Source organism: Calypte anna, chromosome 3, assembly GCF_003957555.1.
Source record: "Calypte anna isolate BGI_N300 chromosome 3, bCalAnn1_v1.p, whole genome shotgun sequence".
Classification (NCBI taxonomy): Eukaryota; Metazoa; Chordata; class Aves; order Apodiformes; family Trochilidae; genus Calypte; species Calypte anna.
The window spans coordinates 4,761,291-4,832,990 of NC_044246.1; the positions used below are offsets into that span (position 1 = coordinate 4,761,291).

The following is a 71,700-nucleotide window of genomic DNA, read 5'->3' on the forward strand; positions in this document are numbered from 1 at the left end:
CAGCTCCCACTGCAGGATGTTACCCCAAGGGAAGGGGAAGGAGAGGAGCCATGGACCTTGAAGCTGTTCTGATGTCAGAGCATGGCCTGGACCCTGGGTCTGTGCACAGAATGTCAGGTTGGAAGGGACCTCAAGGATCCTCTGGTCCAACCCTTCTGATTTCATTGTTTATATGAGATGTCCCAGCACCTCATCGAGCTCAGACTTCAAACTTCCCAAAGTGGGGGAATCCACCACATCCCCTGGGAGACCATTCCAAGGTCTGACTGTCCTCATGGGGAAAATTTTTTCCTCTTGTGTCCAATCTGAATCTCCCCAGGAGCAACTTGTGCCCATTGCCCCTTGTCTTGTCCATGGGACTCCTTGGAAACAGGGAGTCTCCATCTTCTTTGGAGCCTCCTTTAAGCACTGGAACATCATCATAAGATCTCCCCTGAGCCTTCCCTTCTCAAGGCTGAACCAACCCAGACTTCTCAGCCTTGTTAAAGGCATCCTTCCAGGCTCTCCTCAGTTCCACAGGAATAAAAGCCTGGGAAGGAAACCAGGAACTTCTAAGTCCTGTAGTAATAAAACTGCTGCAAAGGAAGGAAATCTAATGAGTTTTCCCTACCATTGCAAAAATCCTTCTGTGACCATTAGCATAAAATCCACCAGCACTTCTTCTAGATGGGGCTGGAGTTGTATGAACCAAAGCACTTGGTGTGTGTCATAGAATCTTCCTGAATCCTCCAGTTGTTGTGTTGCAGAACCTGTTCTGAAGGTGAATTAATGGTTTTATGGACAAAATTGTGCTGCTTTCCAGAGTACTAGGATCATGGTGGAGTTTTGCTTTGGGTTTGAGGTGGTTTGGGATTTGTTTTATTTTTGGTTGGTGGTTTCTTGGGGGGGGGTTGTTTGGTTGATTTGTGGTTTTTGTTTTGTGTGGTTTTGGGGGGGTTGTATTTTTCCTCTGTTTTGTTTTTTGGGGTTTTTTGAGTGTGTGTGTTTTGTATTGGTTTATAGTTTGGGGTTGTTTTGGGAGGTGGGTGTTGGATTTTTTTTTTGCTAGTCTGATTAATTCCCTTATAAAATTTAAAAAAAAAACCAAAACAAAGTATATAAATTTTTCCAAGTGTGTCCTATATTTGCTACTGGAGTGTTTCAGTGCTGTGTGTCCAGGTGAACACCAACTCTGCAGACAAATTGATGTTACAGTGACCCTGGTGCTTGCTGTTAATGATGTGATCAAACATCACTTAGGGAACTCCTCTATGTGTGTGTGTGTGTGAACACAGCTTTAACACAGTTGATTTGGTTAACACCAAGTTTTTTTTCACATTAGGCTTTAGTGTGAAGGAAAAAGAATAAAAAAAGAAAATAGGGAAAGTGAGAAACCTCTGAAGCACTTGGAATGTGTCAGGAGGGATTGTGTTGTGGAGAGGATGGGGGAGGTGGATGGGTGAATTCACAGGGTTAAACTTTGCCCATAAAAATGGTGATGCTACACAGAATACACCTTCATAGAAAACATGTATTTAATTGATATATAAATTAAAAGCTTAAAAGTGAGCAGGCGATTAACAGTTGCAATAGACTCAGAGTTGGCAAGCAGCTGTTAGGGAGGAGGGGGAAAATATCATAATGTGAATATTATTCTCTAAAAGCCTTTATTTTCCTGGAGGAGATTTGCCTTTTCTGTTATTCATACACATGATGGGAATACCCAGAGTCACCCAAAAGAAGGGCTTCATTACTGTGTGGTATCTGAGTAATTTATTGCACTTGTTCTGAGTGAAGATGTTGAAGGGACTCAAGTTTAAAACCAAACAAAAAACCCCAGAACACTGAAGCACCAAAAAAAATCTCATAACAATCTTGAGTGGAAATTCTCTCCATCCTATAGTGCTTCAGTTCTATCAGAAGTTTGGTACAAGATTCATGATGTTTTAAAGGATTCCTGTTCATGGACTGATGGACTATTCTTGCTTGCATCTCCTGAAGGCAAAGGGGAAAATCTGGCTGTGTGGGTTTTCTTTTTTTAGTGTGTGTGAGGGGTTTTTAAGTTGTTTTTATTTTTTTTTCTTCTTCTCCCCAGAGAAAGCTTCTTCAAACTGTGCCTTTGCCAGTCTCAGCTTTTTCTGGCACAAGGTTAATACATGAACTACCAGATACATCAATGCACTACAGATACAATTGGCTCAAAAAAATATATATATAAAAAAAAAAGGGGAGAAAGCAGCTACACTGCAATTTGAATGTGGAAAAGATTAATGGAATTCTCATTTTTAACTGATATATGTAAATTTGTGGGTAAGAGATGAGTTGGGTTTAAAAAAATACATAACTGGGCAGTCATATCATTGCCTTATTTTGACTTTTATTTTGCAGTGACCAGTGTAAAAGAAAATGCTGAAAAGTACATGGAGATGCTGGAGGATAAACTACATAGGTAAGGAGGATATGATGGAAACCTTTGAAAGCTTAAATGTTCTTATTAATGCAGCATTGACAGGCATAGAAATATTGGGGGATGTTTTGGAACTTGCATTAGAATCATACAAAAACAAGTGGAAAGCTGGAAATCTTGTGTCACAGTTATCATAGAATCATAGAATTGGCTGGGTTGGAAGGGACCTCAGAGATCATCAAGTCCAACCCTTGATCCACTCCCGCTGCAGTTCCCAGCCCATGGCACTCAGTGCCACATCCAGGCTCTTTGGAAATATCTCCAGACACGGAGAATCCACTACTTCCCTGGGCAGCCCATTCCAATGCCTGATCACCCTCTCCAGAAAGAAATTCTTTCTAATCTCCAGCCTAAACCTCCCCTGGCACAACTTGAGACCCTTTGTGTGCTCTTGTCTTGCTGAGAGTTGCCTGGGAAAAGAGCCCAACCCCCCCCTGGCTCCAACCTCCTTTCAGGGAGTTGTAGAGAGTGATGAGGTCTCCCCTGAGCCGCCTCTTCTCCAGCCTCAACACCCCCAGCTCCCTCAGCCCTTCCTCACAGGACTTGTGCTGGATCCCTTCACAGCCTCCTTGCTCTTCTCTGGACCTGCTCCAGCACCTCAATCTCCTTCCTGAGGGGCTGAGGGGCCCAGAACTGGACACAGGACTCAAGCTGTGGCCTCACCAGAGCTGAGCCCAGGGGCAGAATCCCTTCCCTGGACCTGCTGGCCACGCTGTTCCTGAGCCAGCCCAGGATGCCATTGGCCTTCTTGGCCACCTGGGCACACTGCTGGCTCATGTTCAGCTTCCTGTCAATCCAGACTCCCAGGTCCCTCTCTGTCTGGCTGCTCTCCAACCACTCTGTGCCCAGCCTGGAGCTCCCCATGGGGTTGTTGTGGCCAAAGTGCAGGACCCAGCACTTGGCCGTGTTAAACCTCATCCCGTTGGATATGTAAATGCTGTAAAGCCAGGGTGTGAGCTTTGAGAAGCTTCAGACCCCCTGAAGTATGGGGAGGTTACACCTGGGTGAAAAATCATCCCCTCTGTTGCCAAAAAAACCCAACTTTGAACAAAGCCAAGGGATCCCTTACAAGATTTCTGGGCATCTTCATCAAATACCAACTCTTTATGTAACAGTTTAGAAAATATTCCATTTTGGAGGATTGTGGAAAGTAAATAGAAACCAAGACAACAATGGAGATATTTTAAGAACCGAATCCTAATGCAAAATATATTTATGCTTTTATTGTTTTGGGTTTTTTTTTAACCAAGTGTTACATTTATATTTCCTTCTCTTGTTGGATGAAAGAGCCTGTAGATCACCCTGAAGTTTTAGGCAGTTCCTTGAAATATGGTTAGTAAGTGTTGCTTTGCTGATGTAATGGAATATTCTATTGTATTGGACTTCACTGTAGTGAAATGAAGCAACCAGGTGCCACTAATTGCCAGGGAGTGAGAATGAGCTTGTGACAAGCCCACCTGTGCCTAATTAGGGTGGGCTTGACACAAGCTCATGCTCACTCCCTGGCAATTAGTGGCACCTGGTTGCCTCATATCACTACACTTCACCTTGCACAAGAATCTTTATATTGGAAAAAGATTTCATGGGAAGTAATCAGAGTTTGTATTTTAATATAATGCAACCCACCCAATGAGTGACACTCCCTTTTATTTTACTGAGCAGGTATAATTCATAAACTCATTGCCCTTATTATTTTTTGTTGTACTGATAGAGGGTCTTTGATCTTTAGATTTTTCTCACTCATACTTTAGAAGAGAGAAGAATTTATTTTGTATAATGTAAAAGTCATTTAGAGAACTGAGTTTAAAATGATGGAAACAGACCTTGAAGATCAAGCTGCATGTCCTGTTTGACACACACTTTTCCCCTTAACAAGTCCTAAGAAATTTCCTTGGGTTGTCTTTTTGAAAACTGTACTCTTTATTAAAAATAATAATAATAATATAGGCTATAACAAGATGTACTGATGCTTCTAGGTTGTCTGGATTTATCTGACATATCAGGCTCCAAAAAACCCTACATTTCAACAGTTAAATACTTGGAGAATATGTATGAAACTTTTTTATCTTTCCAAGAATTTATCAGGTGGAATTTGCACTTTTGGCTTGTTTTAATTTAATTATGCCTTTTTGTCTAGCTTTTGGGCTGTCCACCTGGACTTTTCTGCATCATTTTCTTCAATTGTAACACATTTTCTGTGACCTTGCAGCATCCTTTTTATTTCCATGGGAGAAGTTTCCATGCTGAACTGCTGCTATTCATCCTGCTTCTGTGGGGAATATCATTTCAGGGGAGGAAATAAAAGTTCAGCCCTATTTTTTGGCCCTCCTTTATCTTTTGAAAGCATGTTTTTATGAGCAGCAAGCGACCATTTCAAATCCCCCGTAGCAGATTTAAGAGTTGTTGAATATTGTAATATAATTTGTTGCTTTTTTTTATGGTTTCCTCACTGCCACATAGACCTGGGCTTGGTTCAATCCTATTGCAACAGCAGCAAAACCCCATTGAACTCCCCAAGTAAATCCCAAACAAGCCCCTTGCCAAGTCCCCCATCACTGTGCTGGCCAAGTCTCCAGGTGGAGAAGTGTCAGTCCTAAACCAATGGCAGTTTTGCAATATATCCATGTTAATATTACTCTAAAAACAGTTTATTCCAAGTAATTAAGGGCCAGGAATTTCTTTTAATATTGGTGGGAAGAGAAAATAATGATTTTACTAGCAAGAGGTCCTTAAGATCCTACATCTTTGCAATCTTTTTATGTTTATGCTAATAAGGTGGTTATAGATACTTGATTTTTAAGGTTTTTTGGACTTCAAATAACTCACTCCACCTGCTTTACAGCTCAAGTAATTTAAAAAAGGAAGCAGGAGCCCAAGGGGCTTTTTTTATCCTCCTCTTAAGGTAGTAATTTGAGAAACTGTTTCTCTACTTTGTGGTCTTCATACAGATGCTCAGATTACTGCTTGTACATCATGACCTAAAGAAAGTCTCTCTAAGGAAAGTTTAAAGACTGGTTCAAGTTTGCATTGTAGACAGAGGTAAAATTTACATCTGGTTCATGGATGTACTTTTTTGGGTGCCTTTGAAACCAATAAATGTCTGAAAGGTCTGTTCAGTATTAATTCAACTGAGCTTCTAAAGTTTTTCTATTGAAACCTATTCAACTGAAGATAGAACTTTAAAATAGAGCTGTTGGAAATGCAATTTTTACTTCTTCTACCCAAAACAGCTTTAATGAAGCTTAAAGTTAAAAGAAGTATCAATTTTATGAATTAAGATGCTTTCCCTTCCTCCTCCGCCACTTTTGTTTAGTTTCTTAAGAAAAGTTTAGAATTAATTCCTTTTGCAATTTCAGACCAGTGCCCTTGCAGAAGGTAGGAAATGTACCACAGCAAATAGAGTATAAAGTCCTGTGCAAAACCAGGAGTTAGGTTACATCACTCAAACACCCAGCAAAAAGCTTTATTTATTTCAGCTCTGTTTACCTTTAGAGACACTGCTGTGCTATTCTTATGGTAGAAAAGAGAAATAAGCCATTTTTTAAAAAAAAAAAACCAAAACCAAAGCCAAAACCACAACACTTTTTATTATACTTCTATTGCTAAACTTTTAATTTTTTTTCATATTTCCCCATACAAAAGAAAATTAAGATTAAATTAATGGTGCAAATCAGCTACATGAGATTTAGGATGCAGTAAAAGTGCTTTAATTTTTCAAGTGTTCTCCTGCTAGGTAGCCACAGAAACATATTTGGGATGCATTCATCCCTTGGGAAACTTGTAAGAAGCTGATAATGTGTGAAAGTTTGCACTCCAAAGCAGATGGAGTAAATGCAGCAGAATTGTTAGCAAAGAGTCATCTGAAGATTTTTGTCTGCTTTCAATGATGGGCCCTAAGGACTGAGGGTTTTGGCACACCAAGTATTTTGGTGGCAAATATATGGATGGTATTGCATGTTAACATGAAAGTTACTCCTGAGGAATTAATTTTAGATGGAATACTCAGTGGTGAAGCATCTCTAAGGGGAAGGAGGCAGAGAGCAAATATGATTTCGGGAGAAACCACCAGTCTTGGGATGTTCACCGGAATTAAAGGATCAGGTCTTGAAATGTTTAAGACTGCAAGGATTTTTTCCTCTGAGGTGAGGTCCCTTTTTTCCAACTGGAGCTCTTTTTAGCCTCCTGCACCCCCACAGAGCTTTCTTTGAAGTCTGACCCTGCTCTGTTGAAGAGTGGCTTGTGTTATCCAAGCCTTCAAGCCTGCAGATGTGAGTGTTTAACAGCAAAGCCCCTGCAGACTCTGGTCTTCTGGAAGGGTAAGATGTTTAAAAGTCACATGGACCTGATCCTTAGGGACATGGTTTAGTAGTTAGCTTCTGGTGTTGGTCAAAGGTTGGACTGGATGAGCTTGGAGGTCTCTTCCAACCTAAAACATTCTGTGGATTCAGCTTGAGCTGTTAGTGTCTTGTGTGCCCTTGTGTAGAGGAGAACTCTTGTGTCCAGAAGAGAACTGCTGAGAAAGGCTTTACAAAAGCTTTTCCCTCTCCTACAGGCAGCAGTTTGGGTGTGCTTGGGAGTGCCTGTTGGTCTGTGGTCATTTTCTGTAACCTGGGACCTGCCTTGGTTGCTCTGAGGGCTCTTTGAGCTGCTGGTAGTATCTTGGGACTGAAATGCCCATGGATGACCAGGAGCCAGCAATGTTCTTGTGGCCAAGAATTCCAATGGGATCCTGGGGTGCATTAGAAAGGGGGTGGTTAGGTTGAGACAGGTTCTGCTCCCCCACTACTCTGTCCTGCTGAGGCCACATCTGGAATATTGTGTCCAGTTCTGGGCCCCTCAGTTCCAGAAGGACAGGGAACTGCTGGAGAGAGTCCAGCACAGAGCCCCCAGAATGCTGAAGGGAGTGGAACATCTCCTGGTGAGGAAAGGCTGAGGGAGCTGAGGGGCTCTGCAGCTTGGAGGAGAATGAGGGGGGAGCTCAGGGATGTTTATAAATATGTAAAGGGTGAATGTCAGGAGGATGGAGCCAGGATCTTCTCAGGGGTGACCAATGACAGGACAAGGGGCAATGGGTATAAACTTGTGAATAGGAGGTTCCATATAAAGAGGAGGAAAAAGTGTTTTCCTGTGAGGGTGACAGAGCCTGGGCCCAGGCTGCCCAGGGAGGTTGTGGAGTCTCCTTCTCTGGAGACATCCAACACCCACCTGGACACGTTCCTATGTGGCCTCCTGCAGGTGATCCTGCCCTGGCAGGGGGGTAGGACTCGATGATCTCTTGAGGTCCCTTTCAAGCCCTAACTTTCTGTGAGCTTCTGAAATGCCATCAGTGCATTGGAGGAACCTCCTGGATTGTGAAGGTCTGGCTGAGCAGACTTTCCATCAAATGTCTGGGTGCTAAACCCTCCATGAGAACCAGAGCCTGCAATTGCAAGGCAGCTTTTGGAAGCCTGTAGAAGACCTCATTTACTTCCTTCTCCTGATCAGGTGGCCTGTGAGATGTCATCTTTGCCTACCTTCCCTCCAAGACTCTGTTTTCTACTGTACTTCCAGGAGAGCCCACAGCCCTGGGGTACTGGGAACCATTCCTTAGTGTGGTTCCTGCAGGGAGCATCCTCTGCAGCCTGGGAAGACACATGGGCCTCAGCCATTTAAATTTGCTGCCAGGAGCATCAGCACAGGGTTCATTGTACGCAGCCAGGGAGGGGCTGCAGACCCTGCCCTTTCTCTCTTTTTGAGCCAAAACAGGATTTGGCTCCTGACCTTCTCCAGCCCTGCAGCTACAGAGGTCACACCGTGCCCTCAGATGTGTTAGAGGAACTCCGTAAGCATGGGGCTGTTGACATCAGCTTTTGGCCAACACTCTCATTTTTCCAGGTGTGTCTTCCTGCTCACAAAGGTTGAATTTCAAGGTTTGTCCCCATGTGATGATGATCCAGCATCCCTCCCAGTTGTTTCTCTTCTAACCATCCGTTTCTTTGTCCTCTTGGTTTTAATCACTCTGAGCGCTTCATTCCTGCTCAGGATGATTCCCATTCCCAAACTGATGCTGGAAATCTGAATCTGTTACCCCTTCAGGAAGGGAAATATATTATAAACTGCTGGATTTTATATTGGAGAAGAGAAGTGAATAAAAATCCCAGGAGAAGAGTGAGTTACTTCTAGATGCCTCGAACTCTTGTGCTCGGTGACTGGAATAAACAATAAGAGATCAGGTTCCTTATTCTAATTTTGCAATTAAAAAATGTGGTTTTCTTGGTATAAACAGCCCTTGCTGCCACTCCAGCAGTGCAGGCTTGTGGCAGCTGAAAAGTATTGAGGTTTGTGGAGCAGCTCAGCTGGCTGAGCAGAGCACAGACAAATTATGTAGATGTTGAGATTCAGGCTTTCCAAAATCAGGGCCCAACTCCTTTAAATCTGATTTGGGATCAACTCTTGAAAAAAATCTCATTCCAGCAATTCCTATCCAGTCAAAAAAAAAAAAAGAAAAGCCCCCAACCCAAGTGTTAAAGGACACTGTGAGGCTTTGCTGTTATTGCAGGAGCCAAAAGTGAGCAGGAGACAGACCCAGGTATCAGAGTTAGTACGAAAGTTGAAGATTTATCAGATTATGAATGAGGTGAATGATAAACTGGGCTTGAGAAGCTGGCTTTGTGTGGACTACTTAATAAGAAGAATTCCCTGGTGGCATTCTATTCACCTATCAGGCTTAAGTTTTTCACTTTTAGAACAGATTATTTATAACAGATGTTCCAGTAGAGGCTGGGGCAGAGGATTGTCACTCCATCCCTTATTTTAAAGAGAAATAAATGGCCCTGAAAGCAGATAGTAATTTTTTACATTGTAGATTAGGCAATATAGTAAAAATAAACTTTACAATAAACATAGGGACAAACGACATAGGATTCAACGACTTGGATGAGGGTATCAGCGACTTGGACGAGGGTGTAGAATGTACCCTGAGCAAGTTTGCTGATGACACTAAGCTGGGAGGAGTGGCTGACACACCAGAGGGCTGTGCTGCCATTCAGAGAGACTTAGACAGGCTGGAGAGTTGGGCAGGGAGAAACATGATGAAATTCAACAAGGGGAAGTGTAGAGTTTTGCATTTGGGGAAGAACAACACGATGGCCCAATATAGGTTGGGGGCTGACCTGCTGGAGAGCAGTGTAGGTGAAAGAGACCTGGGGGTCCTGGTTGACAAGAAGATGACCATGAGCCAGCAATGTGCCCTTGTGGCCAAGAAGGCCAATGGCATCCTGGGGTGCATTAGAAAGGGTGTGGTTAGTAGGTCAAGAGAGGTTCTCCTCCCCCTCTATTCTGCATTGGTGAGGCCGCACCTGGAGTATTGTGTCCAGTTCTGGGCCCCTCAGTTCAAGAAGGACAGGGAAGTGCTTGAAAGAGTCCAGCGCAGAGCTACTAAGATGATTAAGGGAGTGGAACATCTCCCTTATGAGGAAAGGCTGAGGGAGCTGGGTCTCTTTAGTTTGGAGAAAAGGAGACTGAGGGGTGACCTCATCAATGTTTTCAAATATGTAAGGGGTGAGTGTCAGGGAGATGGAGTTAGGCTCTTCTCAGTGGTGACCAGTGATAGGACAAGGGGTAATGGGTGTAAATTGGAGCACAGGAGGTTCAAGTTGAATATTTGGAAAAATTTTTTTCCTGTAAGGGTGACAGAGCCCTGGAACAGGCTGCCCAGGGGGGTCGTGGAGTCTCCTTCACTGGAGACATTCAAAACCCGCCTGGACACGTTCCTATGCGAAGTGCTCTAGGTGGCCCTGCTCTGGCAGGGGGGGCTGGACTAGATGATCTTTCGAGGTCCCTTCCAACCCCAAGGATTCTATGATTCTATGATTCTATGAAAACTGAGTTGTAAATTCTTACTACAAGGTGCCTTCCTTGTTCCTTTGTACATTACTTAATTTCCTGCATTTGATGTATCAGTCCCATTTCTGCATCCACCTTGCATTAAGAAACAAAGTGAAAATCATCAGCTGCAGCAGTCTATTATTTTGTGTTTCCACTGGAAATCATTGAAGAAAAAATCCAGTGACAGTGAATATTGTCAGAAAGATGGCAGGCCATGATTAAAGTTTTATGCCAGGTAAAATAAATGGCTGTAGGATTCAAGAGAAAACAACCAAATGTTGTTTAGTATTGTGTGGTAGCTTGGTTTTTAATAACACCAATCAGATGTTCATTATTGGTTTCAAGGACTACAAAAATAATTCTACCTCCTTGGTTTGTACAGGAAAAAAAGCAGGCATAAAATAATATATTTTTCATGTAAATCAAGGGGTGGTAGTTCTGTCCTTAAGGTGATGGTACCAGATTGTTTTGTTTTATTTTCTGTGGGCAAGGGAAATATGTCATAATTCTTAGAAGGTGGTTTTCAGCTTTCAGTGTAGATTCCAATCCTTCAGCATCCTGGATACAGTAAGTGATGTTGAAAGAATTGGTGGTTAATGGGTGTAGCTGCTGGGCTTAATTTTTAAACATTTGGCAGAAAACAGTGTCTAGAGTGTTAAATATCAAAACAGAGCAGGTGTCTGCTTGTATTTGGAGTTCTCCACTAGGACTCATCTGCAATTTGGCAGGTGTGGGCAAGGAGGGTATTGAAGTGTTGCTTATTTGGCTCACAAAGCCAAGAATTGATAGCTCTTTACCTTAACATCACTGAAAAGACTTTGGAGGTTGTTTCCTAGCTGTTTTGTAGACATGAAATCACTCAACAAAGGCACAGGAGAGCTGGCTCCAGGTACTCTGCCTCCTGCACCTCCAGGTATTCTCTGCCCTGCTCCATCTCTGAGTAAAGATAAAGATGATGCCATGGGCACCACATTGAGAGCTGGGCTGGGGGCTCTGCTCAGATTTCCTCAAATTTACCCCTATCTGCACATTTGCTTCTGCCCCTGGGGTGCTGCAGAAAGCAAAGGCACTGCTGGTACCCACTCATCCATCCCCATCTCTGTCCTGCACTCTCCTGCCCAGGTGTGCTGGGTGGCTTTTGGATAGGGCTGTTGAGCAAAGGACCTCTCTGTGGCTTGGAGGGTTTTAGATATTCAGAATATCAACCCAAAGCAAAATGTATGGGCACTGAAGAGCTAGAGAGTGTGAGGACTGCTTTCCTGGGCCCTATGGTTCTGGTCCAGAGCATTCTCCAGTAGGTCAAGCATTGCATTTAAAGAGGGTTTGATGTTTTCTAGGTATTGCTGTATTTTTTATAAGAGAGAAGGCAATTGATTTGTGCCAAAGAAAGGTTCAAACTTTGCCCAGGAGTTGTAACACTTCCAAGAGAAGTGTTAGGGTGGGTTGAGAGGGAAATATGGAGCATCCTGACCTCCTGGGCCTGAGTCTTGTTTTCACATGGAGAAGTGTGATAAAAGTGCTGAACAGCAAAAGAAGTCTTGCCAGTGAACTTGGAATGAAGGGAGTAGGAAGAATGTTTCCTACAGGCTGTGGAGGAAGCACAGGATGGGAACAACATGAAGTTAGTTCATGGGACTTTTGGCTCTTGGGGAGATTGAAGAGACACAAGGCAAGGAATCTAATTGTGCAACTGAGATTGTATGAAGGGGTTTATAGGATTAGAGACACTTGCAAGAAAGAAAAATAAGAGGTTTTGATTCCAGTTATTTAGAAGAAGTGGCTTTCTAGTGTGCAGGCTGAGGAAAAAGTTAAGGTTTTGCCATTTGGGCAGAGCCCAGGTTTTCTTTGTCCCTTTTCCAGCACCTTCTTTCTTCTCTCTTTTATGTTCATCAAGTGAGAGCTGGGATCTGATGAGCCCTAGTTGTACCTTCTCCCTTATCAGTCTGCCAGGACACACCAACCAGATGGAGACAAAAGGATTGTGATCCTCATGGGATCCACTAACAGGAACACTGCAGACCTTGGTTTGGTCAACAGGTTGGGTGTAGGCATCTTAAAATACAACAGCTCAGGTTGCAGATCAGAATTCATCAGGCTGGGAGCCATTTTTTTGTTTGTTTGTTTTGATTATTTTGGGGGGTTTTTAATGAAGGAGAGAAGCAAAATGTAGTGTTGAAGTAGTAAATATTAACTATCAGCTGGGCTATTGCATGACTGTGAGTTAATATGATGATGTATGAATAACATAATAATATGTTAATAATAGAATAATATATGAATTAAACCAAATCAGAGGGGTGGATTTCTGCTAACAGTTAAGCAATGTTGTTACCTTCCTTCCTGTATTAGTACTCCATCTTTTCTTTAGTTGCCTTCTCTGTTCACATGGCTTTTGTCTTCAGAAAAGACAACAGAGAAGAAGAGCTCGTTCCTTCCCTGTGGTACAAAAATATAAATAGAAGTGAGTGACCAAAATACAGAGAAACTTTCCCTGGTTTGTACAATAGAGCAACAAACAATGGGGATATAGAGCAAAGTCTCTTGATTTGCATTGCTATTTTCTGCAAGCCTCAAAACTTGCCCAGCATTTTAATTGTTGTAATGAAATCTCTGCTTCTTTTTGCCAGCCTATTTTTGTTGCATTGCATTTGCTTTCTTGTCAGGACAAACTGCTTTTATGGGCAGCGAGTGCAATGTTAAGATGTGTGCCAGGTACTGGAAAAACTTAAGTAAGGGCTTCCTCAGCCTGCACCTTTGTGCTGCTCACCTGGTAGAAGGAGTTGTCTGCAGTATTTCTTCTTGTCAATGGTTAATGTCCCCTTAGAGGTAAATTTTGTTTATTCAGTTTATTCAGTTTCAGTTAACAGTTTTCATCTGGTCATTTGGATGTTTTGCTGTGCATCCTTTTAGGTTCTTACAGGGATTTCCCTTAAAATAAACAGCATCTTCTGTCAATATCCAGTATTGACACCAAGGTGTTAAAAACCACTTTTAACAATTCCCTCACCAAGGGATATTCCTAAATTAACAATGGTGAGGTTTCCCAGTAGTGACATCTCTCTGGGATGAATCTGATTTTGGTTTTAGGGACATTTGGGGGCACTTTTTTTATTTTTTTAAATAGGGTTTAGAGCTATTTTTACCCAGGCATGTTTTCATTTAGTCTATAATGTTGAGGAACTGAATGTGCCTTTTGTATGCATGCAGAGGCCTCCATAGGAAAGTGGTGTTCTCATAGTTCCACTTAGGACTATAATTAACTTTGGAATAATGTGCTGAGAGCCACAGGGAGAGTCCCCAATGACATCTCTGGGAATCTTGTGAAAAACAGAGGGACAATGTTCTTTGGGCTTCAAGGAGGAGAAAGAATCCTTGCTGGATATGACTCTCTCCATGGATTTCACCCAGTGTTATGTGGAGGCTGAAGGTATCCCCCAGCTCCCTTGAACTCCCCAGTGTTGTTTCCTAGAAAACTGCTTGAGATTTGGCAAAGGCATCCACAATTCCAGTTTCAATTCCCATTTTATGAAGAGAACTCAAGGATAAATCTCTCTGTTGTTCCACATTAATATCTTCCTGTCCATAAACAGCTCTCTTACTCTGACAGCTCTTTTATCATCATCAACCTGTCCTGTTCCAGAATTCTCCCTGCTGAGCCCTTTTGTGTGTCCCAGCCATTCCTCAAGTCACCTTAACTCTGCTTTTGTTGACATTTCTGCAGAGTAGCCTTGAGATAAAACCTGTCCCAGCTCTGTCCAGCTGAAAAATTAACTGCATCTTGCATCTCACTTCAACATTTCCCTGCCCGTGACCTGACAAAAGCAAACGTGCCCTATGGTTACCCATTCAAAGTGCTGTTGCCACTGCAATTACTCTTCTCTCTATATACATATTTCTTTTTTTCTTTTTAATTCTATTCCTGGTAATTTCATTTGTTTATCTTGATCCATTGATTCCCTCTGCCCTGTCACATGAAGCATAACTACTGAACTGCAATATCAAGGCTGTTCACAGTATTTCACCACCTATTCAGTCTTTCTGTGTGTGTTTTGTTTTTCTTTTTCTATGGGTTTTGTTTGGTTTTTTGGTTTTTTTCTTTAAAGAGTGACTTTCATCTATAGGTGTTAAACCACACCAGTCACTTCCCCATTATGTTTTTATACTTTACTTTAAACTTAAACTTTGACTTTACGTTTTACTTTAACTTTACTTTAACTTTACTTTAACTTTACTTCTTTAACTTTACTTTAAGTTAACTTCTTTAACTTTACTTTAACTTTACTTTAACTTTACTTTAACTTTACTTCTTTAACTTTAACTTTACTTCTTTAACTTAAACTTTACTTCTTTAACTTTACTTTAACTTTACTTTAACTTTACTTCTTTAACTTTACTTTAACTTTACTTCTTTAACTTTACGTCTTTAACTTTAACTTTACTTTAATTTTACTTCAACTTTAAACTAAAACTTTGCCTTTACTTTTTACTTTAACTTTGTAACTTTGACTGTAACTTGACTGTAACTTTAACTTTGCTTTAACTTTAACTTTACTTCTTTAACTTTACTGTAACTTTAATTTTACTCTAATTTTAACTTTACTTTAAACTAAAATTTTGTCTCTACTTTTTACTTTAACTTTGTAACTTTGACTGTAACTTTAACTTTGCTTTAACTTTAACTTTAACTTTAACTTTAACTTTAACTTTAACTTTAACTTTAACTTTAACTTTAACTTTAACTTTAACTTTACTTTAGCTTTAACTTTACTTTTTACTTTAACTTTGGCTGTAACTTGACTGTAACTTTAACTTTATTTATACTGAACTATGCATCTTTTCATGCATAGTACATGGCTAATGCCTTTCTTTTCTCACATGATGTTTTAATGGAGAGATGGAGATTTTAGCCACTGATGCATTTCTGAAGTCTTTAAAAAGCCCATTCACTGTGATATTTCAGTGTTCTTGCCACTGATGAGACTAATTACTAATGTACCTCCCTCAGCTGATCACTGTAACTTGGCCTGTTCATCCAGTCTTCTCTCACCAGTTCCTTGCACACCCTGCTCTGCATCCTTGCTTTTGCTGCTTGCTTTAAACTTAAAAATCTTTCTGAAGAGTTTTCCTATGTGAGAAAAGGACCAGCATGGTAAATCTGTTTGGTGTTTTTGCACTTTGGACTCTGTCACTTGGAATTTCACAGTCAGGAGGTGATTTTGGGACGTTGTTGTTGCTGAAGTGGTTGGTGGGGGATTGTGATTTGTTAATTCCAGCAAATTAAATTGTTCCTGGCATCTCCATGGAACTTGCCACATGTGCCACTTGGATAAAAAAATTCCAGACAGGCATATAACACCTAAGGGTTGATCTATCATTAACTATTTATAATTGTAGGAATAAGAGCAAATCTGATTCAGTCTTGGCCCATCATTTTCAGAAGTTCCATACCTGAAAAAACTCACTGTTCTCAGTACAGACATCCACACACTTTGGGCTTCATGGAGACTGCAAATGCAAATGTAGTGTGGATTGAACAGGAATAAACCAAACTCTGGAATTCAGTTCAGCTTGATATTATACCTGATGTCAAAGCTTAAGATTTTTGCATGCTGGGGACAACAGGATTTTTGATAATTATTGGGTATGCATTTTTGTGTCAACTATTTGCAGCTTTCAGGTAATTTTAATTCAAAACGTGTTTGAAAAATCTTTCTAGGCACTGAATTCCCAAAATGCAGACTAAAAGCTGCAGGTCCTTGGGCTTAGGGATGCTCAGAATATAGAGGTACATTCACTGATTTCAGTTCAGCATCTTAGCAGCCAAGTTCAAGATGTGTCAGTTTTACAGATAAAAGGATAAAATCAAGGTGTTCTTAAAAGAAAAGGAAGCTATTAGGGGGATGCTCAGGAATTGCTGGTTATTAACTGGGTGTGAAACTGAGATGCAATCAAAAGGATGTTGAACAACAGCAGCACAGGCACCTTACTCTGAGCTTTTTAGGTGATGTTCATCCTCTCCTCTGTGGATGCCACACACATCCCCATCTTCTCTCAATAGATCTCTTCATTAGGTCGAATAACCCAAACAATCTCCCAGCTGGATTTTCTGATTTAGGGTCTCTGGTGTCTTTCTGAGCCTTCAGGATTGAGCCTTTAATAATCAGCCTGCCAGAGATGCAAAGCAACTTCTTCAGCACAGCCTGGAAATGGGTTTACCTGTGTCTGCAGGGAAATTGGGAGTGTAAGTGTGATGGGGTGGATGGCAAGCAGAGAAACAGGGGGGGTTGTTTTATTTTCCTTGCTTGGTAAGGGAGATGCATCACAGAAGTGGAATCCAGTGAAGCTTTTTTTCCCTTTCTAATTAGGGACTCTCAGAACTCCTCAGAGGAGACCAATTTCTGGACCTCGTGCTGAATTTTGCCTTCAGTAAACATAGATCCTGACTTTAAGCACAGATCAGAGAGCTCAGCTTCTGGAGCTTCATTTTGCTCTGAGTCTCCAGATCTTGCTGTGTGAGTTTTACAGCTTGGCATCTTGTAGAGTTTGTAGAGTTAAAGACTTTAAAGACTTTTATTAGATTAATTAATTCATTGTGAGCACTGCAGTTCCTTTATCCTTCATGTAGCATAAAAGAGAGCTGGTATTTAATTTATTCAGAAAAGCTCAAATCAAATTGTTATTTTCCTTCTTTAAGTCACTTATAATTGCTTACAATTACGTAGCAAATGATATCATTTGAAAAGCAGGATGAAAAAAAATACTGTGGTTATTAGATTATTATTATTAACAGTTAAATCTGTCTGGCAGTGTGTAATCCCATGGGAATTGGTGCTCCTGGGTCTCACCTCAGGCTCTGCCACCAACCCCCTGTCTTTTACCAGACAACCTCATCTTTTGGCTCCCTAGGCACACCAGGAGTGGGATGCTCTTATTCAGTGTCTGAAAAGCTGTCTGTGCCTAGAATTCCCACTTTTTGCAGGCAAAATATGAATGGGGGAGATCCCAGGAGCAGGAGTTGCAATATGGATGAGAACTGCTGAGGGAGGATCAGTGGGTTAGAACTAGGAAGAAGTTTGGGACTTGGAATTTTTAAGCATTTTGGTTTTTTTCTTTGGTGGGATAGCAATGTAGGAAAAACATAAAGCACATGAATAATGAGTTCAGGACAAGATTTAAAAGGTGTAAGGAAGGGAAGGAAGAGAATTCTAGTTTAATTTAATCTGATTCACCAGAGCTGAAGCAAGCACAAGCTCTGTGTCCAACTAGAGGTCTGATGTCTCTATTTGCCAAAACTCAGAGCTGATTTATTGCAATAAATACTGTGATTGTTCATTCATGATCTTCTACATCAAATTCAGGAAAAACACAGGATTGCTTTCAGGATCTAGACCTATGCATCCCATAGCATGAAGGAAGCTCTGGAAGTGATTGCAAGACCCCTGGATTTGCATCCCATCAGGAGAAGGTCACACGAAGCCATTGGATGCAGCACCTTTGTACAAAGGGGGTTTTTATGGCATTGGCTTTGTAATAGGGACATCATTTTACTGCTTTTCCATCTGAAATAACTTGTGTTATCTCTGTGGAAGTATTTGAACTGCTGCTGTTGTTTTATTCTGTTTTGCTTTGTTTTTTCTCTATCTAATAATAAGCCAGTCACCCTAAGTTACTCAAAATAGCAACTATTCTCTCTGAACTGCAGTTTCGTTTTGTGTTGTTTTTTTTTTTCTTTTGGCTTTTCTTTCAGCTGCAGGAGCCAGCTGCTCCAAAGAGTGTGGGAAGCTGACTTAGAGGCCTGTCAGCTGCTGATCCAAGGGCTTCAACTGAAGGAAAGCAGTTGTGGTTTTGAAGAGGAGGAGAACCACATGGATGAGATGGAGGTGACTGCTGATGACCCATCTGCTCCTGAAAAAAGAAAAGATGCTCTTTTGCCAGAGGTCTTTCCCTGCCCCAAGCACACCGAGCTAGAAGAGGTATCTCAAAATCCTCCACAGTTGTATTTCAAGCTTATTGTTGGCTTTCTTTTTTTAAGAGAGGAGTTGAAGTTGGGCAATGGGTCAGCAGGGCAGGTCAAGTATGAACTTAACATCTGGCCTCCAGTCTGGGGCATGAGTAAAATGCCTTAGTAGCTTCTCAGAAGCTCTAAACCATTTTTATTTTCATCATCAGTCTTTTAAAACGTGGTGATTATTCAGTCAATAAATATAGAATGTACAGAATCAGGGTTTAGAAGAAAAGTGATTCAGTATTTAACACAAATCATCAGCTGTTCCTCATCCCAGGGCTGTGTTACACTCTGATTGAGCTCTGCTGACTTCTTAACCTGGGTCTGTGTTAGCTGGGGGAGAGCAGAACTTTTCTTGCCCCAGTGAAATGGTCAAAGGTTTCCTTGCTCAGATGCTGGAAGGCTTCCAGCATCCAACAAATATTAAAAGGAGGGGAAAAAAAAAAAGGCTTAAAGTGTTTAACAAATTTCTTCTAACTTGTCATGTTCTGCTCGGGAATTCCAGCCTTCTTGAAAAATGGACATCTACCTAATCATTTTTTAACTATGCTGCTAAGGAAATAGCTGTTCAAATGCTTCATCACCATTTTTATGGGAAATGGTCAGCTTTGGCTTTGATTTTTTTTTTCCCCTCTCTTTTTTCCCCCCCTTTTATTGTGTCCTCTGATGAGTTCACTGAAGCAATACAAGGGGTTGTGCTGGTTATGGAAAGCTGGGCTCCTCTTCCAGCTCTGAAGGGTTTGGAGCTTTTTGTGACTGCTCCTGTAGCACTCAAGGTTTGCCCTGTAGGTGATCACCTATTTCATCTCTGCAAGCCTTGGAAATCAGTTCTGCTACCCTGAGATGACTTCTGACTCTGGAGAGAGGACTCAGGACTGGTTCCCCATATATTTATTGGAAGAGGAAAGCATCTGAGCAACCTTGTCTAAATGAGAGCAGAGGATCTCTAAGCTCCCTTCCAACCTCAGCCATTCCATGATATTTGCATTAAACTCCTCCTTTTGAACTTGCTCTTTGATAATTTCCTCTCATAGCATAGAGGGAACTTAGGGAGACCACCCCCTAACTTAAATTCTTCATCAAGGTGCTTAGATTTTGTGATAGAAAAATAGAGGATACTTTATGGTGTCCTCCATAAACTCCTTTTTTGTGCCAAACCCCATTCAGAAGCTGGTGTGTAAATATGATGAAAATGGTTAAATGGGAATGGGTGTCAGTGCAGGACCTGTGGAGGTGTCCCTGCAGCTCTTCCCACAGTGCTTCTAGGGCTGACAAAGTTGAAAGAAAAAAAGAGGCAATTTTGTTAGTGTGAGAACATTCATTCCTTTCCCAACTTTTAGAAGGAGTGGAACCAACACAGCTTTGTTTTGTTCTGGCTTCTCAGCCAGCTCCCTTCTGCTGGGTGCTGTCTGCAGCTTTGACCATGGAGGCAAAACTGGGCATCAGAGCTGATTGGAACCCATTGCAATTATTCAGAAAAACCCCAAAAACCCAAAAAACCAACAACCTAGAGACAGTATTCTGGAATGAAGGTTGGGCTGCCTGCTCTTATACTGGGATTTTTTCCTTGCTGTAGGTTACAGAGGTTTTACCCAAAGATTTTAGGCAGTAAAGCTGGTAGGATATGAGTGGGAGTGTCAGGCAGTGACCCAGCCTGAAAATAGAAAAGTTGTGCCTAGAATTCCCACTTTTTGTAGGCAAAATATGAATGTGGGAGATCTCAGGAGCAGAATAGAAATATTCTGAAAAATGAAAATAGAAAAATTCTAGAGAAAAATCTCTAAACTTTTGGAGAATAGCTATAGCACAACATTTCCTAACATCTCCTAGGAGTTCATCACAAAGCAGAATATAAAACCAAACACAAAACCTGAGAGATGACTTACAAATAACACTAACTTCCAGTTCTGAACATGTTGAAATGCTAGAGAGAGTCTGTCTTGATTTGTAAATGAATTTAGTTGGAAGACAAACCACTTCTGTAGCATTTAATTACTCTGTTATATGCTATTGTATTTTTTAATTTAAAAATAACTCAATGTTTGAGGCAAAGAAGAAAAAAAAAGTATAGTGTGGCTTTTAGTCTCTAAATTTAGTCTCTAATTTTAGGCATTCACATGACTTTCATGGGAGAACTGTTGTCCATTAGTGGTGAAGCTTTTTGTAGCCTTTTCTCAGTAAGTACCTGATAGCAACACATGGATTTGTCAGATTACTTGGTTTGGGTGTTATTTACCCAGGCTGGGGTGTCCCTGGGAGAGGAGCAGCTTGGTGTGGTTGCCATGTCTCTAAAATGACAATTTGGTTGGATTGTGTCACCTCTGTTTCTAGAAAGCCACTTTGGTCACTGAAGCAGAAGGAAAGGGAAAAATTCTTTGTATTTAGAGGTTACTGAATTGCTACAGAGCACTATAGCAAAGGGTAATAATAATACCATGGGCATATGTGCCTTGGAGCTTGCCTTTCATTTCCATGTAATTGATTGACTGGACTGTGAAAAGCTCTAAATTAAGCTTATTTATCATGTCAGACCTGGGTATTACTCTTGGAGTGGATACTGGGTTTGTTGATGTATATTAGAAATGCAGTTTTCATGCATATAGCTTTATCTTACAGTAGAGGTTTCATTAGAAACCAAAGAAAGAAGAAACATAATAATAAAAGCAAAACAGACAAATGGAAAGAGCCCTCCACTTAGATCCTGCTTTGCAGAGGGGCTGTTTTTCATTTTTAATTAAATATCCTCACTAGATTGTAAAATACAACATCCTCAGGTATCAAAATGCAAGGTATAAATTTATGGAAAGTTCAGATATTTCACTGTCATGTGTGAGCACAAGTTTATTAGCTGTCAACACTTGTTTTATAGTTTCCATAACTTGTGTTTTCTGAGATAGTACAGATTTTTTTTTTCCCCCAGTTTATTTACGTGGTAGACCATGGCATCCCAAAAATAATCTTGTAAATCAGGTTTCCTTTATAACACTGTTAAGCAGGGAAGATAATCACATGCTTTGGCAGCTCAGCTTGCTGAAACATCACTACTAATTTTTCTAAAGAAAGTGAGGCCAGCAAAAATAATGCAGTGGAATACTCTGAGTTGCTTAAAAATTAAGATGTACTCTCTCAATTACAGATAACTCCTAAGATTATAGTATTTTTTTTTAATGCTGGTACAAAGTTATAGCCAATATTGCTAGCCTCAGCCTGGTTGTTGTGTTATCTGGTTTATTTGATATGGATACTTGAATTCTCAGGTAAGTCTGCACTTATTTGGCTTCATTTTCTCTGAGAAATTAAAGATGGGGTCTAATTTACATCCCAGAAATGTTCCCTACTTTTAACCTGCCTGCAAATTACTTTGCCCAGGTGATATGTGAGGGAGGTAGAAGCTGTTCTGATCATTATCACCTGGCCAGATCCAGATCTGGGAGATTTCTTGAAAACCCACAGTACCCCCTCATTCCTCTCCAGCCATTAACACCTGCTTGTTCCCCTGCTTATTTTATCTTGCCTTGTTTTCTCCTTGTTGGTAACATATGTGTAAGCAAAGCCTTGTTGTAACACCAGACCCACCAGTGGTAACTGAGAGATGTGTGTGCTGGGACCTCCCTGACACCAGATGTCTGCTGGACATGAGGATGTTTGCACCTCCAGGCTTCAGTTCCTGACCTATCCTTTTTTCTTCCTCTTCTTCTGCTGCTCTCTGGCATGCTGTGCAGTGCTCCCTCTTAATCCCTAAGAAGGAAAGGAAAGGAACACCTCCTAGATTTCAAGAGAATTGAGGGGATTAAAGTTCCAAGGTAAAAACCAAGCTTCAGTAGTGTTTTTGTAAGTCGTGGTAGCTGTCCCATCAGGGTTCTTTGTAGATCATTGCTCACTTTTTCACCAGAAAAGAAGAAAAAAGCTGGGGTAAGAGTAAGGGCTGATGTTTTTTCCTCCCCTCTCTTCATCAGGGACAATGTTTTCAGGGTGTTTTGTAGAGCACTTTGCTGTTGGAAGGGATGTTCTGTAATTGCAAAGCCTTCATGGAATTTCGCTTAAGATGCTGAATGTTCTAAGTGGTACTAAGTGGACAACTGTGAAAAAAAAATATTATTAATATTTAATGTGATGTCTGTCATTAAAAAAGAAGTCATCACAGGATATGGCAAAGCATTTTTCAGAATTAAGAGACAGCAAGCACCAAGAAAGCTTCAGTCAGCAGGCTGGAACTCATGTTGTGCACTGACACAGCCTGTGGTCCAGGAGGCAAATGTGGGAAGGATGAAGCCTTTAGGGAGGTAAATAAACTGTGCATCCCTTGGGTTTTATTAAAACATTATATTTGTAGGGCTTCTAAAACAATTTGAAAACTTCAAACTCCACTCTTTGTCTTCAATGTCAGTGCTGAGCCTCAGTGTAAGTCAGAATTTGAGTGGGGTTTGTGTTGCTCCAAGGTGGGAAAGATTTCTGTAGCAAGGGGCAGGTGGTGGTACCTAAAGGTCAGGGCACTACAAGGCCCCTCAGCTGCCTGCAGTGTCTGCTAAAAACAATTTTGTTAGGTAGAATTTTAGGTAAAACTGAGTGTTTAATATGTACTTTGCAGGGAATCTATCTAAGCAGATCTGTATTGCAGGTAAAAGAAATCTGAGCAACCTCTTTTCAGGTAGATAACTGAAAATAGTAATAATAATGATAATAATGATAATGATGATAATAATAATAATAATCCTATGGCAGAGTGCTGATTTTGGTCTTTATTTTATGTATATATACGTGCACACACAAATACCAGTGATGCCAAAGCAATATCCCCTCTCTCAGTTTATTTAAAGATTACCAATACTGTTCCATGTGATAATTATTAATGGCTTTCCAATAATGTTAACATCAAATTTCTCTGCTCCTCTGCCAATCAATGAAATGCTGGGTAATTACTCAGACTTTACAAATGAAGGAAGTTTTGGGAGAGGAACTGCAGTCAGCACATGTAACCAACACAGCACAGGCCCTATGAGGAGAGGCTGAGAGAGCTGGGGCTGTTCAGCCTGAAGAAGAGGAGGCTCAGGGGAGACCTCATTGCTGTCTACAACTACCTGAAAGGAGGCTGTAGCGAGGTGGGAACTGGACTCTTTTCACAGACGACCTTCAACAAGACAAGAGGACACAGTCTTAAGTTGTGCCAGGGGAGGTTTAGGTTAGATATTAGAAAGAATTTCTTCACGGAGAGGGTGATCAGGCTATGGAATGGACTGCCCGGTGAGGTGGTAGATTCTCCGTCCCTGGAGACATTTAAAAAAAGACTGGATGTGGCACTCAGTGCCATGGTCTAGCAACTGCTCCGGTGGGTCAAGGGTTGGACTAGATGATCTCTGAGGTCCCTTCCAACCCGGCTAATTCTATGATGATTCTATGATCAGTGGGGTCTCTCATTTCTCCTGTTCAAAATCACTTGCAGGGTTTCTGCCAAACAAAAAAAAAAGTTATGGAAAACTTCTTGAATGATGCAGAGATCTGTAAGAGCCTGAGAGAAAAGTTTGTTTCAGTCTCTAGTCAGCCATTCAGTTTTAGAGGCAGTATTCCTTGTGGGGTTTAACTGGGAAGCTAAAGCAGGTTTTAATAAAATGTATTTAAATTTAGCTTTAAATATTGGGTGGCTGCCACCAGGCCATTATAAAAGCAATTGAAAGATTTCATGCTTGTGAAACAAAATGATGTAATTGCTCAACTTCTAGAACTTTTTCAAGTATTATGTGGTTTTTCTAAGTTCCATTGAAATCTTAGTTGTTTATACAGCATGGATCTACTGTGGACTCAAGAATTTATCTCTAACAGGTTATGGAAGGCATTTCCTTTGGAGCAGAGGGTCATTTATCTGAGGTAAGTGGTTTTTAGGCTGTAGCAAGTGGTGATATTGTACAGACTTTTGTCAATTATAACTAATTACACTTTTTCTTACAGTATTACTGTAGGGTAAAAATTGCTTTAAAGTGTCTGAGCACTTGGAAAAGCAACACAAGCACAACTAGAGTGGGGGCTCATTCTTTTTTTCTTTTTTTTTTTCTCCTCTTTTTTTTTCTCTTCTTTTTCTCTTTTTTCTTTTCTCTTTTTTTTTCCTCTTTTTTCTCTCTCTCTCTTTTTTTTTTTTTTTCCTTTTTCTTTTTTTTTTTCTTTTTTCTTTTCACTGAAGATGGCAAAACTGTTGTGTGTTTCAGGAAGTTTATAGTTAAATCCTGTGCTTTTAATACATACTAACAACAAGATGAATCTACTGGAGAAAAGTAGAACCAATCCTATTTAGCCAGCCAGGTAATGATGCTTGGGAATGGAACAAAATCATGAAGCTTTACTTGTTTCCTTGTGTACCATAAAAAATACTTCAGAATTTACTTTTAAAGGATAAAACCATCCTGCAGCAGAATTACAGGGTAATAGGAATTTAATCTAAGTAAAAATACTGGGTTTTTGTTGTTTTACACTACGTTCATAAATAAAAACATGGTGGATCCTACTCTGTGTGTTTAGGGAAGTCCAGGATAAGTGATGGGAGTGAACAATACTGGGAACTACCTATAAAAGATCCCCAGCTATGCTGACTCCTGGCACAGCATGGTGTGGACACTGGCAAACAGCTTGGGGCTTTAATTTCTTTTCTCATTTTTGGCCCACTGTGATTTTTTATTGGTAAAGCCAGTAAACAGCCTCAGCCTCCCCCAGCAGGAACTGGAATTGTCTCATTTTTATTGCATGAGCCAGTGAAAGAGTCTGCACTGATTTTAGGAAGGATTTGGGGATCTTAGGAAGTCTGTGCTCAGGGAAGATGTTCCCTGAACCAGAGCTGGGAAGGGGATGTCTGCTGCCACCCAGGACACAACAGGGTGCTGGGAGACAGGGGAAAGCTCTGTTCCTGTGCAGATGCTTTGCTGAGGACTCCTCCATACTTTTAGTGGAAGGATTCTGGTTCTGGTGTTGTCATTTTACACCAAATTCATAAATATGAACGTTGCCTTTCCCATGTGGTGGTGGATCTGTGGGGAGGAGGGAAGGGAATCTGTGCAAGCACAGGGAATGTGGGAAAAGCAGGTGATGGTGGGGAGCAGGGAGGTCCCAGTTGCAAAACTGGAAAGTTTTATGCCTGGATTATTGGCTATGAGAAACTGAGGAGCTTGTTGTAGTGCAGCAGTCTCCTAAAGTCATGGAAAAACCAGACTGAAGGAAGAAGCTAGCAGGCTGTAAGTGGTTAAGTGCAAAAGTGATGGGGAAACAACCTCTCTCCCTCTTCTGAGAAAAGGTAGATCATAGAATCATAGAATAATTTGGGTGGGAAGGGACCTTTAAGGGTCATTCAGTCCAACCCCCTGCAGTAAGAACACCCTCAACCAGATCAGGTTGCTCAGAGCCTCCTCAAGCCTCACCTTGAACATCTCCAGGGATGAGGCCTCAACCACCTCCCTGGGCAACCTCTTCCATTTTTCTACTACCCACATAGTAAAGAATTCTTTTTTCCTGATATCCAGTCTAAATCTGCTCCTCTCTAATTTAAAACCATTGCCCCTCATCCTATCACTCCAGACCCTTGCACACAGTCCCTCTCCAGCCTTCCTGTAGCCCCTTCAGGTACTGGAAGGTCACTCTCAGGTCTCCCTGGACCCTTCTCTTCTCCAGGCTGAACACCCCCAGCTCCCTCAGCTTTTCTTCATGCAAAAGGTGTTCCATCCCCCTGATCATTTTTGTGGTTCTGGACCTCCTCCATCAGCTCCATGTCCTTCCTGAGGGCTCCAGAGCTGGACACAGAACTCCAGGTGAGGTCTTAGCAGAGCAGATAACCTCCTTCATGAAAGAAACTCATCTAAACAAAAATCAAGAAAGCAGCAAGTGAATTTCTGTGTGAAAAGCTTTGTAGAAGGAGGAATCAGCCCAAGATCTTTGGTACCCTTCAGAAGGCATCATGTTTATGGTACAGCACCATCACCTTGTGGTGCAGAAAAGAGCAAGTGCAGTAGCAGGATTCATAGATACCTCTGCTACTTAGGGACCCAAAAGAATTTTGAAAAGAAAAGGACAGCAGTGTTCCTAAGGGTACAGCAGAAAAAATATTGCAGTGTACAAGTGAAGCAGCAAGACCACTGAACATCCTGAGCCACTGTAAGCAGGAATAGCAAAGCAAGAAATAAGGTGTCTGTAAGGGATGGGTGGAAGAAAACATGTGTGTCTTCTAATAAGGAAAGTGAATGAGAAACTAATGAAATGAAAGCAGAAGGCAGAAATATAGATCTTTTTTTCTTCCTTATTTTCACTGCTTTTGGTCTTTCTAAAAATGATCAACTGTGTCCCAGTGTGGAGTGCTCTCAGTGTTCACCATAAGGTAGCCAGAGGCAAGCACAGGAAAGGGTCCTAAGGCAAGGGAGATGTACTCAGGTCAGGCTAGATGATGAAATTTCTTTTGAGTGCACAGGAGCCAAGAAAAACAATCTCTAAATCATTAACAAGCTTCTTTGAAAACTCCTGGAGGAAGCTTGAAGTCCCAGGGGATCAGTAAAAGGCAGACTTGGTATTTGCCTTTGAAAAAGAGGTTGGCCAGGAGTTTATGTGCCAGTCAACATAATTTCAATTAGGATTAGAATTCCAAATGTTCTTGATAGATTGAAAGAGTAGCCTGAAATCAATAAGATGGGATATGTTAAAAGACAGGTGCAAATTACATCTCAGGAAAAAAAATAAATTAAAAAACCTTATAGATACAGATGCTGAATTGCAGCTGGGATGAGAATACTGCAGAAGCAGACTCCAGGCTTATAGGGGACTACAGAAAGAGGGGGATTCATTATCTTCCTCCTGTTGCAAAAAAGGGCAAATGTCATCTGCAGCCTCATTAATGGGAAGGTCACTTGTAAGGCAGAGCTAATTACTGGGCTGAGCTGAGGATGCTGAAGCCTCCAGAGGACTGGGGCACTGGTCTGCCCACCTCAGCCTGGAGAAGATAGGAAAAGACTGAAAGGAAGAAATAGAAATAAAAGCTTTGAAAGTCCTGGTCTGGTTGAAATTCAGTGTCTTCAATCATAAAAGCAATGATAAGGAGGACAGTGGTTGGGTATCACTGTGTGCTCTGGAGGGTCAAATGAAATAGTACCATCTTGGTTTGGGACAAGGGAGGTCTTGGAAACCCATGTTCCCTGGCCAGGAGCAGGCTCTGCCCTGCAGCCAGAGCCACAGAAATCTCAGTCACCTGTTAAGAGCCTTGTGACAGCCCCCAGAAAGTCACCAGGAGCTCAAACCCACTCCAAATCACAGAGCAGTTTTTGGGAGTCCTGGTTTGCTTTGCCATGATGCTAGGAAGGTGCTGGTCATGAATAACACACATTATTTTCAGAGGAAGAAATCAGGTTTGTTCTCAGTGGCCTCTTTGCTCTCCTCATCTGCACCATTTGCCCAGGTCAATGCTCACAGGGCAGGAAATATGGGATGCAAGGATCAGTTCTATCTTCACCTCCACACTTTGGTGGCTCATTCACGTGGACTTGGGCTGCATGTGGCTGAAAGATCTGCTCAAAGTTTGCATTTTCTTTTTAGAAATGATTGAAGAGGTGCCCTGGCCTGACTTGCTGGAGCTCCAAGTGCCCACAGTTTCCATGCAGCATTTCTGTACCAACCCTTGTGCCATAATGACAAGGATCTGTCTGCAAGGACAACTTTTATTTCTTACTTTGAATGATTTAAACTGATGTAGGAGAGACAGGATCTGGATTTGATGTTCTGCAGAATGTTTTCTAAGGCTTTTATCTTACTGGGGTTAGGATATTGCTAGTCTGAAGTAATGCAATGCCTAATAACCAAGTTCCTCTGGTGGAAGAAGGGATTTTAGGGATATACCTGGTAACCCTGCTCCTCAGCACAACCACCAAAGACTCTTATTTAGAGACTCTAATCCCTAGGAGATTGATGTAGCTACTGCAATACTGATTCTTCTCTATAAAATTGCTGAACTAGATCCAAGAGAGCAGGGGAAGCACTGGAAAAGCTGATCATACATTTTCCTCTAGTAATGCTGTTGATAGGCTGTTGCTCACAGGTGACTGAAATGGCTTGTAAAAGGCTAAAACGAAATGCAGAAAACCAAAGTGGAAGCCACTCCCTCTGCTTTTAATTCTATACGTTCATGTTCCAGCTGTGCATCAGCTGAGATGTTGCCTCTTCTTCCTATTCCTGGCATCAGGCTTTCACATCTCTGGGAGAGAGTGAGAATCCCTGCTTTGCCTGAGAAGACAGAAGAATTTCACCTTAAAAAAAATAACAAATCACACGTTTGTGATGTTTTCACCTGCTTAAGGATTCGGAGGGGGGAAAAAGTAAAAATAAATCCCAAGCAGCTACATCTCCTGTTTACAGAAAAATCCATAAAGTAATATTGCAGCTGAGCTCGTTCCTGCCTCCAATCTCTCTTGCTCAATGTGCTGTTAGTGCAAAAATAACCAAAGAGGTTCAGTAGCTTGGAGCCTCGACATAACACACAATTTTGGATGAGTTGTATTTTATTAATCTGTAGAGCTGGAGGCAGAGTCCACTCTCCTCTCAGAGATATTGTTGATCACTCCAAAGTGCTGGGACCTGTTCTGAATATTTTGTGTGTCACTGGCAATGGTTTCGCTGCCTGCACAGACAAATGTCAAATAAAAATGTTACCAGTGACATTACTAGCTATGAAAGGGACTGAGAAAAATCATTCCTATCTACTTGTCTGGGTTATTGAATTTTTTTTCAAACAAGGTTCTAAGGGCAGAAGCTGTGGAATTGGTTGAATATTTAGAATGATTCTTGTATATTTTATTTTTGAAAGCAGTAGGTTTTTTTTCCCTCCTCATTTCATTTATAACTCTTCTTGATGTTAAAGTCTGCATGACCACATCTTTCCAATCCAAAATAAGGAGGCTGTATATACATATTCTGCAATATCTTAATTTATATGATGTCCTTCTTGCATTTTTCATGTGATGCCCACAAGTTAGTCCCTGAGAGGAGATGATTCTCTAAACCATGGAGGAGCTTCTCATTTCAGCTAAAAAGGCAGCTGTGTCACATAGGTGCAGAAATAGTTCATCTATATGCTCCATTAAAAATAAATTGCCTAATGCTGATTAATAGATTATAAACCCCACCTTATGGAGACATTACAGTTCTGCTGCAGTGCAACTATGGCCATAACCACACAGTTCTGATGAGATGGGATTCAAGTGTCTAAAGACCCAAACAAGTTGGATCCAATTTTTCCTCCTTTAGGATTTCCCTGCCTCCCCATATTGCTGTAACAATTCTGCCCTGAGCATATTTCCAAGTCCTCATTGCTCATTTCTCTTGGTTTCCAAAGCAAACAGCATTTGTGTTACATTTTTAGGCAGTTCATTACATGCTCAGGATGAGATCCTTCAGGAAGGACCCACTCTTTTTTTTTTTTCACCTGAAGTATAATGGACATTTTACTTTGAACTGAGCAGCTAAGTTGACAAGGGAATGGAAGGTAGTGAGTTAAAAATGAGAATTTCCAAGCATGCTCAGTGTGAGATTAATGCACCAATGAACTCCTTGATTGCAATTCCAGCAGGGCAGAAACTTCTGGCCAAAGCTCAGAGCCCCAAAATTCAGGCTGGTACTGATGCAAAGCTCCATCATAGAATCATAGAATGGGCTGGGTTGGAAGGGACCTCAGAGATCATCAAGTCCAACCCTTGATCCACTCCCGCTGCAGTTCCCAGCCCATGGCACTCAGTGCCACATCCAGGCTCTTTGGAAATATCTCCAGACACGGAGAATCCACTACTTCCCTGGGCAGCCCATTCCAATGTCTGATCACCCTCTCCAGAAAGAAATTCTTTCTAATCTCCAACCTAAACCTCCCCTGGCACAACTTGAGACCTTTTGTGCCCTCTTGTCTTGCTGAGAGTTGCCTGGGAAAAGAGCCCAACCCCCCCCTGGCTCCAACCTCCTTTCAGGGAGTTGGAGAGAGTGATGAGGTCTCCCCTGAGCCTCCTCTTCTCCAGCCTCAACACCCCCAGCTCCCTCAGCCTCTCCTCATAGGGTCTGTGCTCGAGTCCTTTCACCAGCCTGGTTGCCCTCCTTTGGATCTGCTCCAGGACCTCGATATCCTTCCTGAGCTGAGGGGCCCAGAACTGGACACAGTAATCAGATGCCTTTGGTACAAAACAAGCATCACCTCAAGTCTTGGGGGCTCATATAAAAGCAAAAAGAGAGTGTCAGACGTGAAATCAGATCGTGTAGCAGGGAGTGTGCTCATCCAGCTGCACTGTGACTGGGATTTTCAGGCTGTAGTTATATTTATCTCAAGTTTTCAGGATCTGTGCCTGTCATACGTGCAGCTTGGAGTCTTTTGTGCCAGCCAGGTAACCAAATGCTGTCTCTGAAGTTCACAACACAGCTGAAGTTCAGGGAAGGGAATGGATCTTAAAAGCCCTCCCTTTGCTTTGTACATTCCCTGATGAACAGGGAAAAATTTTTCACTGTGGATGCTCACAGCAGGGTTAGATAAATCCTGCCAGTGTGCTTGGTTAGCATTTGGATTGACTGCCCAGGGAATTCTTGTGTTTGCACACAGGAGATGGGAACCATGAGAGCAGTTCTAAAGTAAGGAAATGGATCCTCTCTTACAATAACTAATGGTGGCATGAAATGGATAACTTGTTATCTGGATAAATATTCCTGCCATTAATGGTACCCTAAAATAAATAAAAAAAAAGGATACCCTGCTGCAGTGCATATCTTTATAAATGCTTTTTATATTTGAATACACTTAATATGCACAGGTATTGAGGAGTCTGCTGAAACATGTACCTTTTTAATTTACTATCTGTAGTAACTGATGATTTCAAATCAGGACTAGGTGGGTCATCCTTGACAGCATGATGGTGATCCAAAAATCTCATGTAATAATAGATCTTGATTAAAATAGTGACTGGATCAGACTAAAGTATTCAATATATTTATGTTATAAGAGCAAGAATCTGCTTTTAAATGTCACTATCAGGTAATTGTTCTTCAGGATCTGTGCAGGATTAATTCATTTTGTCAAAGTACAGTCTGTAGAAAGAGTGGGGCTTGAGAAATTCACTTCCAGCTTCTGTCTGTCAATACTTAGGAGCTTTTGCATCAGTTAAAAACTGTTCTTCCTAAATTAACTGAATGTTTTTTGCCTTGCTTTCCTTGGATCTGAGATGATGGTTATATGAAGACCTGATTTTCTTCTGTGTAATTAATCACTGGAGAAAAAACCGTGTTCAGAGATGGAGCTCTCTCCACTTGGTCATAATTTGAGATGTGCTTTCAGAGTATTAGGTTCTTACAATTTACTGACACTTCTAGCCTGAGCCCTGAGTTCTTGCAGACAACTGTCATCTGTTCTTGCATGCACGTTGCAGAATGATTCCCTAAAAGCTTTCTATTGATATAAATTGCCTGAGTTCTCCCACTCCCAGCAGCATATGGAGCCCTGCTGGTGCACTGAATAACAATTTAGCAGCTGCATGGGAGTCTTATTCCTCATCTTCTGTCCCTGGTCTTGAGAAAAGAGTATTGCTTGTTACCTCTAGCAACCTTCTCCTCCCTTCTTCTCCTCCTCATTGCCAGCACCTTCTCCTCCTTTGTTCTCATTTTAGGAAACAATGCCTCATTTTTCCTGCTGTGAATTCTGCTGGATGTTGCTGTAGGTTCTGCTGCTTGCTGATGGCTCCTGAGATGCTGCTCAGGTCTCAAGCCCAGAGGCACAGGGACTCAGCCAGCTGGTCCTCAGGTTCTCAAGTTCTCTCTGCTCCAGGGTTCCAGCTGCTGGATTGCCATTCCTGGGAAGGCAGAAAGGTCAGAGCTCTGTGCTGTGACAGGGGAGGTCACACAGAGCTCTTCTGCCACTTGGCTCTGTGGATGCACAGCGTGAGGAGGGCACAGAGCTGAGCTCTGGTGCTGTGGGTATCAAAACTCAGATTGTTTCCCAACAGGCAGCATTCCAACAAGTGTTAGCACGATTTCTTTTGAAGGCCTTTGATTTAGAAGGCTTGATTTCCCTTAAATAACCACTGCTGGCTGTTATTATAGCAACAGAGCAAAGAACTCCATGTACGTTTTCAAAGGGGGAAAACTATCTGAAGATTGGATATGGCCACGTGTGCAGCTGAGTGCATAGGCTTAGTTCTTGAGAAAATCCAGTTGTCTGCATCCCAGACTCCAGTTTTTTTCTCAACATGGCTCCAGCAAAGCTCTGACTTTGTGCTTTAATCTTTTCCTTAGAGTTATAAACCCTGCCATTCAGAGCAGGCAGCACTGGGATGTCCTGGGAGGGAGAGCAGAGCTTTGTCTCAGTGCTGCACCAACTAAATGATCCCTCCCCTAGGAGCTGCTGCTTATTTAGGTCATTGCTCAAAGTAAAACTAAATGCAAAATAGAAAAGATAAAAATTATCCTTGTGCAGTATATCTTAAAGCAATCAAACTTATGGGAAGGGTTTTGCAAGTGGTTTAAAATACTCAGTTTACACTAGAAAAAGCATTTCCCTGTATAAGTTCAAAGTTGAAAGCTATTATTTTTGAAAATTGAGTCTTTTTTCATGGTAATAGAGTAAAACAAAGTAGTTTAATCTTGTAATCTCGAAAAACTGATGCAATTCCTCTAATCAGTCAAGCAAAGTCCAGCCAGATTTTTTCCTCAAAAACAGAACATTTTGTGTTGATAAGAGATGTCAGAAGTGATGCTTCTTGAAATATCTACATGGCCTAAAAGTGTAAATCATATTTACATGAACAACTTGAAGTTTAGGAGCCTCAATGGTGTAGTCAGTGGGAGATTTCCCTCCCCTGCTGTGGTGAGACAAGGAGAAAGAGGGAGAGCAGCTCAGTCTTCACATCCCTTTAATCATCTCCTGAAAGTGAGATCATGGCTTTTTTCTGCTGGGAAACACACAGAGACCACAGGCTCATTCCATTTCTTACAGATCACCAAATTATTACATAGTAACATCTTTTTGTCTCTCTAATGGGAATTTGCTTTCAGGCAATGTCTTAGAACTACAAAGCACCACATCCCCTTACTAATATTTTATTTTCCTTTTAATTTGATGCAAATTTGATGCAGAAAAGTGCAGTCGGCAGCAAACACGATATCTTTTCTTTTTTAACTTCCCGTAGGAGTTCTTCATCTTTTCTGCAAAGTTGGGGGAAAAATGTGCAGCAATAAGTGAGAAATTGGTGCAACTGGAAGATCAACTCCAAACGTCAATCTGCAGAGTTGATGAAGGAGTTATTCATATCCTTTTTGGTGTAGCTGTGCATCCCTCTCTGTAAGTATATCTGTGAAATACTTGCCTATCAGATTCACCTGGAGTATTGGTTCTTAATGTAGATTAAATATATTAAGAAGGGGAGAGCTGATTGGCTTGATGAAGTGGGTGTTTTTCCCTCACTGCATTTTCACTTTGGTCTGATCCAGCTTTAATTGATTTAAACAGAAGTTAATGCTTTGTAAATTGAGATTAGGCCCTCAAAAGCCTCTACACCTAAAATCCTTTTGTTTGTAATGCTCACAGAAGTAAACACCTCGTGCACCAAAAGCTGTGTGGATACAAGCATCCATGCACCTGCATTTCCTGACATGATTTAGCTAAATTAAATGCTACATCATTGACTTGGGCTGTTTATATTGTCCTGGGTAGTTTGGGCTTTTTTCTTTTTTTAAAAAATGGGCAGCAGATGCATCATGTGCCATGCTCTGCCACATTAAATTTGCCTTTAACACTCCAGTGCAAAGAAGCAGGTGAGATATTGTCTTATAAAACATCCTTATCTCTTTCTGTGCTTCATCTGTCATTCAGGATCTGATTGAGGATTGCTTAACCTTTAGGAGGCATTTGTTGTGCCTGCATCTCTGGACATTTTTCAAAATTTATGAGCACAGATAATTGTTTCATTTATAACTTTCATAGAAAAACTGATCACAAAAGAGCTTTTGTTTTTCTAAGAAAGGGAAAAAAAAGAATAAGAACCAGTGAGGCTGAGGAAGATGAGAGTGCTTAGCTGGGTAAGTTTTAGTGGAGATGAGGTGGCAGGCAACTGGATAATGAAGAAAGATTAATAAAATCAGGTTGGAGAGATTATCACAAGAGCCCTTACAGACACCTGAAGGTGAACTGGGATTATGATGGTGTCAGGAAAGATTCAGCTCTCACTAAGCTGAGGCAGGCAGTCCTGCAGAATAGAATTTAGAGAAAGGATGATAAATAGAGGGGGAGGAAATACCACTATGGTTTAGGTAATTGGGCACCTATTGCCAGCCTATTCCTATTCTAGGAACTTGGTTTCATTAAAGGCATCAGGAAGATGAACTTCTAAGGGGGGAGGCAGGGGGAAAAGGTGTTGGGGATGGTGGGGGTTGCATCAGAGGGGAGAAATCCAGTCACTAAGCTTTTACTACTTCAAATCTTTCTTTTCTAAGCATTTCAGTGCACAGTAAGATTATTTTCTTGTATTTACCATAAGGCAGTTTGCAGTTGTGTGTCCCCAGTGCTGTTTGTGAACATTCTTTTCAGAGCTGTGTGGATGTGTGTGTCTCTTGTGTCTGTGCAGAGCATGCACTCCCTTCTTCCCTTAGGTGCTCTCAAATCAGCTTTTCTCATTGACTGTAATCAAAGAACACTCAGGGTTGGAGTTATGGGCTCTTTGCAGTGAACTTAAGTTCATATTCAAACCAAACAGTCAGGTCTGATCATAGTCAGTTAACTAGGGGAGGTGAAATAAGCTGAAAAACTGCTTTTTTGATTCCTGAAGAAAACACACTACGTGTAAGGTAGTAGTATTTGTGTTTTCTATAGAATGTCCTGTTGAAGCTGCCAGGGTTAGTTTAAAAAACCAAAATCTAATCATTGAAAGTTTGAGAAGAGCTGGAGATCAGCCTTTTTCTAGGCCAGAGTAGCCTGATACAGATCAGATCCTTCTGTCAGTGAAATTCAGCTCACGCCATCTAAATAGAGAAATGCACCCTGGGTGAGTGATATCCCCATCCTCCTGGCAAGACCATCAGTCACAGAATAAGAAACCATGTTTAAAACATAGGGACATAGAGAGAAGCAGTTCAGCAATTCAGCAACCCCTCATTAACATGCAGTTGCTATTTCAGAGGTAGTCCAGATCAATGTGCAGAAAATGTTACCATCTGTGCTAGGCCTCAAAAAGGAAGGAGAAAAATAGCTACCAGAGTGCTACAGACCTATGGATTGGGGGTTTTGTGTTTGTTTGCTTGGTTTTTGCTTTTTTTTTTTTTTTTAATAAAAACTGCCCAGGGTGTATGAAGTAAACATGGATAACTTGCCTATATTGCAAGGAACCAGCACTGAGATGGGTGCCAGTAATTTGCCTCAATAGAAGAATTTATGATTAATAATAGATGGATCTCTTGTTTGCATGGTAGTTCATTTGGTTGTAAATGGAATGATTTCTTATCCCAAAAATTGGAAAATTAGGTACTTTTCCACTGAACTCTGAGAGCAGGGGTTTAAAGGTATGGAACTGTAATAAAAGCAGGATAATTTTTACAAACTGGTTATTTTCACTTGTCCCATCAGCCCCCCAAAAACTGCCCAACATATAAACGTCCCAAACTGTGTTAGGTCAAAAACCTGACTGATTCTCCACAGATGAAATTAGTCCTGTCAGCTGATTATTGAAAGACTTTTTTAAAGACTCCACTGAGAAAAATAAATTCCTGATGCTCTCGAGCCATTTGCCAGCGTTTAGTGTGTGTCATAGCTTTGATTAATAATTAAGTTTGTACTAGAAGAAAAACCCCAGATGTCATTGTTTTTCATTCTACGTTTTGATGGCACAGAACACTTAAATCAACCACGCTGCTTGTCAACATGAACCTGAAAAAAAGGAGAAATCCAGCAGTGTTTCTTAGTCCTGAGTATACACACAGCCCCACTTGGGATTCCCCTTTATTACTGAGCTCTTTTGGAGCAAATATTAAAATTCTGCTTTTGTATTAAAAAGCATCAACCAATAGCTAAAGGCTGGGGAGGGGAGCTAAGAGCTCATCTGTAGCACCAGGAGGTATTTGTTAAATTCAGTGTAATATAACCAAACAAACCCACAAAATGTTCAATTACAGTTAATCAGGGGTGGGTGTTTGACAACAGTCCACAGCATTTATTGGAGGAACCAAAGGACAAGAGGGGACCCATTCTGGTGTCTGCAGAGCTGATGAGAGGTGTTGCTTTCCTGACAGCAAAACCCTGGAATTCCCACTAAAATTAACCAGAACCTATCCTGCAATTTCAGTCATTTTTTGTCCTTAATTAGCAGTTACATTTTGATAGCCAAGTTGAAGGCATTGTAATAAGTTCCTCCTGGTGAAAATGCTTCAGCTGGAAGAAAACCTGCCTGGAATGTTATTATTAAAGCACTCTCCATTCCTCACACTCAAATGGGGGTTTAAACACTTATTTTGGACATAGAATTTTGGGCCTCAGCATTCATTAGGCATTGCAGGTGACTTGGCCATCCCTTCCCCTTTGTCACCCAGCAGGCTCCCCTCCATCTCTTGCTTTACACCAGAGCCAGGAGTGTAGAATTTAGCCCCCAATGAACCTCACTGAAGAATCTCACCCTGGGTGAAGCCTGCATTAAATTTTGGGTCACTTACTGTCCTTCTAAAGCTTTTATAGGAAAAGTTAGAAATTAAGTGTACTGTAAGAAAGCAACTGGTTTGTAATCTTTGTCTCTTTTCCCTCAACATCTGTACTAAGAGAACAAGAAGATGCAGTGATGAACCCATTTGTTTCCAAATATTAAGCAACTCTAGAGTATATAGATCTGCTTTGTAGCTCCTTGTAAATCATGGGCTCTTGTCATGATGTTCAGATTATTTTTTTTTTAGAGAGAGGAAGTCAAATAGATGAAAAGCTTCAATGAAGACAAGGTTAGAGTTGCAGCATTGTTGGAGAATGTGGATTGTGTTTGTGTTAAGCCATTCCCAAGGACTTAAATTTACTGCTTATGGGACAGCAGAGAGGTTTTTGCTCCCTGTTCCTGTTAGTTCAGTTTCTTTCCCCTTCATTTTCCTTCATGCTTCAAGATTTCTAATCCACTGGCTGTGAAACGTTTCAATTTTCCTTTTCTCTCTACCTGAAAAGAATTTTGTAATCACTTGGGATATTACAAATAGCAACATGTAGTCAAAGACTGTGCATCAGAAGTTATTAAATTACAGAGGCTTCATGGTGTTCATAAACTGAAGAATTTCTCTTTTACCAATTAGGTTTTCATCATGATTAAATTGCAGAGTGGTTGCTGGTCCAGGACTGCTTTTAAGAGGATCATAATGTTTCTTACCTCAGAGAAGATGTACAGAGCAATTAATTTGCCTTTGTACTCTGCTTTGAGATCCTAGGGTAGGAGAAATTTTGTATCTGCTGCTATTGCCTGTAATCAGAGACAGATTTAGACTTTATAGACTTTAGACTGATAGAGCTGTCCAGAAATTACAAGTGTGCATTAATACTCCTGGTGAATGTATGAAGGCATCGTAGTGAATATATGTAAATACATAAAGTTTGGAGGAACTGAACAGAATAAAAAGCACCCACAAGGCTTTTCAAAGCCCTGATAGCAGTGCATTCTGTAGCTTTGCCATGGTCCTCTCTAGTCTCAGTTTTTCAAAACTAGCAGCTCACTTTTTACAGTCACATAACCTTTTTTTTTTCTTTTTGACATTGCATTGACATCAGGGTTGAGTGAAACACTTCACAGTGGATGAGCTCTGGAAAGGATGAAGCCCATCCTTGTGTGTAACCTTTCCTGTGCATTGTGGTTTTGTTGTCAGCCTCTTTCCTTTCCCTTGAAGTGAGTTTCTGGCTCTCTCAGAGCTCATTTGATGACTTACTGCTCAAATTAGACCCGAGTCCTCTCTCCCTTGGCCTGCTTGGGTTTGCCTTTTGGGGTCCTTTCAGGAGGTGGATGGGGTGAACCTGAGAGTTTGTTCTCATAGATGGGGGGGTCATTGGTTTGGAGCTTCAGGCTCTGAATGTCACACTTGCTTTGCTCTCCCTGTAGCATAACCTGGGGAAGAGATGATAAAGTTGGTTATTTCACTGAGCAACACCCAGTCCTTGTTCCTGATCCAGCAGTGGGCATCTCCCTGATGTAACATTCCATTTATCAGTCAACATCTTGCTGATACAAACTGTGCTTATCCTCAGGAGAGTCAGGTCGTCAAAATAAAAAAAAACTCTACAAAACTCCAAAGCTCAGCTACTAAAAAACTTGTGCACAAGGAGCAGTTGCCACTGCCTGCATGTCCTGGCCTGGCCTCTGCCAGGCTGCTCCTGGCTCTGCCCTTTGTGTTCTCATTGCTGCCCCTGACATTTCACTGCAAGGTTTGTTAAGAGGCAAAACCATCAGCTGGCATTTTTTCCCTCAGTGCCTTCCAACCAGACAATGGAAACCAAATGTGGAAAACCTCTCTCTTCTTAAACACATGAAGTGTTTTTACTGAATTATCAGGTGCTTTTCAGGTGGCCTTTTCCCTTTTTAATGCACAGCCTTGCTACTGCTGCTGATAAATTTGGTTTTCAGCTTGGTCAGAGCATCCACTCTGGAGCCTCATATTGCTTTTTAGTTTTGCTTTCTGCTCTATAATTGAGCTGATAATTCAGCTCAGATTAAAGCCTTCTGGAGGCAAGCAGAGCAGGAATGCTTCCCCTGCCCTAAGCTGATGACCCAGGGTCCCCCCTGCCCTGCAGAGTGCCCATTGCTGAGCTCCCTGGTGCCACCCAAGCTCTGGCTCATGTCTCAGGATGCTCCTCCTACCTTGTCACCTTCACCTGGGCTCTGATCCAGCCACCTCTGGCTCTCTGGTTTTAAAATCCACCCTCCATGCATCAGGGAACCCACAGCTTGTGCAGCTGCCTCCATGGTACAATTTGTTCATCTCCTTCCCAAGAGAACAGTATCCTCCATCCCCTCCTTTTCTTTTTTTTTTTTAGTGCTAAATAATGCTACTTGAGAACTTCAGATTGCCTGCATTTTTTTTAATCTTTTTTTTTTTTTTTAAACAAGTGTGAGAAATGTATTAATATTTAATCCAAACAATTTGGAAGAACTGGAAGCTATGATTAGATGGCCGTGCCATCTGTTGTCAGCAGCAGAACAAGAATTTATTTAATAACTTGGAAAGGGAAAAGGGGCTGCCAATCACCTATGGATTTATTCCTTAATAAAGCTTGCACAGGCTCTGCAGAGGGAGATCCAGGTGGTGAAGGAGACGCTCCAGACCCTGCTGCTCCAACTTCAGCCATCCAAGGAGGCAGGAGAAGAAAAAGCTGGAGACTTCCTCAGTGCCAGCTGGTGTCCAGGAAAACAAGACTTGAAGGAATAATGAGCAGAAAGAGCTGCTAGGATGACATTAATTCACAAAGGGCTGCTTTTAGTAACTGAATCCTGGTTTACCCAGCCTGGGGGATCTCTGCTCTCCCTGCATAACTAATAACTAAATCAATTATGGAGAAACAGAGCCTGGAGGTCTATCAGCAGAAATATTCCACACAGCCTCACAGAGTTTTGGCACAGATTGGGAAACAGCTTTCAGAGCAGCCCCTGTAAATGTGGAGATTACAAATTGATATGTTTCAAATTGAGTCTGCAAAGTTGCCTTTAATGTCAAGGAAATGTTCTCTTTGAAGACTTGTAAACAGGATCTGTCTTCCTTACTCATGGATTTTTTTTTTCCCCCCCCTGATTTAAAAATGTAGTGTTAAATCTGGAACATCTAGTATTTCTTGGAAAATAACCCTAAGAAGAATATTAAGAACTTCTTTTTTTTTTTTTTCTCCTTTCCTTTGGCTTGAACAGCTTTCTTACACTGAATATATTCTCACATTCCTGCCAATAATTAAATCAATAGGGTGAAATTCAAGCTAACCAAGTTCTTTCAACTGAAATTGGAACCTCATTTACTGAGTGGTATTGAGCAAAGTGGAGGTGACTGACAGCAGCCTCTATGCCAGTACTTTAATTCTCTTCATTTAGGCATTAATATAAACTCACTTTAGAGTATTGCAGAGGTTCTAAAGCACAAAAAATTGACTATGTTGGCAATTTGTGTTCTTTATATTTAAATATTGTGTGAGCAATGAGTCGTTTAAGTCTCCTTGTAAAGTTCTTCACTATTACAGAGCTTTCCCCTTCCTTATAAACCTCAGAAGGAATGCAGATTTTTTTTGCAGGAGACAGGTATGTAGATATTTATGCATACTTAAACATGGATTTTTATAGGAAATCAAGTTCAACTGAAGCCAACTAATGTCAGTGACCTACATGGAGATCATTGTTCAAAACAGATAATGCCTTTAGGAATTTATTGTGTAATCTTAACTCAGAGAGCAATTTAGGTCTGATATCACACACAATCCTCCTTCTGCCATTTATTGCAGGGGGTGAATTATAAAGAAAAATCTCATTTATTTTTTAAAGTCAATAGGTGAAGAAAATGTCTTGTAACTCAGTATTGTAGGTTTTTTATACTGTTTTCCTGACATTTAGAAAATGATTGGTTTTCTGCTACTTCAGGTACTCATTTTATAGCCACATTCTGAAGGTTTTTGCAAATTTTGAAAGTCATTGGACTGCTAGCCCACTAAGCCTCTGTTCCTTTTCTTTGTGTGTTTTAATACTAACAGGAACTTCTACCTCAATGTTAAATACATAGGGAGGTGGGAAAAAAAAAGTGCCAGGCAGCTGAGACATTCAGCAGGGTAAAACAATTATCCCCAGGACAATTCCTGGTTGTCAGACCAGGGGAACAGAGCTCAGGTGGCTTCTGTAGAGTTCAGATCCTCAGGTTGGAATGACAACCTTGTCACTCAGAAAAAATGGTTGATTTTTCTCATTGTATAATGCCTGGACCAGCAGCTGTTTTAAGGTGAGGACTTTTAGATCTTTACCTCTCATGGAGTCTCCTGCTCTGTTCCCATCCCCAGTCTCATATGAAGCCCTTTTTGCTGCTCTGTTTAAATGTCTTTCTCCGAGTTTTTCTGGACAGCCCCTGTTCAATCCCTGCCTCCCCATGGATTTGCCACTTTCTGACCCTCCAGCCTGAGGGCCACAAGCTGGGGCACTGACCTGCAGCCCATGACCTTCAGCATCAGCCCTGGGTGGGCACACACAGCCTGGCTGCACTCATGGAAACCCACACCAGGTCAGATAAACAGAAAAGCAAGAACACTGCCATGGAAGAGCTCTCTCTTCCACTTGGTTCCTTAAGACCAGCAGAAGCTGTTTCTGGAAAGGTACTGAGGACCCAGGGACTGAGTTTCCAGCAAAGAGCATTTCACAGAATCCCAGAATTTGGGTTGGAAAGGACCTCAGAGATCATCAACTCCAACCCTTAATCCACTGTGGTTCCCAGCCCATGGCACTCAGTGCCACATCCAGTCTCTTTGGAAATATCTCCAGACACGGAGAATCCACTACTTCCCTGGGCAGCCCATTCCAATGCCTGATCACCCTCTCCAGAAAGAAATTCTTTCTCATCTCCAACCTAAACCTCCCCTGGCACAACTTGAGACCTTTTGTGCCCTCTTGTCTTGCTGAGAGTTGCCTGGGAAAAGAGCCCAACCCCCCCCTGGCTCCAACCTCCTTTCAGGGAGTTGGAGAGAGTGATGAGGTCTCCCCTCAGCCTCCTCTTCTCCAGCCTCAACACCCCCAGCTCCCTCAGCCCTTCCTCACAGGACTTGTGCTGGATCCCTTCACAGCCTCCTTGCTCTTCTCTGGACCTGCTCCAGCACCTCAATCTCCTTCCTTCCTGAGCTGAGGGGCCCACAACTGGACACAGTAAATTTCTACAGGGGGGTGAGGACACCCCAGAGATGAGATGCCACTGCCCTGAAGCTCCATGACACCCCTGTCCCAGCCAGAGGGATGGGTGTGGGGAATTTTACCCTTCGTGCCTCTCTGTAAGCAGTGGGTGGGCACCATCTGTGCCTTCCTTGGAGCCAGGATCAGCCCTGGGAATGTGAGGTCTGCACCTTACAGCAGGAAGGGCTCAACAAGTGGGTCAGCAACCACCCAGCCCAGGGCCAGGAGAACAGCATCCTCATAACAAGGTTTCTTGGAGTCATTGCCATACAATTAAAAACAAAAAACCTGTGTGGCTTTTGTGTTTCACAGCTTCAGAGCAATGTGGCATTTTAATAAAATCCCAACTTGCTCACCCACTCTAATAAGACACTGAGCTCCTGAGGAGAAGGGAAACTGAATCAGTCATCATTCATGTCATATTTCTATCTGTTAACATTTATTTTATGCATAATGTGGACTACTACTACTTTAATTTATTATTCCATTAACTTCAGTGTTTGTTGTGGGAAGCAAGAGCCAGTAATCATTCCTTTTCTCAGACATGCTGAATAATAAGCCTACTAAAAAAAATAAAATATTAAAAAAGTATACTATGCAATGTATCAGCTGTCTTTTATCTGTGGATAGAAAACTTTCAAATAAAGAGAAGTATGTTTTTAACTATCCCAGTGTCTGTTTGCATTCTGTGCAGTGTACAAGATTTTCAGCAATTTCATCCTGGGAATGGGTGGCAGCTGTGGAGGGAGGAGAAGAAAGGAGAAACCATGTGTGTGACTATTACTGTGCTGTCAACAGCAGCAATTCCTCTGCTTGTGAAACTCTGTGATGCCTTCTGGAACCAGTCTAAAGTTGCATTTAAGAGACCCGTGGCAAAATGGAGCTATTTTCAGAGCGAATGGGAGAGAAATAGTGTGCAGACCTGCACAGGAGTCCTGCCTTGGCTCAGCCAGGCTTTGCAGCTGGATCCTGCCTCTTCTCCCTCAGTTCCTTACCAAGGAGGAAAATTCTTCCCTCACCCCTGGAGAGGGAAGGGAAGGGAGGGATGAGACTACACCAGCTACAGGAATATCTGAGCTCAAAGTCATGCTCTGCCCCAGCCCCATTGCCACAGGTAAAGATGAGAGATGACTCTGGTCCCCAAGGACTGGTGGCACACCGCCTTGCTGGGACTGTCACCTACCCTGCTCTTCCACCCCCTGCAAACATGAATCCCCCCAGAATTAAGCTTTTTTTTTTTTTTTTCTCCCCCTAAGATGCTGCCCCCCCGCCCTAAAGTTTGAGGAGCAGACCTGAACCTGGAGTGTGCAGAAACCTCCCCTGCAGCAGAGCTGAGCTGCAAGCCAAGGAAGGAGTTGTCCCCTCCAGCTGTCCCCTGCTTTGGAGGAAGAGGAGTTGTATTGAACATATGTATACATATATATATATAATGCATATATAGATAATATATACAAGCATATTCTCTACAACATCATATATTATTCTCTACAACATATATTATTCTCTACAAAACATATTATTCTCTATAACATATATTATTCTCTACAACATATATTATCTACAACATTATATTCTCTTCTACAACATATTCTCCAGGGACTAAAGCAGACAGGAGGAGCCAGGACCCCAAAGGGTGTTTACCTCCAGCCTAATATTTCTTTTCACAACCAATTAACTAATCTGTTCTTTCTGAAGCCTGACAGCTCAGGCTTTGGCTCCTGCTCTCACGACTTGTTAAATCAAGATAAGCACATCTTTTCTAGAGCACTGGGAAAGGCAGCTCAATAATGGGGCCCAGACAGGCAGCAGCACTGGAGAGAGCTCCAGGGTGGGATTAGAATAATCTTCACGTATCCTCTTAGTTTGCTATCCTATTAGAAATGAAACTGGGACCAAGAGATTCTTTTTTTTTTTTAGTCTTGGAGATTAACATATGCTACAAAAAAGCTATCAAATCCTATGCACATGTGGATATTTTTCTGCACTGTTAAGGAGGATAATACAAGTTTCTGGAGATATATTAAAAAAAAAAAAAAGAAAAAAGGGCCTGTGAATATGAGATTCTTTCTGAACCTGAAAAGCAGCCAAGCCAGCAGCCACACTAAAGGATTTCTCTCAGATTTCTAATGAAGACTTGAATTTGAGGCCTGGGAACAGAGCATCTGGGGGTTGGGTGAGTAAGGAAAAGTCTGAGTTCTTCACATGCATGGCATCCAGGCACTCCTGGCTTTCTTGTCAGGAGGAACAGGCTTGGGTAAGGAGGTGTTGGGACACAAGCAAAGTCAATCCCTCCTGAGGCTGTTCCTTCTGATAATCTCCTGCAATGCTGAACAAATAGTTTATAATAATAATAATAAGCAGCCATACAGGAATACTAAGTGGAGAAAGAGAATATTAAAATAATCAGCCAAGAGACAACGTGAGAGATCTCACTGGAGCAATAGAAAATTAGGAAGCCTTCTGACAGCCCAATTTACAGGAGGAAGGAAGCAATCTCAAATTTACTTTTTCTTTTTTTTTTGACAGTGAGACTATGAAACCCCACAGGGAGCTCCCCTGGGTCATCTTGCCAAGGAGGTGCAAATTTTTAAGTGTATCCCCAAACCCAGAGCTTTGCACCCACTCTCAGCATTCCCTGCAGGAGCATCCCCAGTGGAAGGCTCTGGAGCAGGAGCCTGGGCAGAGCTCTGTGTGTGGGAGCTGCTGCTCCTTAGAGGATGGGAGGAGCAATCCAGAAGGATCCATCTGCCTATTTTTGTCCTCTTAGAAAAAAATTTTCTTTTCCTATTGTTTTCTGCTTGAAAGAACATTTTCAGAAAGTTCCCCATGTGGCCTCTGTGATCTGAATTTTTAAAGGACCAGGATTGTTTCATTTCTCCTAATTCCCAAACACAGCAAGTTCAGACAGTGAGATCTATTTCTTCTTAGCTATTGCATGACGAGTCTGGGTCACAGCCTCCTCCTTTACCTTCAATAACTTCAGTTCCTGGAGCAGCAGCTGACTGGTTGGCCAAGCTTTTTCCCTGACTTGGGCCATGTCAGAAGAGCAGGAACATTGCCCCTCAGACAAGGCACTGAAAAGACTTCACAAGCTCTGACATCTCTGCTGTCCCCACAGAATAAAAGCAGCCAGGGTTTCAGGCAAAGAGGTACAAGAACTGTTGGACATCAGGAAAACCCAGCTGCCTTACAACAGGACCAGCAAATCCCAGGACAAATAACTCAGCCAACTAAAGACCAAATCATGACCCACTCGTGTCCTTCAGTCTTTATGTGGGTAAAGATTTCCTACTGGCTGTTTCATATAGCAGAACCATCCAAAGAATTAAGACGTCTCTAACAAGGAGAATCATTGACCAGTGGAGCAAGAAACTGCCTCTCAAAGTTAAAGCAAGCTTGGGATTATTTTTTTTTTTCCAGCACTGGTGAAGAAATCCCTCCTGCACCCCACATGTAATGCACTGAACTCAGAGAACACCACAATGTATGGCACAGGGTCACAGGGCTTTACCTTAAATAGAGCAATTTTCATGAACAGCTTAAAATAAAACAACCCAAACAAAAAAAAAAAAAAACCAAAACAAAAAACAAACCACCAAAGAAAACACAAAAAACAACCCACAAAAAAAAAGGCACAGAAAGAACTACTCTGATCAACTGTTGTTTAGATGCAGAGGTGGAACTGGAGGGCAGGGCAGGGCAGCTGGGTGCCTGCAGCCTGGAAAAATCCCTTTTACCTGCTCACTGCTCTTGCCTTGAGCTCAAAAGGGCAAGTGAAGGGTAAAGGAAGGGCTCAGGGTAAATCTTTCCTGGGATGGCAAGGCTGAAGGTGTTACACAGGGGTTCAGAGCCTGGCTAGGCAAAAGCCTAAGGTTTTGAAGCAAATTCCCTTTCTCCCAGGGACAGGCAGTATGAGGAGGGCTGAGGGCACATTTCATGGACCTGCTGGAATGAATCCAGAGCTGGGACACTGTCCTGGTTTGGGCCAGGATAAAGGTGATTTTCTGTCTTGTACTTTTACTTTTAGCTGAGTCTCTTTAAGTAGTTGCACTTGCTGAAATTAACAGCAAGTTTCTCAGACAGTGTGTGCTTCTAGGACTGATAACACTTGATGTTTATAGTTACTGCTAGAGACTGGTGTGCAGAGCCAAGGACACTGCTCAGCTCTGATGAGAACATTTTACCCTCCAGAAGGAGTAAAGAGGTCCCACCTGAACCCTCCTTTAGGGAGGAACGGACACGATAGATGCCAGAACTGACCAAACAGAGGATTCCATCCCATATACGTCACACTCAGTATAAATTTGAGGCATCACGAGGGCCAAGCCGGATTTCCGGATTTCCTGCTTCCCTTCCTTCACTCGGCATCCTGGAAGGATCCCGTCCGTTCGTTTGCCTGTGTTCCTGATCCATCCCATCCCATATCTGTGTGTTCCTGCCTCCAGCTCCAACTGCTGCTGACCCCAGGATTCCAGCCTGGACTTTCCCAGGGCTGCCCTGCAGCCTCGGTGGTGACGTGAGAGTTATTGGGGGAAAGGGGAGAGGAATGTGGTATCCATTTTCCTGTATATTTGTATATATTTAGTAATTTTACCTATTTATCATTCCTGTTTCATTAAAGTTGTGTAGTTTAGTTTCCAACCAATCAGTCTCTCTCCCTTATTCTCTCTCCTTTCTCTATCAAGGAGGAGAGAGAGATTAATAGAGAGCGTCTGTTATTCGGTTTAATCGCCGGGCCAATGTTAAACCATGACAGACACAGAGATGATCAGGGGGCTGGAGCACCTCTCCTATGAGGAGAGACTGAGGGATTGTTCAGCCTGGAAAAGGCTCCAGGGAGCCCTAATTCTGACCTCCCAGTATGTGAAGGGGCTCCAGGAAAACTGGGGAGATGAGGGGCAATGGTTTCAAACTGGAGGAGAGTAGATTTAAGTTGGATATTAGGAAAAAATTATTCACCACCAGGGTGGTGAGACCCTGGCCCAGGTTGCTGAAGGAGGTTGTGGCTGCCCCATCCCTGGAAGTGCTGAAGTCCAGGCTGGATGGGGCTTGGAGCAACCTGGGCTGGTGGGAGGTGTCCCTGCCCATGCAGAGGGTTGGACCTGGATATTTTTAAGGTTCCTTCCAACCCAAACCATTCCGTGGTTCTATGCTGGATCCAGAGTCAGTAGCAGGGAGCTGAGGCAGCCCCACAGCCCTGGTGCTGTGCTCCTAAGAGGCAGCAGAGCCATTTGCTCCACATCACTGCATCCTCTGCACAAGGAGAAAACCCAAAAAACCCCAACCAGCACCGTAGCCATCAGGCAGTGCTTGTCCTGGCATTTCATCAGCCTATTGCCTCTTGCTTTCATTAAATGAGAAGGAAAAGGTGAAAAGAGCACTTTGCCTCTCCCAGCCATATGTGATTTGTCATTGCTAATTTTCCATAATGAGCTGGAGCAAATGAAGCCAATCTCTCTCCATTAATCCTGACGGGAAACATTTCTTCTTTGTCTTCCCATCAAGTGCCCCAAATCCTTTGAGTGAATTCATGCTACAGCTGTACCCAAACCCCCAACTCTCCTTGAAACTTCTCCCTAGGATTGAGAACAGAAGGCAGCAAAAACACAGCAGCTCATCCAGCACAGGAATGAGCCCTGATTATGACATGGGAACAGTAAAGCATCACCAGCTTGATTTCCTTCTTTTTACTGTGCATGGTTTTTATTATCCTGAATTGGAAATGTAATATTGATTGGGTCTGTTTAAATGTCAATGCTTAATAATCCTATTAAAATAAAGATCTGTAGTTAAAAATAAAAAAAAACAAAAAAAAAAAAAGAAAAAAAGAAAGCAGCAGCAATGTTGTGTCCTGAAAGATAAATATATTACCAGGCCTGGTTACTGTCTCCTCTTCTGCAGCCTTAGTTCTCCAGCTGTAGAAAGTTTTTGCCCAGAAGATACATTGAGGCCAGGGAAACAAGCATTCAGGGATTTCTTTATTTACTTTCTCTGTAAATTAGTAACAGAGCCTGCTTATCTTTCACCAAATATGTTGGTAAGCCTCGGGTTTTGCCTCTAAAGCTTAGTGTTAACTTTCAAACTCTAAAAATAGTTACTGGACCATTTATTATGAGGGAGCATTTCATTCTAAGACTCGAATCAACAGGAGAAAATAATCCCAATTCCTGGGTACAGATAATCCTCTACAGAGACCAAAGCAAAGTTGGCTGATGCCTCATGGTCAGGAGTCCCAGGCTGCTCATCCTTCCCTCCACTCCTGGATAAAGGCACAGGCAGACCCATGTTCTACATTCATCCCTTTAACACCTCAGACATATGGTTTCTACACCTCCTAAACAGCACACAGATTTGAAAGAAAGGCCCAAACTTCATCCTGGAATTCAAGGATTCCCCACACACACACAAACACACTGTGGGTCAGCTTTTCATTTCAGATCTCCCCTCATCTGCCTGCATCTCATCCTCCCTCTGCCATGGGCTGGCAGCTCAGCTCCCAGCCCCAACACCCTGCAGACGGTCAGGGCCAGGATCTCACCTCCTCACACACTCAGTCCAGAGGAAACAACACATCCCAGATGCTTCACAGAATCACCAAGTTGGAAGGGACCTCTGGAGATCATCATCCAGCCCACCCCCTGCTAAAGCAGAGCTGCCCAGAGCACATTACACAGGATGGGATCCAGGAGGGCTTTGGATGTCCCCAGAGAGTCCACAACCCCCCTGGGCAACCTGTGCCAGTGCTCTGTCACCCTCACAGGATAGAAGTCTTTCCTGATGTTTAAATTTAGCTTCCTGTGATCCTGGTTGTGCTCATTGCTTCTTTTTCTGTCCTTGAAAAGAGTCTGAACCCCATCCTCCTGACTCCTGCCATTTAAATATTCACAGACATTGATAAGGTCACAGACACTGATAAGGTCCATTCACCCCAACTACTTTGGGTCCATTTCTGCCTCCAGAGGAAATTGTCCCCAGCCATCCTGCACACATCTGCCAGGCACAGGGCAGAGCTATTTGTTTGTCTCTAACTTCACATCCAAAGCATCTGCAAATCTATCACTGCAAAAACACTGACAAAACACCAGCAGGTAGCCAAGAAAGGTTGGTTCCAGTGGTTAAAAGAGATTTTTTGGGCAGAAAGAGATGCCTGGCCCTGTTGGCACTGCACAGGGATGCTCAGGGAGTTTGTTTTTTTTTTTTTGCAGGGGTTTATAAGCTCCAGTACCACATTCAACACCCTTCTTTCCCCTCATTGCAAGGGCATAGAAAACTCATCTGCCTGGACACATAACAAAAATGAATCCCAGAGTCTTGTTCCCCATCCAGCCTCCCTGAAGCTCAGCTCACAGTTTTTCTGCACCTCACCATCCTTAGAGTTAACCTCTCGGGCCAGTGGGGTTTCCTCAGTTGGGAAGGGCTCCAGAGAAACATAAAAAGGGGAATCTCTCACACTTGATAGGCAATTCCAACCCATCTCAAGTATTCAGTAGTGCTGCTCAGCAGGGAGATGAAAGGGTGAAGGACCCTGATCCTCAGGGCTTTCAAGCACGTGAAGAATTTTGCAGATATAAATCCAAGCTCCTAGTAATTTTTATCATAGAATAGAATCATAGAATTGGCTGGGTTGGAAAGGACCTCAGAGATCATCAACTCCAATCCTTGATCCACTCCCGCTGCAGTTCCCAGCCCATGGCACTCAGTGCCACATTCAGGCTCTTCTTAAAAACCTCCAGGGATGGAGAATCCACCACCCTCCCTGGGCAGCCCATTCCAATGCCTCATCACCCTCTCTGGAAAGAATTTCTTTCTAATCTCCAACCTAAACCTCCCCTGGCACAACTTGAGACCTCTTGTGCCCTCTTGTCTTGCTGAGAGTTGCCTGGGAAAAGAGCCCAACCCCCCCCTGGCTCCAACCTCCTTTCAGGGAGTTGGAGAGAGTGATGAGGTCTCCCCTGAGCCTCCTCTTCTCCAGCCTCAACACCCCCAGCTCCCTCAGCCCTTCCTCACAGGACTTGTGCTGGATCCCTTCACAGCCTCCTTGCTCTTCTCTGGACCTGCTCCAGCACCTCAATCTCCTTCCTGAACTGGGGGGCCCAGAACTGGACACAGGACTCAAGCTGTGGCCTCACCAGAGCTGAGTACAGGGGCAGAATCCCTTCCCTGGACCTGCTGGCCACGCTCTTCCTGATCCAGCCCAGGATGCCATTGGCCTTCTTGGCCACCTGGGCACACTGCTGTTTTACACACTCTTTTACCAACATCTTGACTATAAAAACATCACATGCTGGTTGGAACTCTGTCCATCCTGAACTTTCTGTTCAGTCTTGCTTCAGTAATGCTGGGATGAAAAGTACTTTGCACTTGTGCTTTTTTAAGCACTGAACACCAGCACTTCAAGCCCCAGACTCTGGGGGTTGAACCATAAGAGGTTATGGTGCTAACGTTGTCTCACCAAGACATGAAACAACCTCCTTCATGAGATTTTTGGGTAAAAGAATGACACAAGAAGTTTTGCTGCAGCTCACATGGGTTGTTCTGGAGCAGGTCTCAAGGTGGCAGGCACTTGGATTGAGTTTTGGCCATCACCACTCACATGGCTGAGTCCAGCTCCAACTTGCAGAGCCTCAGCCACTCTCTGACAAAGATTTTCAGCTGCTCTTTCCACCTACTGATGCTCTCTGGAGACCCTTCCACCTTCTTCAGAGTTTCTCCTTGCAGATACACAGTGTCTGGAGCAGGGGACATGGTGTAAGATTGTACCAATGGCTGTCAGAAGGAAAGCTTCACCTACACCTGGATACACACATCCCCACCTCACCCTCTCCCATACTAAACATTGAGTCCCAAAGCAAAACCCCTCCTGTCCTTCCAGGCCCGATAGGCAATCTGACAGCTTTCAAACATAAATAGGAGGCTAAAAAAAAAAAAAAAAAAAAGAAAAAGTCCCAGAAAGCAAATGGCACTGCTTTGTTGGGAGTCTCAGGTCTGCCAAGTGTTCCCTGACACTTCTAATCACAAGTCCTGGTAATCCTTTAAGAGGTTTTGCTGGAGGGAACATTGCAGCCCAGCAGGATCATGTAGAGTTCTCCAAGGAGAGTGACAAAGTGATACCAGGAATAAAATTGAGGCAAGAGGCTTGCTACTGACACAGGTCCCAAATTCTGCTCTTAAAATGTTAGGGAAACCTGAGATTAGACAGATACTCACACAGGATGCTGGTAATGGAGGCCAGTAAGTGCATTTCATTTCTCAACTGCATCTTTACAAGGAGCACTGACCCAAACATAAGATTTAAGCACAAAGAACAATTTACTGCCCCTTTTAGAGCTGCTTAAAGCAAGCTTGACCTAAGATGACAGCAGATAAAGAGCTCCAAGGTCTGCAACCACATCTCTGCAGCATCTGAACTCTGCTAGGGCTCCTCGTGTGTCCCTTGCCTTTGGGACTGGTAGAAGAAAGTCCTCTTAGTGAATCTATTCCCTTGCTCATAAAGTAATAGGAATGATGACTTTCAGCACTGAAACTTTGCCCCAGGAGGCAGATATTGGAGAAGTGGAGCTCCTCCAGCTCAGTGATGGATGTGGAGCTTTCAGAGGGTGATAGGAACTTGCTCTGCTTGCAAGAAATAGAAAACTCAGGCCAGACACTGCAAAACTTCTACAAATTACCCATGAGGCTGGCACTTGTCATCCAGTGAGGCAGCAGATGCAAATCCTTCCACAGGGCACAGTTTAACAGAGCTCATTTCATGGGTCCCTCTATGTAAGGGCTTGCAAGACCTCAGAGCCCATCGTGCATTTCAGGGTGGCAGTGATGCCATCACTGGATTTGCTGAGGAAAATACTACTTTGCTGGTTTTTGGGTTTTTTTCTTTTCAGATGAGAGGTGAAATATGCTGTGAACATTTTCCCTCCTGCTGAAGAAAAATCCCTTTTGCAAAGGGTGTGGGAGTTGTTCTAATGTAATGCTGCTGCACAGCATTTAAAAAGGAAAAGGAAAGATGCAGTCCTCACTTTTATCCACAATAAGGGAATAAAATTGAAGCCAGCAATGCTAAAGATCATTTCGGAAGAAAAAGGTATTTATCTTTCCAAAGTAGGATCTATCTTTAGCCTAATTAAATAGACAGTCACAAAGGGGCACAGACCCATTTTCTCAATAAACTTATGATATTTGGTTACAAATTCATATGTAATGCCTGCCCACCGTGGTCCATATCTTGGGTCACTATGACAACAGAAAACAGGGCAGAAGTTGGTGTGTGTCCCATTCCTTGCACTATGTGAATTAGTGATAATAACTACACCAAAAGAAAACACACAAAACCCCCCACAAGACCTTGGTGAAAAGAGGAGGTGAGGTAAGAAGTTCAGCCACCACCTCCTCCCACCCCAGGAGTCAGCAGACAATTTTGTGTGGAATAAATTTTGTGCTTTCTGCCCAACCAAGAGCAGTAATTTCTTTCTCCTTCACAGGATCTGCAGTCTTGCAAACCTAGCATAAAAAACAAAAACCAAAAAAAACCAAACCCTAAAATAAACATCTTCCTTCACTCAGGTTCACTGACCAAGAGAAAAAAAAAAAACAACCTGTGCCAAAGTGGGGAGCTAATCCAAAGGAAAAAGGGTCCCCCACCTCTTGCCAGATGGGCACAGCTGCCCCTCCAAGGCATTAAAGAATCCCTTTGTGCCACCTGCTCAGGGGTAGGAGTAAGGTGCTCACCCTTTTCACCACTGGCTTCAGAAGCTTCACCCTGAGAGGGAAAGGGAAAGATTATTGCCTCCCCTGACCCTCCAAACTGAAGTGAATGCAGAGCTTGCCAAACATCAGCTCACATCACAGAGATGTATAACATGTTTTGGGTCGCAGGGGATTATCCAGGTGAGGGCAAGATAAGCAGGACTGATTGGACAGCCCTGTAGTTCTCTCTTTTGGAGACACACTATTCCCAGTTAATCCTCAGGGTGGTTTCCTCCTTCCCCACCTCTCAGCCCTTTGGCTCTGTTCTGCACATGCAAGACTCTGCTTTCATCATGGTGGGGGCAAATTAACCCATTCTGACACAGTAATAAGCCAGCAGAAGTAGGTCTGCACCCCCTTTTGAACATCTAGATGCTGTGGTTCCTGTGCCAGGGAGGATGCAGGCAGTGGCTGAGCACACCCTGGATGGCCATGCTGCCTCCTGCACTCCAGCTCACCCAGGCTGCCCTGCCCCAGGGTGCTGCAGAGCTACCATAGGGACATGGTGCTCTGTGTTGGGACGTGGCAGGACCAAGAGAAAGTCAGAAATCACTCCACTGGTACATCCCAGACACACTCCAAGACATCAGATGTTTTTCATGAGAGCTCTGGCACATCCGAACCTGTGCAAGATGCTGCTTAACCAGGTTACAAGCAGCTCTGTGAGAGTTGTAGAGGCTATGAACCTGTTTGGACTTGGTAGCCATATCATGGATCTTGTGTCTCACCCTTAGTGCCATATTCCCCTCCTCCTCTCCATTTCCAGCTTGCAGACTTCTTAATAAAGTCTCCTGGTTTGAGAAAGTCCCAGTGCTCCTCTTAGCTCTCTGGTCTGCAGTGGATGGAGAGCACTGAGGACCAGACACTGCCTTCTGCCCAGTGCAAATGCACCAGGTGACTAAAATGAGGGGAATTTTTTAATTTTGGGAAGGTACTTTTAAATCTTGTAAGTACAGAGGAGAACATTGACTAGCTTGGAGCAAACCAGAATCTAAAGGTCAATATGCATAGAACCACAGAGACACTCTGCCCTCCTCCCATACCCCTCACCACAAGTATTGGATCCCAAGAGCTGGTGTCTGGGATCAAGACATGGGATGGATTGGCTCCTGCCCTTTAGCCTGACAAAGGACCCTTGGGGAGCCTGAGGAGGCTGCTGAGGGCCCTCCATCCACATTTCTAGAGCAAGAAGCTTGCTGAGGGAAATGCCACAGTGAAGATGCCTCCATCCATCCCATTGCAGGCTGGGATGCATGATGAAGCATTTTTAAAAGTGCTTCATGTGGCAGGAAGCAGTGACATCAGGTTAGCAGTTCACATTCATTAATTGCTGTTCCAACACTTCCCAAATGGCACTTCAGACTTGCTGCCCCTCCATGACTATATTGCTATTTCCCTGCTCCCAAGAGCTGGAAAATACATATTATGTGTTTTCTCTCCCACCAGAGGAGAAATACTTCACAGAAAGGCTGGGGCATAAAACTCACTCTGCAACACAGCTCAGCTGCCTTGTTTGTCTTGGTGCAAGAAAATGCATTGAATAGACCCCAGGTCCAAGAAATCCCCATTATTAATGCAAATTCTAACACAGAACATAATCCAGACACTGAGCTGATGTTATCTCCCTGCTGTTCATAGAATCATAGAATCATAGAATCCTAGGGGTTAGAAGGGACCTCGAAAGATCATCTAGTCCAACCCCCCCTGCCAGAGCAGGGCCACCTAGAGTACATCACATAGGAACGTGTCCAGGCGGGTTTTGAATGTCTCCAGTGAAGGAGACTCCACGACCCCCCTGGGCAGCCTGTTCCAGGGCTCTGTCACCCTTACAGGAAAAAAATTTTTTCGAATATTCAACTTGAACCTCCTGTGCTCCAATTTACACCCATTACCCCTTGTCCTATCACTGTTCATCACTGAGAAAAGCCTAACTCCATCTCCCTGACACTCACCCCTTACATATTTGAAAACATTGATGAGGTCACCCCTCAGTCTCCTTTTCTCCAAACTAAAGAGACCCAGCTCCCTCAGCCTTTCCTCATAAGGGAGATGTTCCACTCCCTTAATCATCTTAGTAGCTCTGCGCTGGACTCTTTCAAGCACTTCCCTGTCCTTCTTGAACTGAGGGGCCCAGAACTGGACACAATACTCCAGGTGCGGCCTCACCAATGCAGAATAGAGGGGGAGGAGAACCTCTCTTGACCTACTAACCACACCCTTTCTAATGCACCCCAGGATGCCATTGGCCTTCTTGGCCACAAGGGCACATTGCTGGCTCATGGTCATCCTCTTGTCTACCAGGACCCCCAGGTCTCTTTCACCTACACTGCTCTCCAGCAGGTCAGCCCCCAACCTATACTGGGACATTGTGTTGTTCTTCCCCAAATGCTCTTCCCCCGTTAAACATAAATTGTTCAACACTACAGCTCCTGGGTGTTCACATCACAAACCCCTCCAGCACCCTGAGCTGCAGGAGGTTTGGAGGATGCTCAGCAGCTTAGGAGAAGGGTCAGCTTCTTTAACTCATGCCCTGAACCCTGAAGGCTTATAATTTTAAAATTTATCTTTCAAAATAATGTTTAAGGTGTCCCAACTTGGCCACAACCTCCTTTGAGCACAGGTTGCAGGTGAATATTTATGTAGTCACTTTCCTCAATATCTCTGTAATTTTTTTCAGGATTGCATGAGCATATAAAAAGTGTTCCCTCTGTCCCAGCAGAGGCATTAACAAGTTACTTCAGCTAAAACATTTTAAAAAAGGTCCTGTCAGGGATCTCTAAGCAGCTGCCAAAGCTCAGAAGGAGAATAAAGATTCAAAAGGTAAAATGCCAGTGAGCAGCCTGAGCTGAACCATCCCCTGTGGGACCCTGAAGTTGCAGCTTTAAGCCAGAGAATGAGAAACTTCAGAGGTCAAATAGATGAGGCTGGGGTGGGCTTATCCTCAAAGGTGAGTAAAGTAAACCATGATCAGTGATTTTTAGGATTTCTGGCATTTGCACAACCAACACCACTGTTTAAAAAAATATTAAAAAGATAAGAATATGAATTCCTGAATTATATTTAAATCAACCCCTAATTATGCTGTCCCTCAAGAAAAGTTTAAAGAGTTGTAAGGCTTTTCCTGCCTTCTAAATGAACAATTGAGATTATGCTCCAAAAAGATAAGTTGCTGTTATCAGCCAGAACCCAAACTGTTGGAGGGCAGCAGCACCTTAACAGAAAGGTCCTACTGGGGTTAAGAAAATAGCCACTAGCCATGTACTAGCACATCACAAAGCAGGGGTGATAATTCTGTGTTTCTCTAGCCCAGCATGACCAGGTCCCATGGGTTACAGATTCATGGATTAGCATAATCCATACAAATGTAATGACATCTCCATGGCTCTTAGCAGGCTCTGCATACTGCCCATGTGCAGAACCATGAGTACTTCTCTAAGCTCATTTTGTTACTTTTCTTTTTTTTTTCCTTCCCCAAAAGCACATCACCAAGTTCTCCTTTATCCAAAATGAAGTTTGATGCTTTTGATCTGTCAGGATTGAGGAATATGTGCTGCCCAGCACAGCAGCTTATTTTCCTTATCCCCTTTACTCCTTGTGGCCACAAGAAAACATCCAAGGCAGACATCAGGCAACAAGGTCTGTAACAAGTCAGATTTTAGCTAAAATCCTGTCCCAGCCAAGTGCCCTGGGTGGGTATACCTGGAACTGTCTCTTTTTTTCCCTTTTTTCCCAAAAGGATGGGCACAGAAGAACCAACATCCTCTTCTTCTCCAGTCAAGGAGGGAAGGGGTTGCCTTTCCAGAAGGAATGGATCTCTCTGGAGGGCACCATCCTTCCAGCACCTTCCAGTCTATGTCCTAGGCAAGCCTGTGCCATACCTCCCTCTGGTCCTACATGCATCAAGATTAGGTTGCTAAAACTCCTATGGGGTTTGCAGGTGCCACAGGTACCCAGGATCTTCCCTGTTGGACCTGTGACTTACTCCTAGAACAAGCATGTGGCAACTCCACTATTTTTCTATTTTCTGCACCAAATCTCTTTCTAGTCCCTCAATTGGAGATCTGGCCCGAAGTTCAGGAATTCCCAGTGCTGGAGAGGAAGATGGATTTCAGTGTACTGGGAAATGCCCCTGCAGGAGGGAGAGCACTGGTCCAGTTGGCAGCTCACCCTGGTTCTGGTGCCTGGGAGCTCTAGGAAGGAAAAAGAGCAAGGCAAGCTCCAAGGAAAATCCAGCATCTCTTTTCCCCACCTCCTCTGCCTACAGAGACCACACAGGTAACAAACTACAGAGCACCAGTTCACCCCAGAGGCCCTTCCAGGAGCAGATAATTAAAGAAAAGCACTCAGAGGAAGTTTCCAACCTATCCCCAACCCTTATTTCTCCTCCCAGATGGGTTTGGGGGGGTTCAAATGCTGGTGAAGGAGGAAGGTCTAAATGCCAGGTGAGAGAGGAAGGTCTAAATGCCAGGCTGAAGGTTTAAATGCCAGGTGATGTCCTTCCTCCCAGATCAGAGAGCTGGACCAGCTTCTTGCCCAGCTGCCAGCCTGGTCCATCACCATGGGGATACCTTCAAGGGGCCCTGACAGAGCTCCTTTTCTCTGACCTGTTATGTTAATGGCCCCTCTGATGGAGCCAGACAAGAGCCATGGAGTTAATAGCAGCTATAATGAGGGAGGGAAACATTTCTTTTTCCAGTAGAGGTCGATAACAAGGCTCCCATGGGCACCCATGGGAAGCAGATTAGGGCTGTTACAGGAAATTAAGATGTGAGCAGAAGAGTGTTGAAGGAACCCTGGAGAGGAGTTTTGAAATTCTTGTAGCCTGATGAGAAACGATTCACTTGCTTTCCCAGATGGATTTTAGGAGGCAGAGTTGCACATCTGGAAGACATGCCACAAGTTCACTGGAAACAGGCAAACCACAGACATATTTGCTTGGCTCAAAACCTCTTCTCCATGGATGTACAAGGATGTTCCCACCTTCCCCTCCAGCTAATCAGCACCTCAATTGCAGTGAGCATCACCTGAACTAAAGGGAGCCAGTAACAATTGGCCTTATTCCCTACCAGCTTATCCCATGCAAGGAGTTCCTCTGGCACAGATGTGGATAGAGGTCCTGGCACCTGAACCTGCAGCCCCATCACACAGATACCACTGGCCCCAAGACCTCAGCTCAGAATGGGGCTCCTGAGCCATGCTGGACAGGAAGAAACCTTCTGAACCTCTGGCATTTCCTGCAGGCAGAAAGGTATTGGTTTCAACACTAGAACTTAGTCTGTCAACTGGGCAAAATTTACCCTTTCCCATTCTCCACTGACCTCCTCATTCTGGAGCCAGGGCTTCACTTCTGCCTTGATCAATCACCCCTCAGGGTGCAAATTAATTTCAAAAAAATTTGAAATCAAGCACAATCAGTGCCAGCTTGACCTCCCCACTCTCCACAGCCTGCTCAGCAGCAGAACCAGCATCCCCAGCCTGTGTTCCCTGGGCAGGCAGATGGCCTGGCTGCTCTGCCAGGCAGCACGACTTCTGATTCTGCTTCCTGATGGGAACATGCTCACTGGGGACAGACACCAAACCTTCACTGAGCAGCTAGGCCCCAGGCAGATGATGCTGCATGATCAGCCAGGATTGCATCCAAGTACTGGCTCATTAGTTACCAGGGCTCCCCAGCCACTCAGCACCAAACCAGAAAGCATTTCTGGTCTCTGAAAAGCTGTTTCTTTTCCATCTCCAGACTCACCTTCATTCCCTGTCTTCCAGCACCTGAAACATATTTCCTTTCCCCCAGGAGACAGGGCTTTGTTGTTTTGAGAAGCAGGTGATGGATGCCAAGTTTAGGTCAGGACAACCATACAGCTCAGTTTCCACCAGAACAGAGCAGTTTTTCCCCTGGTGATGAGCTAAACACTTGTTCCCAACAGCACATTGAAGGAGGTAACATTCACAGACCCAGGAGCATCAGCATGCACTGATGTTCTGGGCAGCTGCCACCTCCCAAATTTGGCACCACCACCAACAGAAACCAACAGACCAACCCTTCCTCAGACAGTACTACCTGTGAAAAAGCACATTTTGTCCTACATGGCACCTTCTTACCCTTCACATCCCAGGCTGACAAATATAACAGCAGGACCATGGACCTGGAGCAAAGGTTCTGCTTATCTTCTGTTCATGGAATGACAGAATTACTGAGGTTGGAAAAAACCTCTAAGATCATCAACTCCAGCCACCACTTTGGCTACACCGTGGCACTAAGTGGCACATCCAGCCTTTCCTTAAATACCTCCAGGGATGGTGACTCCACCACTTCCCTGGACACTCCATTCCAATGGCTCATCACCCTCTCCAGGAGGAATTGCTTTCTGATATCCAACCCAAACCTCCTCTGGCACAACTTCAGGCCATGGTCTCTTGTCCTGGCACTACTTGCCCCAAGTTCCTACTATGAAATGGGGCAGCACAGCCAAAAAAGAAAGGAATAGGGAAGACATTTCCCCACTCCTCTCCAAAGAGCAGTAAAAACATGTCAGTACATTTTCTCAGCTACATCTCACTAGCATCTGAGATCCTACCCCTTACATGGACAATATTTTTCCTATATTGTTTGGTTTGTTGGTGTTGCAGGGAGAGGAGTGTGAGGTTTCCACCAATTTCTGGGGGAGCTGCAGGTGCCATGAGCTGTAAATGTCAGGATCCTTCAGGTCAGGTACCTCCATTTGTACTTTCAGTCAAGTTTATTCAATTTAGCAACAGGATCAGGGCTTGGGAGGGGACCTACATGACTGTAGGGCAGAAAAAGGCTTAGCAGTCCCAGGAAGAGCCATCCCCCAGAAAAGCTGGGAAGATCAGAGTTGAACTCCCATTTCTGACCATCCAGCATCACACTGACACCACCTCAGTTTTTAAGAACTATTTTATAGAAGATACTCATTGAATCAGTGATGGCAAAATCCTGCAAGTGCCTGCAACCTTTTAATCTGACTGAGTCCCTTCAGATTGAATTTCCAGGTGTTGCTGCACTTGCATCTGGCACCTGGAAAAGCACTTCAATTACAGGCTTTTGTTCCATCTCTAAAGTCCTCTTCTATATTTTCTCTTTTATTGTAGTCATGGTGAAAAGGAAAAGGGACCCTTAGGACCTTTTTTGAAATGCTGACATCAAAGCCCATCTAAGATTAGCCAAGTACGTGCCTGCAATATGGCTTTAAGGACTTCAGCAAGTTTCTCCCTTATATAGATTACACATTCAGCTCTCAAACACTGAGTAGCCTGGCTCACTCCTATAGATATCAGGTGAAGATAGAGTGGGGAGACAATAAAGGATGCAAGGAATACCTTATCCTTTACCACACAGAACAGCAATAAGTTTCAAATGAGAGGTCCTATCCAGCTCAACCATACACAGTAAATGCAGGTGTTGAGGGAAAAGAAAACAAAAAGTGCATTTGTAGCATGCACAAAGGCAATGCAGCCCTCTCTGCCTTCCTTCATTGGCTTGGTCACAGAAAAAGCATCTTCACCAAATCAATTCCCCTGGGAGCACCATGGGCAGCAAGCTCAGCATCTGCTGCCTCCCCTCCCAAACTGGTGATGTCCTCACAGCCAGGAGTCCCAAATGCTGCCTCTCAAAGGCTTTTATAACTGGGGACAAGATGGATCTTCAAACCCCAACTCAAGACAAGACCAATGTGTTAGTTTTCATACATTATCCAGATGAGAAATGGAACCTGGTTCTTCTGACCTGAGAAGGGAGGTAGAGACTTCATCCCTTCAAAAGCCATGGTGCTAAATCTTCATAAAAAGTCTGAATGGTTAACTCTGGTTTATTGAACATATTCACCATTTCAAACCCAAGGTAGGATGCAGCCAATTTCTCTGTACTACCCAGTTTTGCTGCCATAGAACAGCAGCTATGAGCAGCAAAGGAGCAGTGGTTTTGAAATTGCACATTAGAAACCCACCAAAAGCAATGATCCATAGAGGGGGACATTTTTTATTGAAAAAAATGCTACTTAAAAAAATAAAGGTAGCTTCAAGCACAAGTTTCAGGGAGGTTGTCAAATTTTGAAGATACAAAGGTGCAAAGCTCAGATGAACCTGATGTAAAAAAGGAGGGGGAATAAGATCTATAAACACAGACTTGCCAGGGTTGGGTGGGTGCCACTTGGATGGGTGGGTGGGTGCTTGTTATAGCAAGTCAATCAGAAATGACTTCTCACCTTTCACCCTTAAAATCCTCCTTCTAAAAGCTTCCTGCTGCAGACAGGTCCCTCCTCTTTTATTAGCACCTCCTGGTTGGTTCCCTTTGTCACCAGCTCAGAGGAACACCCAAGGACACCCTGCAAATCTGCTTCCTCCAGCACTGGGTACCAGAGGGATGAGATTTCTCTTTCCAGGAGAAGGAACACAGCTCTGGGCATTTGTGCCACCATCACTTGGAGGTGGCTGCAGAGCTTTGAAGGCAGGGAAACAGCCAGTGAAGAAAAGGGGAAGAGGGAGAAAAACAACACCAAGAGTGCTGCTTGTCAAGAGGCCACAACAATCTGCAGACCCAAACCCCTAGGCAGGAGGAGCCACCTCTGATACCTGGCCTTGTCCCAAGCAAACTGATGTTGTTGGCCTGGATAATCCCCCCATTAGGACCTCCTTGTTGTGCCCCTGTCCCACAGCCAGGTGTGGGCCCAGAGCTTGCCATGCCATGTCCATGCCATCCCCATGCTGCTGGGATGAACGTGCCCATCCCTTTGTTTTTGTCCACAGATTCAGTTTTCACCACTGGGAACTGCTGTATCAGGATTTGCTTAAAGTTGTGGTTACAGGATTCCTGTAGGACTTCTGCTTTTTTCATTTACTTTAGCCTGAAATAAATGAAGAAGCCTGGACAGGAAAACCTAAACATTAAGCAAAGGGTCTGGGATATCTATCAGAGGTTTTCCTCTGACAAACCTGAGAATCTGCACTTTTTTAGCACGTGCAGAGTCTCAGCTCCCACAGTTAAAAACCTCTCAGCTATCTAAATGTTTCCTCCAGGCATTTGCCCTTCCTGGCTCTTTCTTCCATAACTCAGGGCTTCCTTCTCACCCAGTGCTTCACAGGCAGAAAACGTTGCTAGGTAAGGAGGAGAGAAGCTTTGTCCTGCTTTCCCAGGACCAGCAGACCAAGAAGCAGCCCCATGTCTGTGCTGTTACAACTGCAGAGTTGTTCCTGGTGATCCATTAAAGAACAACCAACCAGTGAGACCAAAAGGTTCCCCAGCAGCAGTTCCAAGGGACCTGCATGGGACAATTTATACAGAAAGAGGCAGCAGGCAGAAATCTTAAATTTCAGTAGTAATGCAGATATAAACTGGATTAGGTTTAGTGGCTTTCCTCTGTCATCCAGTGCTTCAGCTCAGAGCACCAAAGGCTCCAACTTTTTTTTAATGACATTTATTGTGTTCCATATCCATCTTTGCTCCACACCAGGAATTGCTATTTGGGAGGGAGGGAAAAGAAATCCAGCAATAAAACCACATTTCCTTGGAGGAATGCTGTAAGCAACAGGGGAGGATGGGTGGGTGGATGGATGGATGGGTAGGGGGATGGGTGGAGGGGTGCCCAGGAGCTAAGCAGAGTTTTTGTTCACAGAGGCCAAGACTGACCCAACACAAACCTCTGTAGGCTGTTCTCTACCTGGCTGGAGCAATTCCAGAGGGACCAGAGCAGCCCCCAGCCAGGCTCTGCTGTGTTGGGCTGTCCCCAGAGTGGGGCAGGAGCTTCAGGAACATTATGGTGAGGAGCTACAGAGGAGGTTGGGGCAGAGACACCAAGTGCCAGGCCATGCCTGCTCCTCCCTGTTACTCATTGCCCTCCCCAGGAGCTTTCTGCTTTGCTGGTACTTGCTGCTCTCACACAGATGCAAGAGCCAAGTTCCTCTCATCTTTGATAGGAATGGATGGATTTCTGGATGGAATGAGAGGAGCTGATGGATTGCTGTTCTCCCCAGATGAGAGCACCCAGGTACAGGCTCCTATAAATCCCTTTGATGAATTCAATGAGAGAATTGGTGTTGACAGATCAGAGCCAAAACAAAGTTCAGCTCAGACTGAGGCTGGGCTGCCTTTCAAGTCTGCTTAACCACAAATATGGATGGCAAAGCCTCCCCTTCCTCTGCTCTGCACCCTCTGCCTTCCCCCACCTCCTGCAAGAGCAGGACATAAATGAGAGAGCATCTCTGACTAGTTCTAGACTTGAGCAGAAGCCAGAAAATACTGGAAACAGATGTTTCTAAAGGGAAATATTTTTTTTTTCCTAGAAGTTTCCCAACTGCGTAGAGACAGCAGCTCACCTGAAATAGTATCTGAACTATCAGAGTGTTGCTATTAGAGCTGAGCAGGAAATAAGTTTCCTATCCTGTGGAAAAGAAACCTTCCTTTTGTATCCCTCCTGAGAAAACCAGCCTTTGTTAGGCTTCTGACTCAAGAGAGTAAAACAAAATAAAACAACATAAACCCCCCCTGCAATTAAGAAACCACCTGTGCTTCCCACCACAGCTACCAGACAAGCAACTTTGCACTTCCTCAGAGTATTGGAGAATTGGGTTTAAATTCTTGATTTTCCCAACTCAGAGACTTTATTCTTGCTCTTTCAACATCCCTAAAACTTGTGTGGGTCTCTCAGCTGTTGCTACTTCACTGACAATATTTTCAGGAGTTGTGGACCCCCTGATACACCCTGCAGGGTGCACAACCCACCTGATGTGCACTCCTGGGATGTGGAAGTTGGCAGAGCACATCTTGCAAGTATTGTGGAGCCATAAAAACTGCCAAAACAAACCCCAAAAAGCCTCTCATGGTGCTGACAAACATTTCTAGATTGCCTGGAAGCCATCTCCTGGGTAACAAAATGAGAGAGAGTGCCAGACTTATGCAAAATACCTTGCATCTCACAAGGAAATCACTTATCCAACTTAACACAGAGAGGTAAAGAAGTGCCCCAGCCTATTATTCCCACTGGATTTCAGTCCAAATGTATTCATCTTGCTTGTGAAACTTGAGAAGGAGTTTCATACCATGTAGCTTCAGCCACCCTTCCAGCTCATGCCTGGCTGCTTAAGCTGAAAGAAGGAAACTCTGGAGGCAGGAGGGAACCAGTCTGGCAGCTTTGTACAGGGAAAGAGTTGGGGTGATGAGCAGGAAAACTGAAACAGTGGAAGCACCCAAGGTGTACAGTGCTGGAAATTGTCATATTGCTTTGTAGCTGTACAGGATTCCTGATAAGACTAACTTCACTATATGATTTTCCCCTCCCTCCTCCTTTATGGGAAATGCCAGAAATACCCTGGAGCAAAAACTTCTGCAAGTGGTTCCATACAGGACTTGACTAATTGCCACTTTTCCCTTCTATCCTGGAAAAGAGCAGAGGACATCAATGCATGCTCCAAATAAAATAATACTCCTGTACAAAGAGCTCAGCACCCACATCAGAGAAAGAAATGCTTTGGTGTTATAGATAGCCAGAACTCAAGGACAGATTGGAGCTGTTGGGTGAAGAAAAAAAAAATAAAAATTAATCTATTGTCAGTGTCTTTAACCAGCCAGTGAAGCACAAAGGCCTTTCAGACAGAAGTTGCCATGCAGGCAATTATAAGAAGCAACAGACTTGACCTACAGAGCAGAAACAAGAGATTAATTTGTCCTGATACAGATTGAATCAGATCAGTGCCAACATACTGCAGGAAGAACTCAAACTACAGCTCTCCTTTCCATCACAAAACTGAAATAAACTTGAAATAAACACAGAAAGGTTCTTATATATAACACACAGATCCAACTAAGACTGCAACAGAAATTAAACCAAATAAATATTTGGTTCATCCACGTGGTTGTTAATTAATGTATAAATCAAGTTGTCTCAGATGTCTATTATCTACATGTGATACACACCAGTGACATTATATGATTTTTGACAGGGATATCTGGCCACAAATCATTTTTGACTTGCAATCCTAATGTGAGTGCTGAGTGGGAAAAGAGAGTTCCAGGTCAAACTAGACTAATTCCTCATAAAATCTGCAAAAAACTAATTTGCATACACCCAGCTGAGAAAAAAAAACTAAATAGGCAAGCTGAGGGTTGGAGGGTTTTTGCCATCATGAAAGAGGCTAGAAAAATAGATTGTATTTTTATTATCTCTTTACTGGAGCACCTTAAAATGTGAGCACCCACGGTAGCATGACTGAGCCTTGACTTCTTTCCCTCTGCCAATTCATGCTATATGGAAAGTCATTGCACCCCTTTCTAACTCAGGAGAAAAAAAAATATCCATGGGTTTTACAAAGGAAAAAAATAACAACATTGACTGACAAATAGGGTGGAAGTTTCCAGAGGTTCTAAAACCTTACAATTCAATTAAGTTGAAATCCCAGACACTCAATCCCCCTGAAAAGCCAGCATTTTAAACACCTAGAACATCACCTGGTTTTCAGAACAGGCACCAATGCCCATGGCAGGGAGGTTGGCTTGGATGATCTCTAAGGTCCCTTCCAACCTAAGCCATTGTACAATTCCACCCCCTGGATCAATCTTCCTGTTTGCTTGGCTCTGGCAGTTTGAAGCTGGAAAGTTTGGGATCTGAGCCCCTTGAGACTCAGGCTTCACCACCAACTTCTCCCAAGTTCTCTCCCATTGCTGCTGGAAACCAGGAGATCCAACACCCCCTTCTGCCCACCCCAACCTGCCAGCCCTGGAGCACAAGTTGCCTTTGCAAGCCAAACCAGTCTCTTAGGTGGTTTTTATTTTTAAGATAGACCTATCTTTTTTTCCCCTTACCCCCTTCTGGGTAAGCTAATTCTTTTGTTCAAGGCTGGTGGAGCAGAGTCTCATTCTAGGCTGCAGCAGATGGCAAAAGATGCATTATGGGAATGACAGCAAAGCCAGCAGGATGCAGAGGATATCAACCCAAAGGAGCTCTGAACAGCAGTGATACTGAGCTCTGGCATCATTTATCACTGTAGAAGGCAAGACATAAGGTTATCTCGAGGGATTAATTGTTTGAAATCCCACTAGGTCCTTCCAACCATTGCCCTGCAGTTGCAGTTGTTGAGCAGTTCCATTCCCTGTCCTTCCCCTGGTTCTGGGGAGGGGGTTCATTGCCCAGGTAGTTCTTAATACAGTGAAATGAGCAGGCTTACATAGCCCTAAAAGATGAGGAAGTGCTCTTAAAACTAGGAAAAAATAAAATGTCAGGAAATGAAATTGTCTATGTAAAAGCCCAGGGTAAAAATCAGGGGCAGAAGAGGACTGATGAGTTCCCCTGCCCCTCAAGCACTGCTAATTCCTCTGGACTCTGCTTACCCCTGCTTGCAGAAAGGCTGAACAAAAGCCTTTTTTTTTTCCTTTGAATGCCAATCAGCTCCTTTAGCAGCTACTCTTAAATCTAAGTTTATCCCCTGATTGCTGCAATTCTGCCACATTAAAGCAATTCTCTGAAGAAACTCTGATTTATTCACAATGCTGCTATTTAGCAGCCCCAGCAGCAGAGTGATACCCTTCTGTTTGGATTTCAATTCAATCACCAACAGAGCCCAAGCCACAGCACAAAGCTGAGAGCTGCAGAGCACAGCTGCACCAGCAGTCACACACCAGCAGCTCTGTGCCTCCCTTTTCCCAAATTAAAGCCTTCTTGGAAATACCCTTCTGCCACACAGCCCTGGGGCTCCCATGGTTAAGCCCCAGGTAGGAGGGGGCAGCTTTGCTTCCTGAGTAAATGGATCAAGACCCCTCCTCATTCCCAGGGATAAAGGTTGTTTCTAGAAGCAGAGCCAGCTGGAGGTTTGAAGGAAAGAGAAATATCACCAACTCTTCCTATGAGCCAGATCTAAAAGCTGAGATTAAAAAGCAGTTCAACAAGGAGCAGTTCTATTTTCAGGGGAGAAAGGACAGGTCACCTGTCACCAAAGAAAGAACAGCTTTTCCTACAGACACATTTCAGCATGGCTGGGACAGTCCTTGTGAGCAGGGAGAATGATGCCCCAGACCTCAGCAGGGTCAGGAAGAGCCTGAGTAGGAAAGATAACTCAGATTTAATGCGCCTGTAAACTTCAAACATCAGAGTACCAGAACTTCAACATACAAAGACACAATTACTTTCTCTGAAAGCAACACTCCACAAAGGACCCTGCTAACAGCTAAAGGGATGCTGAGATATAATTAAAAAGGACACAGACACTTTCTGCAGTCACTCTCGCCATGTTCTCTTCTGCTAATTGTAGTTAAGCTGCTACACAAGGGTTAAACAGGTAGAAATCACAACTCACCAGTAATTTTTAGGAGAAGCTCAGTCCAGCAACGTGTTTCTGTTGCTTTCAGCACCTACAAATTGGTACAGCTTCAGTTCTGAGCCTTTGGCACCCCAAAAGCCACCAGGACCCCTCTCACTGCTCAGCAGAACTGAGCCCCCTGCTACAGACTGGGGGACCCAAAGGTTCTTGCAGGGGCACCTGAGGCTCAGCCCCAGCTGCCACCCATTTACCACTGATTGAGACTCCAGTGCCTACCAATCATGAGATTAATTAGATCTTTGGCTACCACACTGGCAAATTAAATTACCTCCTTCAGGTGGCCTGAATGAGAGAAATGCCCTCCCCTCCCATGCACAGGGAGTTAGAAAAACCCCAACCTCCCTCCCCACAACTTCTAGAAAGAGGGCAACAGCACCAGCCAATGTAAATAGCTCAGTTTACCACTCTACCCCAAATCTTAGTGCTTGTCTTAATCCAATTTTTTTTTAATATCTCTGAGTAACAGAGGCATCAATTCTCCATGTCCTAGATACTGCTTTTTACCCAGAGGTGAAGCAGCTCACTCTTTTGGGAAGGTCTGTATTTTACCTGGAGGGATGAGCTGCTTTCAAGCTCATGCAACAAAGCCATAGCACCTAGGACTTCACCAGTGCTCCTTAGGGAAGCAGCTTCATTTCTTTCCATGGCTATGTCAGCAATTATGGATACCCCAGAGCTGCTGAGAGGCTGCTGTGGGCTCCAGAGGGCAATCTCCTCTCGTCTTCTTTTCTCTCCTGTGCCCAGGAAAAGCCTTTTTCCTGTACTGCTGAAACCTGCAGCTCTGACCAGGGTGATACCTCAGTTTTTGTCACCTTCAATTCAAAAGTGACAGCGTTGAAATAAAACCATCCTACCCTGCCACCTCTTAGAGACTGAAATGAGGCCAAAGCTATTAATTAATTTATTTTCTGGAGTTCCTGGGAGTTCCCAGGAGTTTAGCATCCTGTTCTCAGGGCCATCACCAGCCAGCCCCTGCCTAGTTCATGGCTTCTGATTCACAGGAGCAGTTGTAATCTCAAAGAGGGAAGAAAAGGGTTTTATTTTACATCTAAGTTTCTGTCAGTCTCATATTCCATGTTATAGAATAGATTATAGAATGCATTTGTGATTTTTAATGGGTTAAAGGGTGTTTTCTCAGATGAAGGTTTGAAGTGAATTCAACTGCTGAGCAGCTGAAATTCCCCTTATTAAATGTTTGGAGTTCTGAGTTGCCATCTGGAGGAGCCACCCATCTGCAGGGGAGACTGAGGGATCAAATTCAGATTGGGAAGACTAAAGTTAGGTGAGAGGAATCCCAACCAAGAAGCTGCAACAGCTGCTGAGAGTATTTGTGGAAGAGCCACCAAATGAAATGTAACACGAGGTTTGTAAGGGGCTGCACTGCTGGGTTTAGAAACTCAGCTTTCCAGCCCTGGTCTTGGTTTGGAATTCATTTAACTGCTGGAGATGGGGGCTGTACTTCGGTTCAAAGGAAAGGAGGTGCCTAAATTGCAGTTATTTCAGTGGGCACTGAGGTTTTTCCAAGTCTGGAGCTCAGTAACCCTTTTATTTTCCCTCTCTTGTGACTGCTTAGCCTGTAAACATAGTTAAATATTGAAGTCGTTACCTAAAGGAGAAATTGGTGGAGTCCATTTTCTGGAGCACTGGGGCCAGTTCTGGAGTCCCCAACATCAGAAGGACATGGAGGTGGTGGAGCAAGGCCACAGGAGGGATGGAGATTAACTTGTGCAAATTTTTTCCTGTCATGCCCTTTTCCATCCAGCCACGTGTGTCACTGTCCCTTGAGAGCAGCCATGAGGAAATGAGCAGATCAGGCTACCTGTGGGTCCTGAAATCAGCTACTGCTAGCAGTCATCCTACACATTTACTGCATTGATATCCAACCAGTTTGTATACTGAATTCTTTTTTTTTTTTTTTTTCTGTTTTATCCTTCCTTGTGCACTCAGCAAACCAGAGCTATAGCAGATAATTGATCAAACACTTCACAGAATCATAGAATCATAGAACTGGCTGGGTTGGAAAGGACCTCTGGGATCAACAACTCCAATCCTTGATCCACTCCCCCTGTGGTTCCCAGCCCATGGCACTCAGTGCCACATCCAGTCTCTTTTGAAATATCTCCAGACACGGAGAATCCACTACTTCCCTGGGCAGCCCATTCCAATGCCTGATCACCCTCTCCAGAAAGAAATTCTTTCGAATCTCCAACCTAAACCTCCCCTGGCACAACTTGAGACCTTTTGTGCCCTCTTGTCTTGCTGAGAGTTGCCTGGGAAAAGAGCCCAACCCCCCCCTGGCTCCAACCTCCTTTCAGGGAGTTGGAGAGAGTGATGAGGTCTCCCCTGAGCCTCCTCTTCTCCAGCCTCAACACCCCCAGCTCCCTCAGCCCTTCCTCACAGGACTTGTGCTGGATCCCTTCACAGCCTCCTTGCTCTTCTCTGGACCTGCTCCAGCACCTCAATCTCCTTCCTGAGGGGCTGAGGGGCCCAGAACTGGACACAGGACTCAAGCTGTGGCCTCCCCAGAGCTGAGCCCAGGGGCAGAATCCCTTCCCTGGACCTGCTGGCTACGCTGTTCCTGAGCCAGCCCAGGATGCCATTGGCCTTCTTCCCTGCAAACTACTTCGGTGTTCAGAGAAAATGGGCTGTGCAGAGCCCCTCAGCACAAGGTTGGTTGCTGGCACTGCCATGGTCATATTTGAGAGATATCAAACCTCTTGTGGCTGCATTTTCTAACTCTGAACACTGTACTGTTCACACGTGGGCCATACGAGATAAAACTGTCATCTCCTGGATAGCATGTCCTTTAATATCACTTCTACACTCATTACCCCAGGGGTAGGCTGCAGGGTTTTTTAAATTATTATTTAGAAATTAAGAAGAGGGGGTTTTAAATTATTATTATTTAGGAATTAAGAAGAGGGGTTCTAAAATTATTATTATTTAGAAATTAAGAAGAGGGGAAAGGAAAGATCATTTAAAATGTTTTTGAAAGATTGCTTTTTCCCAAGCAGTTATTTTGGTTGAATTTTCTTATTTTAAATGACAAGAGGAATAAAAAAAAAAAAAAAAAGGAAAAAAGAAAAAACTCACAGAGAAAAAGATTAGGCAAGTCCCACTTGTGACTGTAGGTTAAGAGAGAACCTGAGCTGATAATTTCACTTGCAAAATCAGACAATGCTGAACAGTAAGGTTAAAAAAAAAAAAAAAAAATCTCAAAAATGGTAATTCCCTGAAATGTTACCATTATTCATTACTGGCATGAAACCAATGAATACATTAGTGGGTAGGAAGCAGTTATTAGGCAGTCACTTATTTTAGTAGAACATCAAGTGTGCACCAGATACGTGGGTAAAGCAGGAGTCTGCCAGGCAGTGGCGTGCAGTTGCTGGATGTGGTTCTGCACAGATGGCTGCAGTGCTCTGCTTATAACATGGCAAAACATGGCAAAACATAAAATAACATAGCATAATATAACATAAAATAGCATAAATTAGCATAAAATAACATAATATAACATATAGCATAAAGTAACATAATATAACATAGTGTAACATAACGTAACATAAGGTAACATACAACATAACATAGCATAACATAACATAACATATAAAATAACATAGCATAAGATACCATAAGGTAACATATCATGATTTGACATAACATAGTGTGACATAACATAATCTATAACCTATAACCTATCACCTATGGCATATATAACCTATAACACACAACACACAGCACATAACGCAGCAAAGTATCTTCATGAATTTCCCTGCATTACAGCAAACATTTTCCCTGCATTACACCACATGCTGGTGGCCCTCATTTTCAGACCCCAGCCACATGGGATGATGTGGGCACAGGATGGGAGAAGCTCAGAGTCAACTTCAAAAGCCCTCAGGAAAACAGCAGCTCCAGAAGGAGATGCTGGGCTGGAACCCATGGCAGGTTGCACTCAGAAAGGAGCTCAGCTGGAGTTCAAATAAGACATGAGTGCAGATTTGAAAAGAACCTTTTTTTTTTTCCCCCCCTTTGGAAAACAGCTTGATCTTGCCTGCAAACACACACCAGACTGCACAAGATTTCTATAAGCAAAAGGGTGAGTCTGGCTGTGAGTGAAGTGACTGAACAACAGCTTTAAGGTTTGGTGACAAATGTCTCGGTGGCATCTGAAGGCATTTGGGGGGCCTGATACTCTGTGTTTTGCAGAGTGCCAGGGAGAGAAGAAAAGTGTGTAGAGCAGCAAGGGAAAGCCACAATATGTAAGAGCAAAACTAGGATTATTCTGACACTTCTTGGCTTCCAAGGTCCTTGAAGCAGCTGAACAGCTCAGCAGCAAACTGCATGCCAGAGGGTGCTGGACACACGGTGTCACCTTGGGCTGGAGACCCCCCTGATCCCTCCCAAGACAAATTTGTTTTCTTTGGGCTCATCTTCTT

At 43.3% G+C, this 71,700-nt stretch overlaps 1 protein-coding gene across 2 annotated transcripts; it reads left to right on the forward strand.

The window, feature by feature from the left end:
• The first annotated feature begins 2,393 nt into the window (after positions 1-2,393).
• Positions 2,394-41,057, forward strand: LOC115598143 (disrupted in schizophrenia 1 protein-like). Of its 2 annotated transcripts, XM_030448478.1 has the most exons (5): positions 2,394-2,428; positions 18,060-18,285; positions 24,135-24,179; positions 33,479-33,596; positions 39,571-41,057. In XM_030448478.1, exons 1-5 carry the CDS (start codon positions 2,400-2,402, stop codon positions 39,717-39,719), a joined length of 567 nt encoding a protein of 188 aa, XP_030304338.1. In that variant the 5' UTR covers positions 2,394-2,399; the 3' UTR covers positions 39,720-41,057. The 2 variants fall into 2 exon arrangements, with proteins under 2 accessions (XP_030304338.1, XP_030304339.1); XM_030448479.1 differs by lacking the exon at positions 24,135-24,179.
• Positions 41,058-71,700: the final 30,643 nt, after the last annotated feature.

What these genes read in the sequence shown, in the direction of transcription:
- LOC115598143 (XM_030448478.1), top strand. Translation starts at nt 2,400, where the DNA reads ATGGAGATGCTGGAGGATAAACTACATAG. An exon ending in CAGAGGGTCATTTATCTGAG is followed by an intron (nt 24,180 to 33,478) that starts GTAAGTGGTTTT and finishes AACTTCCCGTAG; the next exon opens with GAGTTCTTCATCTTTTCTGC. An exon ending in AGTTGATGAAGGAGTTATTC is followed by an intron (nt 33,597 to 39,570) that starts ATATCCTTTTTG and finishes TAAAGCTTGCAC; the next exon opens with AGGCTCTGCAGAGGGAGATC.